Source organism: Wolffia australiana, chromosome 12, assembly GCF_029677425.1.
Source record: "Wolffia australiana isolate 7733 chromosome 12, ASM2967742v1".
Taxonomy (NCBI): domain Eukaryota; kingdom Viridiplantae; phylum Streptophyta; class Magnoliopsida; order Alismatales; family Araceae; genus Wolffia; species Wolffia australiana.
In genome coordinates this window covers 2,085,085-2,157,173 of record NC_135846.1, presented here as the reverse complement: position 1 = coordinate 2,157,173, position 72,089 = coordinate 2,085,085, and the positions used below count along the sequence as shown (strand labels likewise).

General features: G+C 40.5%; 3 protein-coding genes and 1 non-coding gene across 7 annotated transcripts; 2 read left to right on the top strand and 2 right to left on the bottom strand.

Moving 5' to 3' along the window:
• Nucleotides 1-6,797: 6,797 nt before the first annotated feature.
• Nucleotides 6,798-13,476, bottom strand: QQT2 (P-loop containing nucleoside triphosphate hydrolases superfamily protein). Its single transcript, XM_078584108.1, has 7 exons — nt 13,320-13,476; nt 11,822-11,883; nt 11,600-11,732; nt 10,262-10,488; nt 8,657-8,947; nt 7,293-7,498; nt 6,798-7,223 (listed from the first exon to the last, which is right to left on the bottom strand). Exons 2-7 carry the CDS (start codon nt 11,879-11,881, stop codon nt 6,944-6,946), a joined length of 1,197 nt encoding a protein of 398 aa, XP_078440234.1. The 5' UTR covers nt 11,882-11,883; nt 13,320-13,476; the 3' UTR covers nt 6,798-6,943.
• Nucleotides 13,477-29,844: 16,368 nt separating this feature from the next.
• LOC144710794 (small nucleolar RNA snoR113) lies at nt 29,845-29,945 on the top strand. Its single transcript, XR_013583426.1, has one exon. It is a non-coding gene; the product is annotated as a small nucleolar RNA snoR113 (small nucleolar RNA).
• Nucleotides 29,946-39,639: 9,694 nt separating this feature from the next.
• LOC144710211 (protection of telomeres protein 1a-like) lies at nt 39,640-67,588 on the top strand. 4 transcript variants are annotated; one of them, XM_078583913.1, is made up of 11 exons: nt 39,640-39,799; nt 42,715-42,851; nt 43,613-43,802; nt 44,671-44,738; nt 44,914-45,002; nt 49,120-49,398; nt 57,986-58,062; nt 58,396-58,454; nt 58,836-58,988; nt 65,304-65,552; nt 66,572-67,588. In XM_078583913.1, exons 1-10 carry the CDS (start codon nt 39,673-39,675, stop codon nt 65,526-65,528), a joined length of 1,404 nt encoding a protein of 467 aa, XP_078440039.1. In that variant the 5' UTR covers nt 39,640-39,672; the 3' UTR covers nt 65,529-65,552; nt 66,572-67,588. The 4 variants fall into 4 exon arrangements, with proteins under 4 accessions (XP_078440039.1, XP_078440040.1, XP_078440038.1 ...); XM_078583915.1 differs by lacking the exon at nt 66,572-67,588 and adding an exon at nt 42,585-42,625 and having other exon boundaries at nt 39,662-39,799; nt 65,304-65,636; XM_078583914.1 differs by lacking the exon at nt 66,572-67,588 and having other exon boundaries at nt 58,402-58,454; nt 65,304-65,636.
• On the bottom strand, nt 53,218-54,494 carry LOC144710212 (uncharacterized). The gene is made up of 2 exons (XM_078583916.1): nt 53,932-54,494; nt 53,218-53,602 (listed from the first exon to the last, which is right to left on the bottom strand). The coding sequence occupies exons 1-2, from the start codon at nt 54,443-54,445 to the stop codon at nt 53,574-53,576; spliced, it is 543 nt and encodes a 180-aa protein (XP_078440042.1). The 5' UTR covers nt 54,446-54,494; the 3' UTR covers nt 53,218-53,573.
• Nucleotides 67,589-72,089: the final 4,501 nt, after the last annotated feature.

Here is a 72,089-nt window from a genome sequence, read left to right as displayed (position 1 = left end):
ATAAAATATGTATTCTTTGAATTTGTAAAATCATTTCTTGGATAAATATTGGTCAGAAAATTATATAAAAAATATGGGAAAATTCCATAAAATTAGTAAAACCCTTACCAACCTTTAGCCAAGTATTCAAAGTCCTGTAAAAAAATTTTCATCAATGCAAAGAGGTCAAATACCATGTAAAAAAATACTAAAAATTCAAAACAATAATAAAATCAAAGTGTAAGTTGTTTATCTCCATTTATATATGATAACATGCAAACATTATAATTTGCAAGGTATCATCAGGTTCAATCCAGTGGAGACCATGAGGGGCCATTCCTGTGAGTAGCAGCTCCTTTGTCATGCTATCCTTAACATAATAAATGTTAGGGTGAAATAATACAAACACATGATTATCAGAAGTTAGTTTCTGAATAGAAAGAATATTTTTTGAGATTTTAGGAACATGTAGAACATTACGCAAACTGCGAGGTTGGTTGGGAGTATGCAATGAGATCGATGAAGAACCACATGATTTTATTGACAAACCTGATCCATCTCCTACGTAGAGTTGCTTTGATCCTTCATATGGAATGGCTATGTAAAGACTATTGACATCAGAGGTAACGTGATGAGTGGCACCACTATCCAGGTACCAGGCTGTATTGTAGTAAGGATGGATATGCGCAGCAGTGGACGGTCATGAAGGACGAGCCACCGAGCCTCCAAAGGTAGAGACATAAGCTTGTGAAGGTGCAGCATAGGCTTGAGGAGGTGGATGTCCCATCACTGCTAAGAGGGGGTTAAAAGGGGTTAGATGATTATGAGATGTAGACCTGCATTTTGGAGCTCTATGCCCTTGTTTAAGGCAGAGTTGACATCGTGGGATGAAGCGTCCATTACATCCTCCGCGTCCTCCTCCACCGCGACCTCCATAACGCACACCACATTCCCAAAGAGACTTCGAGTGGCAGGCATTATATGAAGCTTTGTTGGAGAGCGAGGTTTGAACTTGATTTGCCATCAGAGCAGAAGGTGATTCCATTACCTGATCATCATTTCTGAAGTTGTCGAGCAAGACTTCAGAATGAAGTGCAGCTAAAAGATCATCAAATAACAGGTTTTTGTTCCAGGTTGTCACCCACGTACTCAAGGATCAAAATTTGGATCCAAGTCTGCAAAGGAAAACAAACTTGATAGTTTGCTCAGGAACATGTTCGACAGCATTAATGAGTTCAGCTAAAACCTGTCGAAACTCAGAAATTTAATCACCCAGGTTATTGAGGGAGTGAAATTGTGAGGTTAACTCTATTATGCGAGATTCAAAGGCAGAAGATAGTTATGTAGAAAGTTTCTCCCAAACCTCTCTCATTGTAAGACAGCTTGAGACCATGGGAAGAAGCTCAACAAACATCGAAGAATAATGGTAGAGAGTACCTGTTGATCACTCCTTTTCCATAGCATGTTCTCATCATCTGCAACACACTCTTCACGCGGAGGCGGGTGAGTAAGATGTTGGCCCAGGCCTTGTTCTTTGATAATAGGAACTATTTGGATCTTCCATATCAAATAATTCAACTTGGTGAGCTTGATCGTCAATGCCAGCATTGTAGACATGGTGGATGCTCGAGCAACCTACTGGTTGCGGCTTAACGAGACTTTAGCAGGCATTGGCATTCCTTCAGTTGAGGCTCTTGATGCTTCATGTGGCTCTGATACCATGTCAGAAAGGGAAGTATAGACAGAGAGTAGAGAAGAAGAAGATGAAGGAATAGGGACAGGAGAAGAAAGTCACATAAGCATTAACAACAGCTTGTCCATCCTTTTATAGGAGATTAAGAGAATCAAGATGTATCTTCATATTTAAGATGGCACGCCACCTCTTTAGCGTCATCATGAACGACAACATGATGATGCGTATGGGTGAATGTGTTGGGCACCACCGGACATTGAAGCAGGTCTCGAGAAGAGGTGGCGATGGCTTTCGTCCGGTGTGGTGGTGTCAGGCATCGGTACATCTGTCGAGGATGGCTAGCAGCATAATGGCTGTCGAGGGCAGATGGTGACAGTCCCCATACGACATGGTGGAGGCAGATGGCAAAATGGCTTTCGAGAAGAGGTGGTGACGACTCTTGTACTGTGAGGCGCCGACAAGCGTCTCTTGTCTCCCTCTCCATCTCAGTCTCTCTCTCTCTCTCCCTCTCTCTATCTCATTCTCTCCCTATCATTCCCACTTTAACCATTAATAACAAAATAGTGTTGAAGTTTTTAAATCAGCATATACTCGCCAGATTTGTATTTCACTTTAATAGCTCAAATTTTTGGTCCTTACATAAAAAATATGGCAGTTACATAAGGAGACTACTCAAATCCTTGGGCCAATGGGCAGATTGAATTAAGCTATTGTGAAATCATTAATAAGTCATACGGCCAAATGGTAAAGATTGAACTGAACAATTACACAATGTGTTTTGGGCTTACAGAATAGTGTATAAGGGACCCTTTGGAATGTCCCTTATAGGTCGATATGTTGAAAAGTGTTCCATCTTACATTGGATATTGAACAGTGGGCTTGTTGGAGAATTAGGAAATTGAACCTTGCCATAGAGAATGCAGGTAAAAGTTGAATGTTGCAGCTGCAGGATCTTCAGGGGTTGCAGAATAAAGTATAAAAAAAGTTGATTTATAATAAAAAGTTGATTTCTAATTCCAAATTAAATGGGATAATTTTTATGAGAATCAAAATGTTTGACTTTATAACTCATACATGAATTTTTTTTGGGAAGCTGAGTCAATGGGATGATACATTAATTAAACTGTTTGGTTATGGTGCTTTTTTATTTCAGATCCAAAATAGGTAGACATTTTAAAGAAAATGGACAAAGATTGAAGCCTTTGCTGGAGCTAGAACCTCATCCACTGAACACTATGGTGGACTTTCAGGATGATTCTCAAATTGATATTTTATGAGTAAATTTTCTCTAATCATTATATACTTCTTTAGGTTTGTTTTAATAATTTTTGGGAACTTCTTTATGGTTTTTTTTATTTTTGAACTAGATAAATAGGATATTATATGAATCCTATATGATCTCCCTGCATCTCTTTTGAAGGATTTTAATTTTAAAGGGCTCTGTAAAGGAAGGTGTAAGCCAAACGTGTATGAGGACTCAAGCGGAATGAGCAAATACTATCTTGCCACAAGCGGAATGAGGATAAGAAACCACGGTTTTCCATTTAGTTTTTATTTTTTGTCTTTAATTTTTTAGCTCACATTAGGGGAATTCATGATTTAAATTGTGGGAGGGGGAGAGATAAACGGTTCCACATTTTTCTTATCATTGCTTCATTTGAAGTTTAGGATAGAGTAATTTCTTAAATATAAGGCTTTTTAAAAAAACATTCATGCCCTCTTAAAAGACCACTTTAATGAAATTAATCACGCCAATTTTGGGGAATACATTCACCCTATGTCCTAGAAACAGAACTATTAAAGTTTGGCTTGTTCAGCAGATCAAGTAAATCTGTTGATAGTATGAGCCATTGTCTAGAATAATGTTGTCCTCTTCTGAGTGACTAGGGTATTTGTTAGGTTGAGGAGCAGACATTAAAATCAAAACGTTGAAATACTGTTGTCTCCGGTTGAATGCCAAGTGAACCCCCTATTATTCATCTTTCCAGTTGCCGATCTCATCTAGTGTTTTGGGTCTTCATTAAGTCAACTCTCACCTGGGGCAGGAATTATCATTTATTCAAGTGTTAAGCAAAAAATCGTTGTTTTCTGGCCACCTAATCTTTATGTGTGTACCATCTTCACCCAATTTTTTATCCTACCTTTCACCATTCGCATATTATCACTCATTCCTATATGTAACCATATGTTCCTCTTTAGTCCCTAATGCTTATGATATGCGTACTCCCAAGTCTTTTATCTTCTTCCCCTTTGTGATATCACTCTTTCATGATATATTTTCCTTGTTTCATTGTTTTCATCTACATCTTCTCATCCTATTTCATCTTTTCCCTACTCACATCTGATGATTTTTTGATTAATTTTTATTTAATCAATAATTCCTTATTTTCATAATAAGATTCCATTTTTTCATCGCTTTGCATTAAAAAAAAGATAAAAATAAAGGAAGTCAACAACATTGAGTAAGATCTGAGTGCCAAAATTATTTTTTGTGGGGGTTTTCCTTTTGGAAGCATATAATGTTACTTCTTTGATGATTTTTTATTGATGCAGTTATCATCTTATGTTTGGGTGGTACATACTGTTATTTGCCAATTCTTGGAAATGATTTTTTTATCATCTTTTTTTTCTACACTCTTCTAGTGTATTATGCTCAATCATTGATGATTGGTAGTAAGCCATCTTGATATTATTTATACATTTGGTATCCCTTACATATCCTTACCCATTCTTTTGAGTGATCCACCGCTATTTTCCTTTGCATGTAAATAGATATGAACCTACTCTGATTACCTTGCCACAGTGGATACAACAAGATAACAGTACTGTTAATTGTGTTGTGATGGGAGCAATTTGGATAGACGACCACCCTGAAATTTTATTGACAAGACTCTGCCTGGCCAAAAATGTTTAGACAGAAAAGCTAGACCAAACAATGTATAATACCAAGTTGCATGTAAATATTCCAGGTAAAAAATGAATATCTTTATAAAAAATTAACATGAAACCCAGAAATTAAAAAAAAGGTAGATAGGAACCTCACCACAAATCTTTCACATATACATATTTGAGAATGGTGCTTGAACAAGAGGAGAAAGATGCCCATCTTTCACTTTTAGGAAGGAGGAACGTTAGAGGAGGAGTCCAAATGTTGTAGCCACCACATGTGAGTTATGATCTAAATAGGAAGGAATGAGAGAGAATCACCTGGATTATAGTATCATGTTATCAGACCCCCAAACCTAAATCAATTCTAGTCTTGTAGCAATGGCCTCTAATCCACTTCAGGTTTTCCATTCTCATGATTAACCAAAAAATGTAAGTATGAAGCATTAAAAATGTCTACATCACCTATAAGTATGAGTATAGCCATGTAGTGCTAGTGCGCACATGATAAACTCTCTTGTGATTTCAGAAAGAGTTGGTGGCCATGAGAAGGGAAGGGTACTTCTCACCGGGTGTGATACTAAAATCCAGGAGATGCTCTCTGATACTGGATAACCAGCACTGAAAACTGTCTTTACATTGTATGGTTTGGTGCTTTGATGGCCCCTACCTTACTGACTGCAACTTTTGTATTTATTGTTGCCTTCATTGCTGCTCCTCCTATAGATATTGATAGTATTCGTGAACCTGTTTCTGGATCTCTACTTTACAGAAACAACATTATGTATAGTGTTGTTATTCTGAATTTTGCAACTATTGATTTACATTTTTATCCAAAATATTGGTATAAAACCCAAAACCTCTGGCTGATGGCAAGTGACCCAAGGAAACAAAAGAATTAGTAACAGTTCATATACTCTCTTCTTGTAGATATGACTAACAAATAACAGAGTTATTTATGTATTACCCCCCCCCCTCCTCCTGCTTTGGTTGATTCATAATAGATTAGTTTAATCGAATATTTTATAAATAATAAATTAACATTAAAATTACAAGAATATATTTATTGGGTTAGGTCTTGGGTATATTGTCATTTGATAAATACCTTCTTTATTGTGTTGGAATGCATACTAAAACATTGTTTCAATTCCATTGCACTAAGAACTAGAAACATGAAGGAAGAAAGCGAGAGGATCTGCTAATTACTTATCCTAAATTTAGTCATTCTTGGAGGTATTCTCTCGATGAATAAGTAGTTGTTAAAGTGTAATTTAGAGATCAACAAGCACTTGGCTTGTATAATTAAAAAAACATTAAATTCTCTCTTCAAAAACAATATCTGCCTGTAATATTTTTGCTTTTGTCCATATTGCATGAAAATTTTGGTAAAATCAACAGTCAAATAAAACAAAATAATAATAACCATTGAATAATGATCATTGTGACCATTTTTTCTGCATTTTGGTTCATGTATTATGAATTCTCAAGGAAACGCCAGTGTTGTGTGTCATTTATCAATGAGTATCATTATTTTGATGGATTATTTATTGAAAAGTGTATCATTTAGTGTTTTCATCCCATTTCGTATTAATTTTATCTATTTATTTATATTAATACTTACTATGTTGACCTGCAGAGAAAACACTGTGAGAAGAGACCAGGAAATCACAAAAAAGAAAAAAAACATGGATGAGTGAGTAGAAAGGGCAAGTAAAAATTACCTTAAATAATAAATTCATCCCTCTCGATATCGTATAACTCCCCAAGGACTTTAATAAATGGCATTAAAGACAGTCATACTCTTATTAACCTTCAATCTCCTACTTAATAAGCAGATTAGTTAATTACTTTATAGAATGGAAGTTTGATCTTCAAGTTTAATTTTTTGGATTTGGTGAAACTTCAAATGAAGCATGCCGACTGCATCATAAATTGCCAACATAACCTTCAACAATGCTCAGATCCAAAATGTAACTATATTAAATATGTGCCAAATTCTCACTTATGAGTCCCAGAATATCATCTTTCCTTGATCCACAATTAAGTCATTCAATTCAAATGAGACCACTCATAGATATCTCAGTTCCACTTCCCCCCCTTCCCCACTTTTTTTACTGATTATGGAACTCTGCACAGAAGCAGCGTTTACCAAATGTTTGTTGCCAGTGTTCTGCTACAGACACAAGTCAACCTACATCTTATCCAAATCCCTTATATCCCAAAGTAGCTTGAATCAGACTTGTTTAAGAGACGGCAACCTTAATGACACTTTGACCATACAATAAATACAGTTTCAACATTCATGTCTCTTACTTCACTTTCCTCTCCACACAAAAACAAAGAGATTAGGCAGCCACTCCCAAAACACTCTTCTTATCCTTCCCTTCAGAAGGCAAACCTGCCTACCTCTTCATCATCATCTTCTTCGTCATCTGAAAATCTGATTTTTTCCTCATCATCATCTTCATCTTCTTCTTCGTCATCATCATCTTCTCCTCCCTCTTCCTCATCCTCCTGACCTGGGTTTGGGCCCTTAAGCCCGGTACTTAGCACCACGGTGGCCCCCTTCGACTTCTCCATATCGCTGCGCAGCTTGTCCATGCTCTCCCTCCGCCTCGCCTCCTCCACCTTCTCCTTCTCTGCCCGCCTCCTATCCAAATCAACCCTGGAAAACAAAAAAGCCAGTTAACCAAAGTCAACCCACCAGAGAGAAAAGTCAATTATTGTCATTTACTTGTAGCCTTCCATGAACTCTTGGGCACTGGCGTCCACGACAGAGAAAAACTCTTTCATGCCGTCCCCTGTAGTGGCGGAGACGCCAACGGTGCGGATGTTCTTGTAGAACTCGTCGAGAACGAGTGAGAGGCTCCTTGTCAGACTCGCCGTGTAGGATGTGTCTGATTCCACGGCAGCTTGGAATGCTTCAAAGTCCTCGATCCACTGGCCCAGAGTGAACTTAACTTTAGTTAAACAGAGATAAAAAGATGGGTTGACAGATTTAATAATGAGTGAATAGCTAAGGACTTCGTGATGGATCAATGTTTATAAATGTTCGTTCAGAAGGAGAGAGGGCCTTGAGGCAAAACACATGCGTAGAGACATCCATGAGTTTAGAGAGAGATAGAATGCATGCCACTACGGATAAGCGATGAGAGAGAGGGGGGGTTGCAGATGGACACACATATGAGCATTAGACACAGATGATTAGCTTCATGATTGATAGGCACGACATGCATATTTGAATGCACTTAAATATTCATAAGAGAGAGAATCTAGAGGGCAAAGAGACACATAGCAATATCGACAACAGCGAGAAAGGTAGGATATGCGCAGCCAGAAAAGAAAAAAAGAGAGAGAAATGACGAGGAGATACACGAATAGATATAAAGAGATGGGTCAAACCTGACTTCCTGATAGATAGACTCAAACTGGATACAAAAACGTAAATCAACGTTTGTACAGATGTAAAAAAAGAACACACAACGCATTTATAGAAAGAGGCATGAAATTAATAACATTATAAATCGACAAGAGAAACAGATTTACAAATAATACCATTCATAGACACGGACAGACTACCTCATGGGCAAAATCATTGATAGATGCGACATGGATAAGTGGACAGATGGATAGACAAGAGTGAAAAACATGCGTGAAACCAGACTTCATGATGGATAGACGTGATATGTAAGCATGAAAATTCATACAGAGAGAAGGAGAGCACACAGAAGACTATTGCAATAAGAAGAAAGAGAGATATCCAAATTACTACTTCACAAAGAGAGCACGCAAAAGGCTATCCCATAGGTAGAGAGAGACATACAACTAACTACTTCACAAAGAGAGCACACAGAAGACTCTTATAAAACTAGAGAGAGACATAATAACTACTTCACAAAGTGAGCACACAGAAGGCTATTGCACCTATGAGACAGACATCAAAATAACTATATCACAAAGACAGCACACAAAAGACTATCACAAATATAAAGAGAGATATCCAAATAACTACACCACAAAACAATATAAGTTGGCATAAGAAATAGCCATACAAGTAGAAGCATGCCCACATAAAACAGAGAGAGAGAGAGAGAACACCTCGAGGGCAAACTCATGGCGAGCGACATCAACTTTGTTGAAGACAATGATGACCGGGAGGCGAGTCTTGTAGAGGATGCTGCATGCATAGAGCATGTTGCTCATAAAAGTAACCGGGTTGGAAGAGCGAGGCGTGTCGACCACGTAGGCAATGACTGTGGGGAAAGTGGATGCAAAGGACTCTGTAATTATTGCACCCGATGCCGACCAGGTGAAGATCTCGATCTGACCAGGTGTGTCCACCATGACGTAGTCAACCTGATCAGCCCTTTTCTCGATGACAGATACAACCTAGGAATTCAATTCAATACGCAAAGTCAAATCATTCTCAGATTCAGATTCGGATTTCCCTACTTAGACACAGATTCATGTTTCAAAGTAAATGATGAATCGTCAGATTGAAAAGGATGAAGGTTCTAAAAATGTTACCCTACTCAATTCAGATTCGTCATGAAGTGAATAAATCTTCAGACTCAAAAAGGAATGAAGTTTTGAAAATGCATCCCCAGCTCAGATTCAGAATCATTTAACGAAGTCAATGATAAGTATTCAGATCCAGAAGGAATGAAATTCTGAAAAAGCAAAGTCTGAAGATTATGAGGTCATGCTACAAAGTAAATGAACAGTAACTGACAAAAATAAATGCGTGTTAACAAAATTGAACTGAATGTCTTTGTTTACTAAATAAATAATAAACAGGTTTCTTTCAAAAAAGAACTATATAATTGACAGGTAGTTGCCACAATACCAAGAGTGACACACAAAAGAAAGAATAAATGGTGCGGATGGAAGCAAAACTGTTAGAACGTTATTAGTAGGTTATTCCGATTAGAAGAACATCATCCAAGATGCAGAATTTTTAGACCAAAACAATCCCAAGCCTTGCCCATCCTTTTTCTAAACCGTAAATGAGAAATCTACATTAATTAAGCTGCATGCAACTCACTTCAGCACGATCTGTGCTTTGATTTCCCATCCTGAGATAACATCTTTCTTTTTCTTTCTGAAACTAAAACCTTGACCAAAAGAAGCACAATATCTGTGTATTGATGAATTGGCATTCCAGCCTACCTACTAATTTACTACATTGTGTGATTCATTTTCAGAGGAAGTTGTACGCGAGAATCTTGTAGAATAAACAAACAACGTAAAATGGGACATAATAAAAATAAACTAAGGGATATGACTGAGTAACGGGAATCTACCAAAGAAATTTGAAGGAATTAAAGATTTGCTACAAGAATAAGGCGCTGAATCTGCGCATAGTCATCAGAAAATAATTCAGATGAAACAAGAAACATCTATTGAAACCGTGAAGAATCCGCATTGACAGGGATATTCCCAGAGGGAACGCTACAGATATTTAAAGGGACAAGGAAAAGCTACTTTAGTCACAAAAGACCAAGACGCACCTAATAGGCCAAAGTACAGAACATAACCCTGAATTGGGTACATGATCATATCAGAATCCGCATTGCCAGAGAGATTCTAAATTATTGTTGGAAAACTGAAAAGTCAACACGATAGTTAACGCTGATATTTGTTTATCAGCATCTCCCAGAACGAGATGTGCAACATAAACTTCGCTTAAATTTTAGAAATTACCTCGTCAAACTTGGTCGAGAATAAATTTAGAGAGGTGAGAATGCCCCCGTTGGGTCCAAGCTTAAACTCCTTCATCACTTCCTTATAATGGACAGTGTCTCTTATGTCGATGTTGGCACCAAAAGGGAGACTCATCACGGCCGGGTCAAGGTTGATGAAGTAACCTCTCATATTTGAAGCCTGTGTGTGACAAAATAGTCGGTGAAGCAGGGTCGTCTTACCGCTCCCTGTGAACGACAACATTCCCAGTCAGGACTACGTTCCATTTAGGCGGTGGATGTTGAGGGTAATGTTAACTGATGATGATTTGATGATGAAAGTGTCAATGTTAATGTCCATGTTAACCTAACCTTCATTGGGTTTGGCAAGTTCCAACAATGATGAGGTGTGATGTTGATGGTGATGTCTTTTTTAAAAACAATGTTGATGGTTATGTTGATTTTTTTTTTTTAAGAAAAAATGATGTTGATGACAGGTTGACGACCTTGTGATGACAGGTTGACAATTTTGATGACAGTTTGACAATTTTGACCAGAATTGTCAACCTTGTGATGTTGATGACAGGTTGACGACCTTGTGATGACAGGTTGACAATTTTGATGACAGTTTGACAATTTTGATGACAGTTTGACAATTTTGACCAGAATTGTCAACCTTGTGATGTTGATGACAGGTTGACAATTTTGGTCAGTCTCTGTCGTCAACCCAATTTGACAACGATGGTGAATGCTTACCTCTGTCAATTCAGATCACCCAGCTCATGCTGATGTAAACATGATGCTGGCACTGTCATCATCCATCAACATTGACCGTTCAGCAAACTCTGTCATCGTCAGCATCAACCATCAATTGCCCTGGAACCTGTCAGCATAATCATCAACGTCACCAGCAACAACCTCAGTTACGTTGACATTGACGATGATGCCGACAATCACAGAATCCTGACCTTCCAGAGCTCTGAAAATTCCCTCGTCATCGTCAATGCCAAGTACGGTGGTTGATGTTGATGGGTTGAAGATTGATGTCTTTATACTTAATTAAGATTTTTAAGGATCATAGTTCCAAAAAAAGAAGTATTTTTAAGGATCATGTCTCATTGAAGAATCATGTCTGAAGTAACCCATCAACGACAACATCATCGCCAGCAGTACTCTCGTCAACATCAACATCGATGTTAACCACCCCATAAAGTGTTAATGTCGTTATCGTTGTCAGTGTTAACGAGGGTCCTCATCGATGATCTCAACATTCAAAGACGTTGACGGGTACCAAACCATAGGCAGGTAACTTTCTCACACTATCATTCAAGGATATGGATAGCGATGAGGAAGAACAAACCAGCCATTCCAACAACGATGATGATCACTGGCTTATTCCTGAAAACAATAGATGAGGACCCTGACGATGATTCCGATATGCCCATCTGCTCCATGGACTCAGCCAGGTCATCAGATTCTGGGACATTCCCACTCTGCAATGAAAAAGAGAACAAGATATATCAGGAAATCCGTGTGAATATGTAAAAGGCAGGGGAGAGGGGAAGAGAGATATAAGATTTACATTGTCTGGAGACTCGTCTACATCCATGCAAGCAGAGTCTTTTCCATCTCCTTTTTCCATATCTGATCCACGAAAAAGAGACCAAAGTTGTTCAATATGTCATCATGATGCATTAAAAAATTGAGGTGATATGCGTCATGGAGAACATTTTTTAAACAATCACATTAGCCACATGTTTTTTTTCTTTTGATTCCTTCAATCCGCGTATCATTCGAGTTCAATATTATTATTGTTGTACGAATATTATAAGGGAACATCTTTCTCCATGAAGTGCTGTGGCAATGCAAAAAAAGGGTTTTGAGGCTTAAATGAAATAAAAACTTGGGGTTCAAACATGGCAGCAGGTGGCAGTAACTTCCTCGCTAATATATGGGGGAGTTCAAACATCACGCTAATACTGTCCTAAAAATTCGGTATTGTAACTAAATTATCACGGAAATTGATCCGCAAGTTCTGATCGATGGTATTCCGGAAAAATACTGTAAGAAGTTACAAAGCAAGAAAACTTAAGTTCCAGGAATTTCATCAAATAAAGATGAAAAAGATGAAAGGTGCCTGCAATTTCAAATCTACCATCGCTTCTCAGAGCAAGCCCAAGAAATCTAGAACTATTCCGCCGGTACGTAATGGTTCCAGCTCAAGGAATGCAAATTATAATTGCTTAGGGGGAAAAAACAAGGATAATTTTTTTAAATACATGAACATATGAATTGAGACAAGAACTGTATGAGTCTCAATTTCCGTTACTTCGCTGGTTTTCCAAATGAATATATTCGGTAGTCGACTAAAGGTATATAGTTCTAAATGCTTACAGGAGAAAAAAAAAACCCATGATACTGTTTAGAATAAATGAACATATGAATTGAGACAAGAACAGTATGCCTCTCAACTTTCGTTTTTTGTTGGTTTTCCAAATGAAAACATTCGGTAATCGACTATCGTTAGTTAGTTCCAATTGCAAACAGGGGGAAAAACCCATGATTCTATTTATAAAACATGAACATATGAACTGGGAAAAGAACGGTACGACTCTCAAATTCCGTTTCTTCGTTGGTTTTCCAAATGAATATATTGGGAAATCGACCAGCGATAGATAGTTCTAAATGCTTACAGGGGAAATAACACCCAGGATATTATTCAGAATACATTAACATATGAACTAAGCCAAGAACACTATGACTCCCACATTCCGTTTCTTCGTCGGTCTTCTAAATGAACATTTTTTTAAGAAATTTTCCAAATGAACATATCGGGTAATCGGCTATCGGTAGACAGTTCCAAATTCTTACGGGGAAAAAACCCATGATACTATTTTGAAAGCATGAACATGTGAACTGAGACAAGAACTGTATGACTCTCAACTTCCGTTTCTTGGTCGGTTTTCGAAATGAATATTTTGGGAAATCGACTATCGGTGGATAGTTTCAAGTGGGTCGGCAATATCAACAAAGTGTCGAAATTTCGGCATACCCGAGTGGGAAAACTCAAGTAAACTCACCAAGGCTTTGGCGCTCTGAATATTCTTGAATATCACCGCCGCCTGACTCTTCAAGTTTTCTCCCTTTTCCCCTGTTAAGGGAGAGAGAAAGAGAGATAGAAGAGAAGAGAGGTTACTCCTAGAGAAGACCTAGGGTTTAAGGGTCAATTAAGAAGTATCACCAGATCAAGTACAAACTAAAGTAAAATCTGCCGTTAGAGGGGTGAACTCTCTCTCTCTCCTTTTTTCTCCCCCATATTTCTCTCTCTATCTCTGTCTCAGTCTCTCCCTCTATCTCTCCCTTTGTCTCTCTCTCTGTCTCTCTCTATCTCTCCCTCTATCTCTCTCTCAGTCTCTCTCTCTGTCTCTCTCTATCTCTCCCTCTATCTCTCTCTCAGTCTCTCTCTATCTCTCCCTCTATCTCTCTCTCAGTCTCTCTCTATCTCTCCCTCTATCTCTCTCTCAGTCTCTCTCTATCTCTCCCTCTATCTCTCTCTCAGTCTCTCTCTATCTCTCCCTCTATCTCTCTCTCAGTCTCTCTCTATCTCTCCCTCTATCTCTCTCTGTCTCTCATTATCTCTCTCTGTCTCTCCCTCTATCTCTCTCTTTCTCTCATTATATCTCTCTGTCTCTCCCTCTATCTCTCTAGAGCTGGACAACGAAAACGAAAGACAGGTTTGAACGGACAGAACGGAACGGAACAGACTTATGTTCCAATATCCGTCCGGGGAAAAAAATTCCGTCATTTTCGTCATTCGTCACCGTTCCGTCATCATCCGATGTACGTTATTCGTTCATTCCGTCAATCGTCCACAGAGGAAAACGGAACAGAACGGACGTCACAGTGATGGAACGAACGTCTTTGAACTCCCCATGCCCTCTTTGGCGCCATTCTCTCCCCCCCCTCTCTGGCGTCGTCTATCCCTACTTCTCTCTGCTCTCCCCCTCTTTGGCTGTCCGCTAGCCCCTCTTCATCTGTTGACTCTTTCCCCCTTTGTGTATATCGCCCCTCTCCCTCTCTCCGTCTGTCCCTTCTCTCACCCTGGACCTGCTCCTAAAAGCAATTGTTGAAGAAAAAAATTTCTCTGCTTTCTAATTCTAATGTCTTTTCAAATACACATTGTCACAATGTTTGCTGTGTGATTCTTTGTGTCTATCATAAATCACAGATGCAGGTTTAATATCACTTGCATCTGTGATTTACAATTTTTCGCTAATTTTTTTCTTTCCTTTGACGTCTAATTTTTTGGACTCATGCAGAACGTGTGGTAGTAGACGTAGTTGAGTATGCTTGCGTTATTGAGATTCCAGAGTTAAAGGTGAGCTTTTAATCTAAATCGATTTACTAGCTACAGACATCTATGTCATTGTTAATGATTTGGTTCAGCAAGAAAAAAATTTGGACTCATTACTTTCTGGAATTGAAGTTACTATCATCCACTTGCTTTTCACTTTGTTAATGTTCCATATCATGCATAGAATTATGCAGTTGTTTTTTGTTTGTTGGTTCCTTAGAGGCTAGCTAAATGAAGAAATCACATATTGTTATATGTGGGGGCGGCGATGAGCTCGGGATGCCGAGGTGGGGGGGTTGGGCAGCGGCGGCGAGAGAGCGGCCAGGGAGAGGAAGGGAAGGTGGGCAGAGCCAAGAGGGGCACGGCGGCGAGCGCGGACGGGGGTTGGGCGGCGGCAGCGAGCAGGGGGGCGACCGCGAGGGGGCGGAGCTCGAGGGGTGGAGGGGGGCAGGCGCCGGCAACAGCACTAGGCGTCATCTGTAATAGTCATCCGTTATTTCCATCATTCGTTCTTCATTCCTTCAGTCATCCGTCCGTCGCCATGGACGATGACGGATGACGAAAAGTAAAAAACGGATGACGTTTCGTCAACCCTCCAACAGCTCTATATATCTCTCTCTATCTCTCTCTGTCTCTGTCTCTCTTTGTCTCTATCTTTCTCTATTTCTCTCTATCTCTCTCTATCTCTCCCTCTATCTTTCTCTATCTCTCTTTGTCTCCCTCTATCTCTCTATCTCCCTCTATCTCTCTATCTCCCTCTATCTCTCTCTATCTCTCTTTGTCTCCCTCTATCTCTCTTTATCTCTCTCTATGTCTCTCCCTATTATATCTCTCTATGTCTCTCCCTCTATCTCTCTCTATCTCTCTTTCTCTTTCTCTATCTCTCTTTGTCTATCCCTCTATCTCTCTTTGTCTATCCCTCTATCTCTATCTGTCTCTCATTATCTCTCTCTCTATCTCTCCCTATGTCTCTCTCTCTGTCTCTCCCTCTATCTCTATCTGTCTCTCATTATCTCTCTCTATCTCTCACTCTCTCTCCCTATATCTCTCTCTGTGTCTCTCCCTATATCTCTCTCTATGTCTCTCCCTCTATCTCTCTCTGTCTCTCTTTCTCTCTCTCTCTCTATCTCTCCCTCTATCTTTCAATCTCCATATCTAAATGTATGTATGTATATACACAAATATATGTGTGTGAATTATGTTCCCCTCTCTTTTTTTTCACTCTTTTTTCTTTATGTCCCCATTGAGCCCTGTAGATATCGGAGAATCCACTTCACTGCATTCCAATGCTCCTTGCCAGGGTTGCTCATAAATCTGCTTACAACTCCAACTGCATGAGCAATGTGATGTAACACGACAGGCGGGGATCGAACGGCTCTTGTTACACCACAAGGAGAGAAGGCATGTTCAGCGGAGCGGCAGCACAGGGCGGCCACGTTGGTAACGGTGACCAGGTGAACTTCGGACTTCAGCGACGACGACGTTAGGAGTCGCTACGATGTTGTTGGTTGTGACTGACTAAAGCTAACTATCGGCGAACGGAGGTTGGCATCGCAGGCGGCGGTTCATCCTACGGCGGCATGTATTTCGCGGCGGTGAAGAGGCGGCGACGGGTCATCCGATGATTTCTCTCCTCGAAACTACTCTGAGAACACTAGGCGCACGTGTGGCGTGTGTAGACACAACAGCGGGCTCGGAGGCGAGCGCGGTGCCGAGGACGACGACAGCACAGCTAGGTGTGGTGACGGGCTCCGAGGGGAGTGCGGTAGTGAGGATGGCTGTGCAACTACGCACTGTGACGAGCTAAGAGGCGAACGTCGTGACGAGGACGGCCGAGGCGCAGCTAGGCGCGGTGACGGGCTCTGAGGTGAGAGCAGTGGCACGGACGGCAGCTGCGCATGTAGACGTGGCAATGGCTCGGAGGCGAGTGCGGTGACGAGGACGGCGGTGCAACTAGGTGCGGTGACGGGCTAGGAGGCGAGCACAAGGACGAGGACAGCGGCAGCGCAGGTAGGCGCGGCAGCGGCACGACGACACGATGTGGTGGTAGATGCAGCCCAGGCAGGCAACTGCGGCTGCTACATGGCTACAGCTTGGCTACACAGTTGCGGCTGCGCGCCTGCGACTGCGGCTGCTACGCAGTTACGTGGATGCGTGGCTACGTGGCTTTCCGACTACACGACTGCGGCAGCGACTGCGACTGTGTGGCTGTGGCTGCACGGTGACGTGCGGCTGCGCGGCTGCCCGACAGAAGCTGCGTGACTACGTGGCCGTGGACGACGACTGCGGCCGCTACGACGGTTGCGTCCGCTCTGGCTGTTGACGCTGCTGCGATGGCTACGATCATTGCGGAAGGCTAAGGCTGCTACGGCGGCTGTCGGCCTCTGTGGAAGGTTGCAACCGCTGCGGGCGGCTGCGGCCACTCTGGCGGTTGTAGCCGCTGTGGCGCCCACGGCCGCGGCCGCGGGCTGCGGCCTGCTCCGGTGGCTGCGGTTGCTCCGGCGGTTGAGGCCACTACGGAGGGCTGTGGTTGCTCTGGCGGTTGAGGCCACTGCGGAGGGCTGTGGCCTGCTTCGGCAGCTGCGACTGTGGCCGCTGCTCGCGATTGCGGCCGTGAAACGCAACGGCGATTGCGACCTGGTACGCATGCGGTGGCTACGCCTATGGCTAGTTGATCGGGCATGTTTGACGGCGGTGTGGCAACCTCACCGGCGGCGACAGCAACACCAACAATGTTGGCAACGGCGCTCCGGCGAGGGCTGCAATGAAGCCCTAATCTCCTCTCTCTCTCGAAGGGGTATTTTGGTAATAAACCAAACTCTAAAAAAACATAAAATAAACCAGAAAAAACAAAGAGGCTACTTTTTTTCTTCACTTTTGCTCTCCTTCTTGTGTTTGGAACCCCCTGCCCTTCTTATAGGGGAAATATGGGCCTTCCCCCTTAGAAAAAGGGAAGAAGGCCCAATAAGTTAGGGAAAAAACTACAGATACACGTCGGGCGTGCGAAAAAACATAGAAGATATGTCTTCAAGACTGGATGGTCCCCCATCACAATGTGTAGCCTCGTACACACCATATCATACATAAGAGAGCCAACAACACTAGCATGAGGAATTTGCTTCATCTCAGCTAAGTCATCTTCAGTCTTTGGGCACTGAGCTTTAGATAGCTTGAAATGATGTGCAAGAGGAGTACTCGCCACTTTAGCATTGGACATGCCAAAGAGATTAACAATCTTCTCAAGGTAGCTCCTCTGAGTCAACCGTAAGCAACCTCTCTCCCGGTCCCTATGGAACTCCATACCAGGAATCTTCCTCGTAGCTCCAAGATCCTTCATGTCAAATTCATTTTCCAATAGTGCCTTCAATAATGCAATATCATGTAAGTTCTTCGACGCAATGAGCATGTCATCCTCATAGAGCATCAAAATAATGCATGATCCATCTTCATACCTCTTCATGTAAACACAACAATCAAACTCACACATGGTGTAGCCAATCCACATCATGTAGGAGTTGAACTTCTTGTATAATTGCCTCGGAGATTACTTTAATCCATAAAGTGACTTTCTCAATTTGCAGACAAGAAGTTCAAGCGTAATGAAAACCTCTGGCTCGTACATGTAAATAGTCTCCTCCAAACCTCCATGGAGAAATGTTGTCTTCACATCCAGCTGCTCCAGCTCCATATCCTCATGAGCAACAATAGCCAGCACCAAGCGAATTGATGTGTGCTTCATTATCGGTGAAAATATCTCATTGAAATCAACTTCTTCCTTTTGAGCAAACCCCGTTGCAACAAGCCTTGCTTTGTATTGTGTTTGGCCCACACTCGACATTGGAGGATTCTTCTTGAAGATCCCCTTGCATCGAATAGCACGCTTCCCCGCGTGCATCTCGACTAGAACCCATGTGTGGTTCTTGTCCAACGATGCTCTCTCCTCTTACATTGCCTTCAACCACTTCTCCTTCTCGGGGCAACGGATTGCCTCTTTGAATGATGTTGGCTCACTGTCTCTTGAAAACAAAGCAAAAGCAACAAAAGTCTTCTGGATGAGCAGGAGGTCTTGTAACCCACCTACCTCATCTAGATGCAATGCTCTCTTCCACATACTCCAGATTCTCCATATGTTCAACCATTGACTTGGGTGGACTTTTCACTCCCTCCACCTCAAGTCGTCTTCTCCAAAGGAGTATCATGTAGTTTCTTAGACAACTGCTCAGCAATGGATGCCTTCAAGATATGGTCTTTATCAAACACCACGTCCTGACTGACCACGATCTTCTTTGCTTCAAGATCCCATAGTACTACTCCTCCATAGCCCAAAAGAAAGCACCTTTTAGACTTTGGATCAAGCTTCGATCTCTCATCAATGGGAATGAGAGCATAACCTGGACATTCAAAAATACGTAGAATGGAATAGTCAACAAGCTTGCCACTCCATACCTCTTCAGCTACTTTCCTGTCAAGAGCCGAATTGGACGATCTATTAATCAAATAGACTGTCGTGTGTAATGCCCCCCCCCCAAATCCTTGGGTAACTCCGCATTCAACCTCAAGCACCATGCCCTCTCCGCAATTGCGCGATTTATGCGTTCAGCTACACCATTATGTTGAGGAGTCTTCTTCATTGTAAAGTGATGATGGATCCCGTGCTCATCACTAAACTGATCAAACTCCGAGTTCTTGAACTATGTCCTGTTATCAGTTCGCAAGACCTTGATCTTCATCCGCGTTTGATTCTCCACCTTAACACACCATGTCTTGAACAGAGAAAACACCTTAGACTTGTGCTCCAAGAAGTGAACCCAAATCTCCCTGGAGAAATTATCAACAAGTGGGTATCGGAGCTTCGTGTTTGAGGGGAGGTGTTACGGCTTACGAAATGGAAACTTCCATTATTTCTCGATACAACATTGAGAAATTGAGCAGCTCGGTCAACTTCGGCCTATGGCAACAAAAATGGAAGGAAATATTGATTGAAAAGGATGTGATTGAGGCATTAGATGATTCGAAACCTGAAGGCGTCAAGGATGTCGATTAGAGACGAATCCAAATGAAGGCTGCCAGCACTATTCGTCAATATTTATCTGATGGTGTGAGATATCATGTTATCAACCTTGAAGATCCTGCCTAGATGTGGAAGACATTGGCTCGACGATATGCGAGGAAGACGTCTATGAGCAAAACTTTGTTGAAAGCAAAGCTATTTTGGGCTCCGGATGGCCGAAGGTACCAAATTGCATGCTCATATTGATCATTTCCAAAACATTTGCTTTGAATTACAGAAGTTTGAGGATGACTTGTCCAATGAGAGCAAGACGATTATCTTGTTGATTTTGTTGCCCAACAAGTACGAGAACCTTGTGACGACTATGCTTCATGGGAAAAACATGTCGAGTCTTGATGAGGCAATTTCAACATCTTCTTTAGTTGTTCATGTCCAAGTATGTTTCCGCGAGTGTTTGCACTCAACAAGCAGACATGCGGTATCACATGATACGAGAGGTCTTGAATTAAGGAGAGATTGCTCTTCAAAAGGTGCACACAGAGGAGAGTGTCGCAGACATCTTCACAAAGATGGTCACGATGGAGAAGTTTCACTGGTGTTTGCCCATACTTCGCATTGGAGGCACCTCGATGAAGGTGGAGCACTAGAAGATGATGGAGTGACATGTGCATGCGCTGGGGGGTTTTCCAAGGTGAAGATTGTTGAAAATGTCAAACCCCCCAGCCCTAAGTTTCAGGATGTTGACTTGGTACATCCTAGAAAGCAGGATAACTTAGCAAATCCTTTAAAATAGGATCATGCCTAGCTTTTAGGGGGGGGCATTTAGGCCATGGGTTGCGTGTATAAAAGGGCCCCCATTTCTCTTGTTTTCTTCACCCTTGATGTATTTCAACTGGATACTTGAGCAACTTCACCCTTGATGTATTCTCTTTTCTCCCTTTGAGTTAAATTGAGTTTCTTGAAAGTTCATTTCAACTAGAAGTCTCTTCCTCCTTCCCTCTCTCTCTCTCTCTCTCTCTCTCTCTCTCTCTCTCTCTCTCTCTCTCTCTCTCTCTCTCTCTCTCTCTCTCTCTCTCTCTCTCTCTCTCTCTCTCTCTCTCTCTCTCTCTCTCTCTCTCTCTCTCTCTCTCTCTCTCTCTCTCTCTCTCTCTCTCTCTCTCTCTCTCTCTCTCTCTCTCTCTCTCTCTCTCTCTCTCCCTCCCTCCCTCTCTCTCTCTCTCTCTCTCTCTCTCTCTCTCTCTCTCTTGAAGTTGGTGCTCGCTTGACAGTGACGACGCGGGGACGTGACGGGGCTGATGACTAAGCCTCAGTGTTTCTCCTCGTATCGTTTTGGGATCATCCTGACATCTTCTACAGTTGTTCACGTCCAAGTATGCTTCCATGAGTGTTTGCGCTTGACAATTGGTGCTCTCTTGACGGTGACGACGCGAGGATGTGACGAGGCTGACGACTAACCTTAGTGTTTCTGCTCGTATTGTCTTGGGATCTTCCTCGAGATCAACTGCAATTGTTCACGTCCAAATACACTCCCGCGAGTGTTTGCACTCAACAAGTGGTACACTTTGTTTGTGTCCCTCTCTATTTCTTTGTCCCTCTCTCTTGGATTTTATGTCTCTCTCACACACACTATGTTTGTGTCCCTCTATCTATCTATCTATCTCTCCCCCTTTCCATCTCTCTCCCCCTTTGTTGATCCCTTTTCGTGGACCTTCCAACAAATTTTAGATCAAAAAAATTGTCATTGCCATGGAAATCGGATACATTACTAAACAGAAATAAAATGATATTCTATGACGACAAAAAAATGCATCAATGATTATACCATCCAACTGTTCCTTGACTCATAATACATAGCTATATACGAATGGATGTGAGGTTTCATGGCCTTGATATGGATGAAAAAAAGTAATTCCTACAGAAGACTTGTAACATAATTAAAATGACATCTTCAAAGTGATTGATAGAATCCATTTCGCACGGTTTGGATTACTGACTTCTTGGATCATCTAGGGAGAAGTGTGAAGTTGCTCAAGTATCCAGCCTCTAGATGTATCCCTGCAATCCATGACATGTCAAATCTCTTCATTCACCTATACGCTCCAGCACTGTCATTACTTCATCCTTATCTCATCGAGATGGAGATGAGCCAAAGGGAAAAGGGAGAAGAAAGGGAAGGACACTGAAAACTTATGGCCTAGTTGAATTTTGTTCAGGGCATTCCCCTTGTAATACTGTGGGTATTTTTCTTAAAATCCCCAAACTTCAAGTATATCTTCCGACATCCAAAAGAGCATATACATGTGCCCCTTGAAGCCTATGTATCAGTCTACTTAACGATCCCAATGGCCCAATAATTTTTATTAGCCTTTGAAATTAATTAACTATAACATCACATAGATTATGGACTTCTTAGTCTCGCATATTTAAGGACCACTTACACAACCGTGATGTGAATCAACTAGATTGATAGTTTGGTTATTATTGTTGACGGATTCGCATGGATCAACTAGTAAACTCTTCTGCTAAATAACACACCCACTATATATCCCTAGTGTATGCACACTAATGGCTATGGGACCAGTCATACTCATCATATGAGTGCGACTAGATAATATCATTTTATCCAAATACTTTGATGTCCTTCTCAAGTATCATTTGAATATAAATATTTAGAGCACATGCTTGAAGCCTAGAGATCTGCGTATTGTGATTTCATCATAATTCACTAAGTTGGATCATGTATTCATGGACTTCGTTAAAAGTATCACAAATACACTATAATGAATACATCATATCAAATGAACAATGAATGAGATGTGGAACGTGTGATTGGCTTGCCGGCCACATATAATTTCGTTAATGTCCTAGTTCATTATGTTAATAATTCGTATGTATAATCTGTTATTTTTAATCAATAGGGTGTTTTACCCAATACCTTGGACAAAACTATGAAATTAATTTACTTTGGTGAGATTATGTATGGTTCACACATAATGCCTATTCCAAGTACATATCTTGAGAACGGCACCAAACTAATTTAAATAAAAGGTAAGGTCAAATAATATTGGAATAAAATGACATAAAAAGCTCAGTTAAACCAGTATGACGTGGTTAAGATGGTGCACCAAATTGTTCTGTGATGCTGAAAGATTGTGATCATAATTCACTGTGCATAGTTTGGACAGCGTTCTTATTACTTTACAACAAATTTGAAATATGATCATTTAATCTTCCTCAACAATTGGTGTAGAAAATTTATTTTTTGATGATTGTGGTAGTTGATTCTCTCTATTTTTTATGAGATAATTAAAAGCTCGCATAAAATCACAAGACATTTTAACTGTCTTATGAAGTGGTTCCATGCTATAAATATTTTCAAAAGCTTTCAATTAGGGAGGAACAATGAACGTTATAAATTATAAATATGTGATAGAAGCAGTGTAAAATAAAGAGTAAAACTTGATAATAATATGAAAATTGTGATTTAATGTCATGTATTAGAATATCAATTAACATAATGAAAATGTCTTCTCTAGAGAAAAGGACATGACATAATATTATTATTAGTGGTCTATGTTTCATCTAATCAACCAACAATTTCCAACAACACAACTAAGATAACAACATGATAAGTAATTCGTCTTAAATTGAAAAGAATGAAAGCATGTTTAAATCCATGATGGTATGATTCAAATTTTACATCAATAACAAGAGGCGAGAAATGGGAAAAAAAGTCTATCACTTAAAATTTTTCAATCAAGTAAATATAGATGTTGTACCCCTGATGGAACATCCAAATTATTCAAACCATCCATAACTATTTGGGATTTACATGTAAATGTTTATATGGCTAGGTAAGTTGCTTTACATTATGAAACCAACTAATATAATGTGATCGTATTTTGCAATACCTGGGCTAATATTTCTATTATTAATTAAGAACTGATTCATTAATATATTATTATAAATGATTCAAGACTCTGATTTATGTAAAAGACTACGATGTGCTATAAATGAGAAAGGTATCAGATAATCTAAAAAATTAGGCTTTTAATTCATCGTTGGTATTTTTGAGTTTAACTAATAACATATAAACTTGTACTAAATGAAGTATTTTAGCTAGTGATTAGTACGGATCATCCCCGCATGGAACATTAAATAAGGATTCATTATCATTTAAATAGTGATTAGTGAGATGAGTTGAGATGAGATACATATAAAATATAGTAGATAGTCAATAGTGATAATCAGATTGTGAGAAGAACAAATGAAAATGAGAATGCGATGACGGGAACGAAAAAAATTACGCTAGCACTGTGATGAAAAGAGTGAGTCACGCAAGGGGGATGAAGAGTGAGATGACGATGATACAAGAATATGAAATATGTAAGAAATGATCAAATGATATAAAGATGTAATAAGACGGTTGAATGTGATAGTGAAATAGTTGTAACCTAACGAGGATGTCTTGAAGAACCAATGGAAAGTGAGGATACTTACCATAGATCCTTACTTTCTGCCTATTTGTGAGTGCGGGTAACCTCCCCCTCTTCTATGTTGCCTCCACAGGCACACCCAAACATCTATTTATATATTAGAATCTATGAATGGAAAATGGGTCACATAAAGAGTGACCTTGGAAATTTAAGCTCAATCAACCTTTTGGATCATCAGATTTCAAGTTTTGAAGTTGGAGAAATCCTTGCCGTCCATTTTTTCTCTCTCCTCCTATCGACGATTTCATTTCCTCATTTCTTTTTCGCAGTTGAAGGTCCCAAATTTTTCTTAACGATTAATAGGATTACCTCGTCCTATGTGATTGGCAACTTAAAGAGTGACAAGTGTCCCTACGGGGGGAAGAAGATGAAGATATATCTATTTATTATATCTATATTTACTTCATATTTATTTTGATATAAATCTGATATTTTCTTCTATTGGTCCACTTCAACTATATGAATAAACAAATTACAACTTGTTAGACAATGATTGGGCAGTATGGCATCACAAATCATGGTGCCATAATGACACATTTCAAAATCTTGATGCATCACATTACATTTATACATAGGTAAAGCTCTTGATTGGTTTACATTCAATCAAGTGGAATGCTGACATGTTTCAGGCCCAATTTCAAGACTTTAAATTTATTAATTAATCTTCATAACATAAATCTTAAGTCATAGAAAAATAATAAATATATATTCAGACTTAGAAATTTAATATTTCCATGAATATAATGTCAAGAAATTCATAAAATATATTCCAAATCAGAAAATTATTTTATATTAGAACATAATGTAGGAAATCATCCTTAAAAATGCCATTAAATCCATAAAAATCAGAATTTCCATCTTAAAACAAGTTTAATAATTTCAATCTTGATAAGACCCATGTACAATTATATTAATCCATAAAATATTTAAATTGCATAGGAATAACCCTATGATTTATGTGTTACCAATGTCACATATGTTTTTCCTCTATGGAAAAATGGTAGTGTTCAAAATGAATGATATAAGAATATCATATCCAGTAAATGTTGACATGTGATATTGGCGAGTGGTTGATGATAAGCTCAACATCAAGCTTGATACGCCTCCCCCCTTGATGTAGAATGTGCCTAATTTTGAATAAAGAAGATTTTCATTTTTACTTTGGGAGTTGCCAAAGGGTTGTCCCTGCCATGGCTACCGCAGTGGCAAGACAACCATCTGCATGATACCTGAATGTAGCTGGCTCGTGCCTATCCATCATGTCATTCAAGTGTAGTGTGCATGTCACCCCACTAGACATGGTTGTTCTGTTTTGTTTGTTAAATGAACAAAACGGAACGAACCAAAAATTCGCACAAAAGAACCGCACATGGCCTTGCTCTTTGTTCTGTTCTTTTTGTTAAATGAACAAAATTCGCACATTCGCACAATACTAGAACAAAATTTGCACAAAGCGAACAAAAGAACCGCACATGGGTATGTGCGATGTTCTGTTCGATTCATTTTTGTTCTGTTCGAAAAACTGAACAGAACAAACAATTCGCACAAATTCACACAAAAAGAACAGAACGACCACGTCTACACCCCACCTTCACCTTCACGCTGCTCACCTATAGCGTGGATGTTGATGGAGTGCGCCGAAGCGTCTTTGACAACACATCATTGGAGCCGTCGTCGTTGACATCAGCATCACGGCCGGTCCGTGTCCAGCCCGACCAACATGCCAAAGCGTCCGTGAAGACATCCGGGTTTAAATACACCGGGTAGAGCACGTGCATTTCCATGTCTTCGCATTTTCCGTTATCTTTTCTTTGGTTTAATTTATGTTCTGTGTTCGTCACGACGAGTGCCATACTCGTCGTGACACGTCTGTATCTTTTTTAATTTCATATCATTTTTCTTTCTTATTTTCTTAATTATGTTGTAAAATGGGGTCCTTATTGGGCCCCTTGTTGGACCTTTTGTAAGGGGCCCATCATGGCCCTATATAAGGCCATGATGGCCCCCACGTTCTATTCAGATCTGGAATTTCAAGTTTGCAGTTACCATTGAGATCCAGGTCTCACCCCTCGTTCTGAGAGAAGAAGAGGAAGGAAGAAGAAGGAGAAGAGGAAGTAGAGAAGGAGAAGAGGAAGGAGAGAAGGAGAAGAGGAAGGACAGAAGGAGAAGAGAGAAGAAGATAGAAGAGGGAAGGGAACAAGCTACGCCAATCTATCGTCGCTGCCAGTGCAATCTTTCCAGACACAACCATCAAACGTCTCCCTGCAAACGGCTCTCCCCTGCACGTCCCGCCTCCGATGGCGCTGCGCCTTTGGAAACCCCACACAACCGTGTTGTTGTGTCCCTAGTAAGTAGTGATTTTGCTGCTGCCCGAGGCCTGAGTTTGCACGGCGAACGCCCTTGCGTCGACGATGCCATCTGATCTTGCTCCGGACGCACCGACCCTTTGATTCAATGCACCCGTTGAGCACCGGTCGATCGTTTGTGCCGCATCTTCACTGCAACTCTCTCTTCATCTCCGCCGTCTTCCGCGTCACCGCTTCAGGGACAAGAAACCATTCCCTGTCTAGTGACGCCCACTTCAACCATCCTCCTCCATTTCTGCTCGTACTGCCCCATATATGACGACGACGTAAACGACGAACGCCGCCACCACGAGGTACGCCGTCCCCTTTGCCCGTCAAGTTATATTACGTCTTACAATATATTTTCGGCTGTACTCCACCGCGCTTAGGTTAGTTTACGTGAGAGAGAACTATTTTCGAGAAAACTATTTGTGAGCGTCTTCCTAGGTACGGGCCAAGCCCGTCCGTTACGTGCAAGCCCCTACGAGAATATTCTGTTCGGCGCCGTAGTCACTGTCGTCACTCCGACAAGGGTCAAAAGGTCACCGTCACTGACACCGGTCGCCCATTTCGGAGCTCGGAGTTTGGCGAATCCTACAAGTCGGGTCCTACACGTACCTCCATCTAGGTTCATTCGCATCACTTAGTTACATTCACTTAGTGATTCTCTCCGTCGGACGATGCCATCGACGACGTCCGATAGTGTTCGCCCGTCCGATATCCGGTATCGGACAACCGATATCCGATATCCGGAAAAAAATGGGACGGTTCCGGATATCGGATATCGGGCGATATCCGTCTATTAGGGGTTAGACGGATATCGATATCTGATACGGGGAGGTGAGGACGAAGACGGTACCAGATACCGAATATTGGAAAACCGATATCTGGATATCGGTTTCGCGATATCCGGTATCGGATACCGGTTTCGGTAAAATAATCATTCATCTCGCTTAGTTTAACTTAGTTACATTATTATAAGTAGATTTCAATGTGTATTTTATGCCCGTTATTATATAGTAACAATTTTTTTTTTATCTTTCCATATGGGATAAAGGGATTCCGAGTTTACCACAAAACCCAGAATCCCTTTATCCCATATGGAACAAATAAAGAAACGTAATCTGTATATAATGACTTGGATATATAATCAAATAACCATTTCTTCTAGTGCCCTTTGCCAACGCTAACTCTGAGAGAAATGAAATGTCATACGTACATATCTTTAGAGAAACTTATTACTCGTGCTTCTCATATTTTTAAAGAGCGAGGCATGAAAAGCTAGAGAGAGAGGGAGAGAGGGAGGGGGAGGGGGAGAGAGAGAGGACGAGGGAGAGATTGAGAGAGAGAGAGCGCAAGAACGAGAGAGAGAGAGAGAGAGGACGAGAGAGAGACTGAGAGAGAGGGAGAGGGCAAGAGAGAGACTGAGAGAGAGAGAGGGCAAGAACGAGAGAGAGAGAGAGAGAGGACGAGAGAGAGACTGAGAGAGAGGGAGAGGGCAAGAGAGAGACTGAGAGAGAGGGAGAGGGCAAGAACGAGAGAGAGAGAGAGAGGACGAGAGAGAGACTGAGAGAGAGAGAGAGAGGACGAGAGAGAGGGAGAGGGCAAGAACGAGAGAGAGAGGGCGGGAAAGAGAGAGAGAGGGAGGGGAGAGGGTATACGATGCGGATATCGAAAACCGATATCCGCATCCGATATCCGATACCGTCATCTGTCCCCCTGAGACGGGAGACGGATCACGGTATCGGACAGATACCGGTATCGGATATCGGCACTGTAGCAACCGATATCCGATACCAAGATCCGGTATCTGGATATCGAAAAAACCGGATACCGGAAATTTCCGGTACCGGCATCCGTCCAGCATCTGTCCCGATACCGGTATCCGGTACCGGCATTTGGGACGGACGAACACTAATGTCCGACATCAGATGTCGCCCCACCTCCACTTGTCAACACTGACCTATAGCAAGTACAACACTCACCATCGGCCGTTTCTGTTGTTTACTTGTCCCTGGGAAACTCTGCTGGGCATCAACCCCGCCCACAACCACCGACAGGTTCTTCCCGATCTGCCTTCGTCACTATCTCCACCATCGTTTTACTCATTGTTGTTGTCGCCTTCCTCATCATCATCATTACCGACATAGCAATTGTCGTCATCGTCTTCGCTGTCATCGTCTTCGCCATCATAATCTTTGCTGTCATCGTCTTCGCCATAATCGTCACCCATCTGCATCATTTTCGCCATCATCGTCTTCGGCGTTATCATCTTCGCCGTCATCGGCTTCGCGGTAACTGTCTTCGTCTTTCTACTTGCATCATTTTATCATCCATCATATGTAATATCAACAACAATGGCCGCTGACGCTGTTGCATGGCATCAACATAATTTGGACCATCATCAGCAACAATCATAACATTAGTCCAATCAACGTCACAGTACCCGTTCGTCATCCAAACGTCGTCAACGGGACGGTTTGACGGGACGGTTGCCGTGAGACGAACCCTAGTATTTTTTATTCTTAAAATGCCCGGGAACCCTAAATTCGAAATTCGAGCCCCAAATGCCGTCGTTTTTGTATTTAAAGGGGGGAAATCTTTCAAGATTGCTTTTTTTTGTATTATCCTAATTGGCAGAGATGTTGTTTCTTCAATCATCTACAGAATTTCTACTGTCTGAAAGATGTTTTCGATTAAACGCAACAGCATTTTCTCACCGGTTTTTTAATGATATCATCGGTAGCATTGATATTTTTCTTCGTTCATCTGTTGAATTCCCATTGTTTTTGCAAAAGAGTATCATTTTAATGAGTTCGATCAGATATGTTTTTGTTATTTTTACGGATAGATCTTCCCCTATTGCTTTTTTTATTATTCTTCTACGTTGGAGCCTGGTCGTTTCTTCAATAATCTGTTGAATTTCTATTGTCTGAAAGATGTTTACGATTCAACAGAAGAGTATTTTCCGTTCGGGTATCTTAATGCTATCTTCTGTAGCAGTTGTATCGTTCTTCGTTCATCTGGTGAATTATCAGAAGTTTTCCAAAAAAAGTTCGATTTGAGATCAGTTTAGTTAGTTCTATGTTATATTTTTTTGTTATCTTTTACGGAAGATATTTCCCCTTTTGGACCTCTTTAATACTCTCTTAAGCTACAGTGATATCCTTCTTCGTTCATTTGCTGAATTCCCAGTGTTGTGGCAAATGAGTATCAGTTTAATGAGTTCTTATTGATACTTCTTTGTCATATTTAACACAAGAATCTTCCCCTTCTGAATTTTTTTTGCAGTTTCCTAAGTTGCAGCAATGTTGATTTTTTAGTCATCCATGCCTTTTTTCTGAAAGAATCCATCCAGTCTTTGTTTGATCTGTTCTAATCCGATTGAAAGTGACTCACTGGCAATGAAGAAGAAAAGGCCGGTCTTACAGTTGCTCCAGGATTTAATCCTGGCTGGTAGCAGGATGACGCCAAATGCTAAAAGGTATCCTCTGAGCTAGTGAGTTCAATCGCTCATGTATTCTCCTGACCTTGTTGCAATGTGTTTATGTGATTTTTTTTCTCTTCAAAATGTTATCTTTAAGATCATGAACACGTCAATGCTCCAAAATTGCCGAATTAAAACGTTATTTGTGTAGCCAAATACTGTTGATCTTCTATACAGAGCAAGTCACAGAATCATTCTGATGAGAAAATACTGTGTATCAGGAATTTTTAACAGCATTTCAAGGATTTCTGGTCCTCTTTGATATTGCATAGAGTCTGCTGTTTCCTTATTAAGTTGGGATTATCATCATTAGTATCATCATATGCTCGTGATGATGGTTCATTGTTATCAATAGATCTCATTCAACTCATGATGATCTGTTCATCCTCATCTTGACCCAGATTAATGGCAAATGCTTGATCATCATCATCCTTGTCATGGGATGACTAGCAGATTGATTTGATGGGAGCTCTAGGGTTCATTCCTTGTTTAAAAAGAAGTGTAGTCATCTAGTATTATCTGAGTAATGGGTTTGCAATTAGTTGTATTTGCTTCTGCAGTGGCTGTTGGGCCATCTTGGGTTTAGAAGAAAAAACATCAATTATCTAGAATCTGTGAATGGTATAAATATCAGTTATAAGGTATAGTGCAGTATGAGTATGTCATGACTGGGCACATAATAAGAGAGATAAGAAGGAAACAATATTGCATTAGTATGAGTCTGTTCATGAGTATACCGATACTAGGTTAGAAAGACAGTTGAAAATATAAAAGCCTGCTTAGATGCATTGAATGTAATATATAGCAAGGTCTCCTTCCATAGTTCTGTCTGATATATGGCAAACCCTTATGTTTAAGTTGTTGTGGTAATATACACCTTTCTATCTAGTGACAACGACTAGATAATTGTCCAATCTCAGGCTCAGTTTTTGCAAAAACCTTAACCTAGGCCTGAATTTTAAATCAGGTCCCGTCTGTGTCCTGACGACTAGGCAGGGCCAAAATTGAAGATAAATTTCAATGTTTACAGTAAAGGTAAGTCTGCAATGTTTCTTGTAGATTAACATGATAAATGAAATATAAAACAATTTCCCATGTAAGGGGGCTCCACTAAAGGTGATATTCATTCTTCTTGGCTCAACTTGGATCCATTTGGTTGTTACACCATGTTTTAGGATTTACCCATCAAGATGCTGACATCAGATGTTGAGATTAGGATAATTGTCCAGCTGGCAAATGCAGAGGGAAATAACTCTATACCAACCAGTATCTGGTTATTAAATGACAATATCAGACTTTGGGTTGTACAATACCAATATTTGATCATGATATCATTTGACTTGGTCTGGAGATTGGGATGTTGATATTGGATAAACTTTGGAGATGTCATAATTTTTATATTTCAGATTCTTTTCAACACATTTTAAATTTAGTTTAATATAATTACATTTTGTAGTTGTATTAATACTTTGTTACAATTTGTAGTTTTACATCAGATAATTAATGTCAAAGCTGACTGTGAACCTAGAATCCTCTCAGGTCTAAGTTGAATCTTGAATGTAAGCAGCTCTGATATTCTTTGTTCTAGAGTTGTTAACTGATAAGAGTCAATTTTGATCAACCATCAACTTCAAACAAGAATCAACTTTTGTTCAGAAAGTTTGAACCTGAGTAAACTCTTGTTAATGGATCTAAGCAGACACTAACTTGTTAATGGCTCTAAGCATGATAAAGCTTGAATCATATTTGATATCAACTATGACCTATGTACAAATTACTTCTACTTGGTAATAGGTTATGGTCACAATTGATTATTGAATAGGTATAGGTTGATTTAAACTGATTTTAATCGGTCTATAACTGTATTTGGACAGGTCTGTGATATATTTTAAAATTTTAATTGGATTTTTATATTATTTCCTTACACCTAACCTAATTCTGTTGTCCTCCAAATGTAGTATTTTTTGTGGGTTTTCTTTATTTATTCAGAGTTAATTTAGTAACAAGAAAATTTTAGTTCCCCTTTACAATCAAAATATTGAGCGTTTTATTTTTATATTACAAAAGTAAATTTCCATGTTCAAATTTATTTTTATTAAGCTAAATTTTGTCCCTACTAGGTATAATTACCAATTAGCTCAGACTTTGATGTTAATGAGAAATATGACTAAAGCTGAGCTGGCACCTACAACAAATAGGAAGTGATTGGTGGTAATATGCTGATTATTGGGTTAATATCACTATAATTAATTTATGTATGTGTGTTATCAAACCTAAAATGATCAACTCTATTTTTCGATTAGTTTTTTGAAATTTGTGGATTTGGAGGTACTTTTACGATATCATTCTCTGAAAGAAAGAAATTTTTTCTGTTGTGACATTAAATTCTTAAAGATCTTATTATTATTATTCTGAGTCCAAAAACATAATTGTATATTTTTTGGATTATATCTTGTTTTAGGTTTTTTGGGTTTCATATAGGCGCCCTGCTATGTGTCACCAGTTGATTCATTCAATTGTGGCCAATATTTGCTCTGTAATGATTAACGCCTCGAATCATTACAAAAGTGCCATTAGTGACTAATGATTAACTAGCCTAATTTCAGTTATCTAATTGATGGGGTGATGTGGACCAGTGAATAAAAATATCAAATTGAAATTTCAATAAGCGTGAATGTAGAGTCTAATAAAGTTTTATATAAACAATCATTTTTAAAATAATTTTGTTAATGCGTTGAAAGTTCTAGCGTTATGGCACCAACCACATGTCACATGGAGAGCGCATCCAAGTGGACATGCGGTGCACACATGCATATGTGGTGCAGGTGTCTACATGTGAATATCATGAGAGAGATCGTGTGGATGTGACACATGCTTACACATCACCACGTAACACATTTTTCATTTAGTTCCTTTTGTTGTCTTTATCAATTTTGAAGCATGGACACACATCAACTTCCTAGTTGTGGATTGTGAATGAGATGAAAATTTTTCATGCAATTAGGTAAATATTATTTCTAAAATTTAAGGAATGAAACCCTAGATGTGACATGACAGAGATTGGGATGAGGAGAGTTAAATACTTTGCTTAAGTCAACAACAACAATTATTTTAACTTCAAGGCTTGATATTCGACGATCCAGATGGCTAATTGAGCTAAAATTTTAAGAGCAGCTTATTAGTTCTCCCCTCATTTTATCTATGCGATTCAATTTATCAGATGAGGTGCAAATCTTTGTAAATACTATATTTGAACTCGCGTTCTACCTCGGCGGGTTGATTGAATGAGAGTGAGAGTTTAAAATACATCAAAGTTTTCTAGGTGTCTTGAGGTACTCAGAGGGGGGGGGCAAATAAGAGAAAATATTTGTTTGAATCATGAAACTGATGTGGTCATGGCAGTTTGTATGGACCTAGGATAACATCTCTCACCTTAAAATGGCTTGTCTCGACCGCTATTATTATGTTAGATCATTTCTATTCTTGCTTCACATCAGAATTTATCATCGGTATTTCCTCTCACATTGTCATCTTCATTCTACTTTGTCATTCATCTCTACTTAAACCCTAACATCAAAAAATCCCTATCTCTATCACTGATCCACTTCCTCATCTATTCATTGTCTCTTTGTGTCATCTTCCATCTTTACTACTCGAAATTTTTAAGGGTCTACGCTACACATCAAGGTGCTAATGATGCAAACAATCATTGGGAGGTCTCACTGAGAGCTTAAAATTTATTATTAACATTTCTTTTAGCATGTGCATATCATGATGACCAATGATACATATAGGAACAAGATGATGTTGGAAATCATTGCAAATAAATTAAAGGGTGCAAACCTGATAATAAATCAATTCAGGTCCTGAATCATGTATAATTTTCCTCATTAGCCACACACATTTTTTATCACTCAAATCCTAAATATTGGGTGCCATACAGCAATAAATATTGTGCTCCATGCAGCAATAAATATCATGCTCGCTGCTTTGGTTAGGCTGTAGAGGTCAAATAGGCGACATTATGGTGATGACCTAACCAGAATCATAATCCTGAATATAACTGAAATGGTTAGGTACCATCGATGCTTGATGACAATGATAGAACATGTCAAATAGGCAACATTATGGTGATGACCTGACCAGAATCATAATCATGAATGTATCTTAAATGGATAGGTACCATCAATGCTTGATGACAATGATAGAACATGTCACTTCATGTGTGTGCAAGTTGAAGCTCCAACTATCAGCAACACAATTATGTTATCATGAAGGACAACAATGTAGTCATGTTAGGCAACCTGATACATTTGAACTACACACACTATATGTCTGGACAACAATGTATATGATTGTCGTAGCTGAAAATAAACAAAAGGTTTTATATTACGTTTGAAGAATTCTATGATGAAGTGGAAATCAACTAAGATGCCAAAGAACAAGTGGGAATTGTTGAAAAAACTGTATCTCATCTTCAAGAAAACTTGTGCTTCTAATGATCACGTTAACATCATAAATAACCCATTCATCTACGACGTTGTTCCTTGTTGTATCTCTTGATAAGCACATCAACAAAGTGGTAATGTTAGCTAATGGATAGAGGGAATGTTTTTTCGTTTGTATTAGGTGTTTGTAAGAAGGTGAGTAGTTGACGTGGCCTCTTGTGAATGAAAATGGATGAAAGTTGAGGAAATCTTTTGAACTAATGGATTCCTCTCATAATGGTTAATGCTTGACGACAAGGTTAAAGAGAGAATAATCACCTACATGTGAGGACTCTAACCCTGTGACTCATCAGCCTTCGCATGACTTGGAAAAATTAAGGAGAAAATTCAGGGGTAAACGAGGTGGTGTGTTGGCTTCACAATACAATGTAGAAATTCTAACTTTTAAATGATACCATGTCAGACATGGATAAATTCAATGCATATCTAGTACCTGTTTTGACCAAGAAAGGATTTTTTACGTCCTATTTTGGTAGCCCATCTATGGAGTCAAGCAATTTCTTTAAGTTGCAAGCATCACGATAGAACTACTACCTGCTATGTGATGAGTACTACGGGAAAATGGTATTTCTTTGCAAGAAATAACCATCAACTCCTCTCTTAAAGTAAATATGGAATCAGAAAGCATATATAGTGGAGTGAAATTTAGTTTTAAATTAATTTAAATTTAAAATATTTAATATTAACGACAAAGTAATACAATGGAGTTAATTCATAAGGTGATGGGGGAACAAATAGAAAGAAATTAAATGTTATTAGAATAATGTTATGAAACTAAAGTTATATGTGGTTGGCGATCCAATCACACATTTCATTTCTCATTTAATGTTCATTAATATGATGTATTCATTATAGGGAACATGCGATATTTATAATGAACTCCATCAATATATTATCAAACTTAGTGAATTATTATGAGATCATGACATGGAGATCACTAGTATTTAAGTATGTGCTCTAAATATTTATATTATAATGATGCTCAAGAAGGACATTGAAGTATTCAGATAGAATAACACTATCTAGACTTACTCATACAATGAGTATGGCTGGTTTTATAACCTTTAGTGTCAAAAAACTAAAAATAGACAATGGGTGCTCTTTAATGGAGAGAGTTCACTTAATTGAAATGTGTGAATCCATAAAGGGTACTATACCAAACAATGAATCAGGCTAATTCATATCACGTTTTTTTAAGTGATACTTGAGACACCAATGACGCATTGTGGATGGACAATTGTACTTTGAATCTCACCTACAAGTTCCTTATCATAAAATTATAAATAGTCTTAGTTTAAATGCATCAAGAAGTTCATGAATTAGATCGAGTGGTCAAGATCTGGTCGTCCACCCTTGGTTTAAGAGGAGACAGATCAAGGAAGATGATGAGATGAAGTCATAGGCCAAGGCAATGAAATATCTGAGAAGGGTACTTTAACGATTTTCAAAAGAATTAGTACTAGCTTGAGTGACAGGCTGGGATTGACTGTTGACCATACCCTAAGTCATCCCACGAGCATCAGATTTCGATATCCGAATGTCAAAACCGGTATCCTGATATCGATATCTGGTATCGACAGAAAAAATTATACTTTTACACATTCAATGATTTATCTAAATCTAAAGACATGTTTTAATATGTTATTAACCTCATTTAATATATACAGTGCAATATTTTTATTTTCTTCCATATGGGATGACAGGATTCGCAGTTCACATTAAAATTCAAATCATGTTATCCCATATGGAAGAAATTCAAAATTGTGCGCTGTATATATAAAACAAAGTATAAGATTTATTAAACAAACTAGTAATAATTTAATAAATATTTAGTATATTTTAAGTCGGTTATATATGTAATATATTTAAGGTATAAATACTTCGTCCAATAAATACAGCCCGACATTTCTGTTTTCTTCCATATGGGATAAAGTATTTGGAGTTTGCATGTTAAACTCGGAATCTTGCTGTTATCCCATATGGAAGAGGAAAAAAAAGATCGACCTGTATGTATTTAACGTGCCAATTAACATATCAAATGCTCCCAACTACCCTATTCTACGATGATTCATCTTAGCGCTCACTACTTGATAAAATTACATTTTTATACAACCCCTCTAAGTTGGATATCGGAATCCCGATATCCAACATCAATATTCGATATCGTCATCCTCCCCGTGAAACAGAGGCAGATGATGACATCGAGATGGATACTAATATTGGATATCGGCACTATAGAAACCGATATCCGATATCGTTATCCGATATCCGGATATCGGAAAAAACAGATACCGAAAGTTTGATTTTTGGTATCTAGTACAGCATCCGTCCCGATACCGTAATCCAATACCAGTATCGGGACCGGCAAACACTACCCGTGTATTGATAAAATAACTGTTTTACTCGTATTTATAACTGATGTGTCTTTTCATACATGAATTACAATGCAAAAAGTGTGAATAAATTAGAAGGATACATATTCTCTTTTCAGAATGTCTTTCGTCTTAATGAAGACATCCAATCACATATATGAATGATGTTACCAGTGATGCATAGTTTCATGTTGTGCATCAACTCTTTAATAACACATAATTATGATACGATAGGATAATTTACTCATTTTAAACTGAAAAAAAGATCATGTACATATCATGTTAAAATTCTCAATTTTAATTTAATAAGTGACTATCGTAAAATCTTTTTACACCAATTCAAATGGTCCTATTCAATACATACTGATGTTCTCAAGCAGTTGGAATACATATATTCAAAACTAGTACCAAAACTAGGGATTTACACGGAAATGTATGGATGAACGGGTAAGCTTTACATCCTGATAAGAAAATAATATATTCTAAACACACTATTATCTCACTCTAATGATGTAAATTCACAAGAAATAGAGATGCCAACGTACACCACCAATTAACTATTATTAATTAATAGCTAATATTATGATTAAAAATAATCTACTTGCATCAATTGGTGTAAAATACAACGTTCGTAGGTGATATATCAAAAATACAATGTACGTTTTAAGTCAATGGGTCAATGAGGTTTTTGAAATGAAGGAAATAATGCTGTAAGCTTAATGGGCTGGCCATGTGGGCTGACCCAACATGATGTTTGAGAAGATGATATCACATTTAGGGTTCGACAAAGTTGAGCAATGATGACTTATGACGTTGATAAACAGTTAACACATAGTTGATGATAGCGTCACCATTTCAAAAATTTCTGTCATGGCATTGACATTGATGATGGCAATGTCAATTGACGTTGACAGAAAACATCAGTTATCTATGTAACTTTACCAATGGCAACTGTCATTTTGTTCTGCTCAACATCACTGCTGCCCTCCACAGTTCATTAATGTCAATGTCAACATCACACCATCATCATCATCAATGTCAACACTATCGTCCTCATTATGGTCATCATCACTGTTAACATCAACATCAACACCAACACTATCATCACTCTCATCATCATCATCATCAATACCATCATCACTGTCACCGTCAATGTCAATGCAAGAGTCATCATCGTTGTCATCCTCATCATCTTCAACGTCAACATTGATATCACTGTCAACTTCACACCATTGCCGTTCTCAATGTAGTAGTCAATGTCAACACCAGCATCATCATCATTGTTGTCATCAACGGCAACTTTAATTCTACAGTCACCTTCACGCCACCATCATCAATGTAGCAGTCAATGTCAACACCAGCATCATCGTCATTGTCTTTATCAACGTCAACTTTATTCCATGGTCGCCTTCACGCCATCGTCGTCATCAATGTAGCAGTCAATGACAACATCAACATCATCATCATCGTCTTCATCAATCTCCTCGTCAACTCTAACGGTATCGTCACCTTCACGCCATTGTAATCGTCACCTTCAGACCATGTTCATCATCTTTGTCGTCGTCAACACCAACATCATCATCATCACAACATAGTAGTCGACATCATCATAATTATAAATGTCAACATCATCGTCATCATCTTCATCAACTCTAACGGTATTGTCACCTTCACGCCATTGTGATCGTCACCTTCAGACCATCGTCATCATCATTGTCATCGTTAAGAACAACATCATCATCGTCATCACAACATAGTAATCAACATCATCATCATTTTCAATGTCAACATCATCATCATCGTCTTCATCAATCTTATCGTCAACTCTAATGGTATTGTCACTTTCACACCATTGTGATCATCACCTTCAGACCATTGTCATCATCATTGTCATCTTCAACATCAACATCAACATCAACATCAACATCAACATCATCATCATCACAACGCAGTAGGCAACATCATCATCATTGTCAATGCCAACATCCTCGTCCATGTCATCGCCGGCATCATCGTAAGTGCAGTAGTCACATCAAGGTCAATATCAACAGCCGTCAACGGCAACATCACTGGCACATCAGGGTTAACGTTGACACAACTGTTAACGCCATCCGTCAACCGCAATGGATGATGTAAGGATACATATTTATACACATATAAATAAATAAATATATAAATATATACATATACACAAGTATAGTGCAGGACGCGGACAGAACGATTTTTTTGTCCCAGTTTGGATGAAATTCGAGACTGAAATTCAACCCGGGGACCACCGGACGGATGGTTTATGTCCCGCGGGACGAAAAAACTGTCCGTCCGGAAGTCTAGGACGATGGATGGACGAATCTGGATAAAAAACCGTCAGATTCACATCTGACGGTTGAGATGTAGCCATGTGGCCTTACAATGACAATTTGCATTAAAGTCCCTGTATCTTTACGCGCGTGCAAACTGACGCCGCTCAGAAATAATTGTACGTTGGCCCTTTACATTCTCTCTCCTCCATATTTCCCTAAAAACTTAGAAAAATCTATATTAATACATTTAAAATATAAAACGGGTTTTTTAGTCTCGGAAAAAATCGTCCAGATAGTACGGGACGAAAGTTCGTCCAGAGAATACTGGACAGGACGGTTTTCGTACCTGTCTGACGGAAAATCGTCCCGTCCTTCGTCTCTGCACTGAATCCGGACGTCAGACGAGACGAAATTCGTTCGTCCCGTTCGTCGTCCACGTCCGGGACAATCCGGAACTAACACAAGTATATATATTTTGAATTTCTGCTACGGTAGTATATATATCTTTCCCGCGCAGTCTTGTTCTTTCGCCGATTTTGGAAGGGATCGGATCGGAGGAGATGGCGACGCAAGGGGATGACTACGTTTACCTACCTTTGGTCGACGCCAGGAAGGCGATCAACGTTAAGGTTAATCTCTTCGCCGTCGTCGTCGAGATCGGTGCCGCCAGCCTCAGCAAGGGAACCGGTGGGCTTATCTTTCGATCGTCTGCTTAAGTTTTCAAATTAAGCTCGATTATGCTCAGTTTTGATGTATTGTTGCTGAATTTAAAAGAAGCGTCTATCTTCATTCATTTTTTTTTAAATAAATTTTGTCAGTTTTATATCTTGTTGTTTGAAATTTTGCTCGATTTGATATCCTGTTGTTGCCTTTCAAAGAAGAGTCTTTCTTCGTTATTATTTGGAAAATTATTACGTTTTCTCTATTTGATATCTCGTTGTTTGAAATTTTTCTCAGTTTAAAGAAGAGTATTTCTTCATTATTTTTTTAATTTTTTTCTGTTTTATATCTTGTTTTTTGAATTGTGCTCAATTTTTTACCTTTAAAAGATGAGTCTTTCTTATTTATTTATTTTAAAAACAATTTCTCTATTTGATATCGTGTTGTTTGAAAATTTTCTCAATTTGATATCTTGTTGTCGCCCTTAAAGGAGGGCTTTCCTCATTCTTTTTTAAAAAAAAATGAATTTCTTCATTCTTTTTTTTTTTTAAAAATGAATTTCTCTTTTTGATATCTTGTAGATTGAAATTTTTCTGAATCTGGTATCTTGTGTTGCCTTTAAAAGATGAGCCTTTCCTCATTCTTTTTTTTTAAAATGTAAAATCTCTTCATTTGTTATCTTGTTGTTCAATTTTGATATCTTGTAGTTCGAAAATTTGCTCAATTTGATATCTTGTTGTTTCCTTTAAAAGATGAATATTTCCTCATTCTTTTTTTTTAGATAAAATTTCTCTATTTGATATCTTATTGTTTGAAATTTTCCTCAGTTTGACATTTTGTTGTTGACTTTAGAAGAGGAGCCTTTGCTTATTCTTTTCAATAAGTTTTATCATAGGGACCTACAATGAATATGGTGCTCGTCCTAGTAAAGTGATGATGATTTTTTTCCTTTTATCTTCTCAAGTTTTCTTTAGACCGTGAGCATCTAGATAATCCAAGTCTTTGGAATTATAGCAGTATTTGTGTAGCCAGAGATTTTGATTGAGAGTTGATCTTTTCTTGACAGGAAGCAGCCGTCTTATTCCAACAAAAAGATATTATGCATCTAGTCAAGTGATGATCTTGAAGCTATTATGTAGCCAAAATTTTTGATTGACTGTTGATTTCCTTTCTAGAGCAATCCGGCGTCTTAGTGTGACGAGAAGATATTATGGATCTGAAAAACTTGGGGGTCACTGATTTTGAACAACATTCCAATTTCCAAGGATCTCTGATCCATATTGATTATGTCAGTGTTTGCTGTCCTAGGACATTGTTGTCATCATCATCATCACAAGCTCACATGATGATGACAGTGACGCTTTCATCTTCCCCATCCTATTCAACTGATGACGACAACGATGCTCTGGTCAACATCATCGTGGCTCCGGCAGGTGACAAATATGTAGAGGATTCATCATTTTCATCTCGTAATATTGAACAATGACTAGAAGCTCGCAGTGGCCAGGGGAAGAGGGGATTTGTGCCTCCACCTTCGTTGTTATTGTCATCGTCATCCTCTGCCGCTAAGATGTCGATTCATCATCTTCATCCTAGTCGTTGGACAAGTGACAAAGAGACGATGGTGGAAACTCTTCATTGTATCATAGGTGGCTCTGTCATCTTGTGTACTCCGAGTAATGAATCTGCAATGACTGTACGACACAGCAGGATCACCTTCTATAATTCTTTCTAATGTACACTTACCTTTTATACCTTCATGGTAATTTTCACCTTTCCATCTGATTCCAACCACAGTGCCAAAGACATCTGTATCAGTTATTCGATAAGAACTGCATTTTTAGGTGTAGGAAAAGGACCTTAATCTTAGAAATGCACGTGGGGTCTGAAAACTATATCTTCATTGTAATTGCGGCCCGTATCTCAGTTGTGCATCCAGTTAGATGATAATAATTGTAATCCTGTCAGTAATTGAGATATCCTTCACTCTTTTTCCTGTGACCCCAGTCCCTCCTTCCTGTTAGGGTTTGGCCAGAATGTACATCACTTGTTCAAAGATCCCCCCACATGGAAAAAACTCAAAAAAAAAGACGACCAAGTGTACCACTTGATGAAGAGTTAAATAGTAGAAAACTCTAGAACACGAATAACCATGGTGACTAACAATTCCTCGAGGCAATCTTATGAGGGAGAAGAGCAGGCAGGTTCCGAAATGTGAAGCATTCTATTTCATTGAATTCTTGGCCAACTTCAGCTAGTAGGAAACTGTTCCTTCTTTTCTCTGCCCTTAAAAATCAGAAGCTATTTATACTGAATGTTGTGGAAGGGTTGATGAATCAATCTTGTATTCATTGCAGTGACATAGATGTTTTTGCTTTTGTGCGATATAACTATGAATCAACAAAAATCCATTAGTATTCTTTGTGAACTCAAATGCATGCGGTTCTCTTATTTATTTTCGTTTCAAATGATATTCACTGTTCCTCATTCAGTTCTGATTTCTACAATGCAATCTGGTTTCTCCTATTTGGTTGACAATAATTAGTTCACTTGTGTTTGTTTGAGCAAACACAAGTAGGGTCTATTTTTGTTGTATTCCTATTTTCCTTCTGAAAAAAGATTAGTATTCTTTTTACAATTACCTTTGAGTTCTCCGAATCTTCACCCTCATTCAATGGAACGGCAAGTAGGTGTCCTTCCAAAATGTTTGTATTTGCTTTATTTAAATGTACTAAGTTTCTTTCTCCTAACTAAGGATGTGAGATGAAATAGTTATTCTTTCTAATGTTTGATTACAATGCTGCCCCTTCAGGTGTTAATCAGTACTTTATCAGTTACGACTCGAACTTATTGGTATTAGGCTCTATGCTGTCTGTAAATCATTATTTACTTTGTTTAGCATAACATGTGGATAATTCTACTTGTCTCAATGTATATTGCAGATTATTTCCTGAAACTAAGGATAGTAGACCCGTCGTATATGGCACCAGGCCTTTCTGTCAGTTTCTTTGCCGGAAGCGCAGATAAACTACCTCATGTGATGTCCTCCGGGGACTTAATTTGCTTGCACAGAGTAACGGTTAGTAAATGGTTTCTAGGATATTTTCTTCATCTTTTAACTTCCAAATTTTCTGTCACTTTTGATTAGTAAAATTTTTATTGGCACCTCGTGATTTTTACATAAAAAATTTGGTGACATTCTACACCTTTTTGCTTCACTTTTTTACTCTTCTGGGACCTTTTTGCCAATATTTTATCGTGCCAATTTTTTTATGTAACTGTTTCTCATGAAAAAGAGCCAGAATATATCTAGCTTTTGTTGCTTTATTGTGCTGAAAGACACCCAATAGAAAAGTCCCGGCAAAAAAAAGATGAATTTGTCAGACATTCTGCATCTTACTCTTGAGTGATCTAAAGGATATGTAATGGTCATTGTAGGCAGGAGCTGAACATCGAGAATAGCTGATTATTTTTCATTTTCTTCAAGGGGCTTATGGAGATGCACGAAGTAGACATAATGCCTTCAAGAATAATGATGCATTGGCGCATTTTCTGGGCTTGTACTGTGTTGAACCAACAAAAAATACAAGCCAACTAAGAATATTTTTCGCAAGAAAATTGGGTGTTCATATCTGAATTATTTTGGAATGGTGGAGAGTGTAATTAAGTACAATGAATGCAGATGAACTATTTCTTATTAGGTTGTTTAGTAACATTGACTTGATGAATTTTGTATTATTATTTCGGTATTGTTAGGTATGTGAGATCCCTTTGGCAAAAACGATGTCTTAATTATTCTTCCACTATGGTTTCTAAAATCGATTGTTTTACCTCTCCTAGATCAAAGTGTTCGAAGGTGATGTGTACTGTGCTTTTGACAAGAGGTTCTCGTCCTTTGCTCTTTATAATGGAAAAGCTGGTTCGAGTTTCAACCCTTATCAAACTTCTCAAAAATTTCGTGCTGCGGGGCATAATATAGATCATATCAAGAAGCTTCAAACCTGGTTTCTTGATTATCATCACGATACAGGTCGGCTTTGAATTTATAACTCTATCAAACTATGAACTAGTCGTTTTATTTCTTTATCTAACTTCATCAGTGTGGATTATTTACTAAGCTACTTATATTTTATTGCTGTTTTCGTGTGAACAAGCCATTTATACTTTATTGACCTTTCTTCAGGACAATACTGTGTATCTGATAGATCGTACGAATATGAATGCCAAGAAAGTTGATAAGCAGCTTGATAATGTTGTAGGAAGTATCAATGTAACTCAATAAGGATGATAGCACAAGAATTGGCGAGTTCCCCTCCCTCGGTGGGGCTCCTCCTTCCTCAACGAGACGACTCCCACCCCACGTTGGAGTTCCTTCTCCTCAGGCAAGGCGGCTCCTGATCCTCGGTTGAGATCCTCCTCCTTCGGGCGGCTCCTCCTCCTGCGGCGAGCTCCTCCCTCCAGTCGGTTGGGCGAGATCCCACCCACCTTCTGGTCTTCCCGATTTGAACAAGTCGGGTACTCCTTCAAGAATTGGAAAAACATACCTGACCCTCCTGAGCGGGGTTTTTATTTATAGGGTAGAGGGGTCCTTTCCCCCCCTTGTTTACTAGTCTCGGTCAAAGGCCTGTTGACCGGATCTCAGCTTCCTTCTTCTTTGGTATTTCCGGGAATAGAACTTATCAGTATCATTAGGATATTTTCTCTGTTTTTAATCTTTTATTGGAATATGCCTTAAAATTGATATTTTTTAATTTCTGCCTCCCAAAAGGAGTTGTTCAACTCAAGAAATAGTGATACTCTACTCCATCTCATTTGTCTTGGTGTTCCATCACTCAGACGTTCATTTCATCGTTATTTATGCATTATCCAATTCATCATTCTTATTTTTGCACTTTCAGGTGCTAAAAATTATTCATTACAGATCAAGGAAGTAAAAGTTGACATGGATTTCGATCTGATATGTCGAGTAGGCTTTTAAATCCTCTATTATTTATCTTTTCTTATTTATGATGTTTGATATAATCTGACATTTGGATTTTCCGTGGAATGTTCAACTCGAATTTTTTATCCAGAGAATATTAACTTGTCGATTGCCGGGTAACATGGTGTAATGAAATGTCTTCTGCTGCCCTTTGTTGAAGGTTTTTCACGCATGTGAAATTGGTGAAGATTCGTGGATAGTCTATGTGTGGGATGGAAGTGATTGTCCTCCTTTGCCAGTTCAGACAGAGTTAAGTTTCTTATAGTTAACAGTTGGTTTATTTGCATTTATGCCACTGAATTTGATTTAACATCAATTGTGGTATTTATCTTAGCTAAAAGAATTTTCCGAATGTTTATTAAAGTAATTTATCATCCAGTGTGATGTTATTTCTGATGAGGAGAGTTAGCTTTATCGAAGGTTTGTCGATTTGTTCCTATAGTTTTTCAGAAGACAGCAAGGTTTATGGATCAATAATGTTTTCATTTATGTCCTGCGATTGAATTTTTTTCACCGCAATTTTGGTAATTATGTTAGCTTAAGTAATTTCTAAACATTATGCTGATTCATCATGAAATGATGTGTTATGATGGGTGAGAAGAGCTAACTGATACGATCCCTATAAGAGTTTATGAGAGGAGAAAGCGTCAAGGACTTAAAGGTAATGGGTCAGGTGGTGCTGACCTGGCACAAGTACTGTCGGTTCTTGGCTGGAAGTGTAGATTGGTAATAAAGAAAGAGCATAAATAAAGGAAAGGTGCGCAGTGTGACAGATTTGGGCTTTCCCGGAGGGGGAGATCTCTGTGGGAGCAGTGGCTGCATTTGGCTGCGGTGTTCGACGGGAGTCCTTGGTCTCTGAGAAGCTTGAAGACGAAGTCAAGGAGGTTCTTGTTCGAAAGATCAGAGTAGAGAGAGGCTCCCACTGTAAGTACAAATCTAACTTGATTCTTACCATATGATACATCTTTGTATCATTGGTATCAGAGCTCGATCATGGCAATCATGATGTTGAAAGAAGTAGAAGCAAGACTGGAGGCAAAGGAGGCAAGATTGCTGACATCAGGAAGAACTTGATGCAGACATGGGAATTGACAGAATCGTTGCATGATGAAATGCGTCACTTTGGAGAAGATAATCAAGCAACGCTAGAGAGAATGATGCAGAACATCGCTGCACACTTTGACGGTCTTGATCAGGGAGAAAGCTCAACAGCAAGATAAATTGGAGCAGAGGTCAGACGTCACAAAAAATTAAAGGAGAAAATACATGGGGAAAATGCTGCGATCAAGATAGGGGACAAGATTAATACAGCTACGATGGTCATTAAGAACAAACTAGAAGCATTTACAGTCTGGGGAAAGATGTCAAAGGGTGAATCAGAAGTATGGAGAGATATTTCGAAGGATTTGAAGGGAGATATCGAAGCTGAACTGTCACCAGAGACATTCACAGGATTAATGAAGTTAATGGACGCCGCACTCAAAGCGGAGAAGATACTTCGGGCCATTTATCGATCCTGTCATGTAGAATTCATGAAGGGTGAAAAGATGTTGTATGGAAGCATTAAGCCATCTGGACTGGCTGGACATTGGAGACCACTGCAGGGCTCAAGTACCTCAACAACGCCAGGAAGGTATCAGAACCAAGAGCACCTTACTGAGGGCTCGAAAGAGGCAAAAGAGCTCAAGACAGATCAAGGAAATGGTAATCCCACACCAATTAAGAAAAGATATTACTCACCGGCGAGGAATTCAATCAAAGAAGAGAGAAGGGATTATGTTACCAGTGCAATTACAAATTTGGTCTAGGTCATAGATGGAAGAAGATCCTCCAGTTCTTGATTGTAAGTGAAGAAAGGGAGAAGGCCGGACCATACATGGCTGAAACCTTGGAAGCAGAAGAGGAAGATATTCCACCGGAGGCACAGTTATCATCAACACATGTTTCTCTCAAATCTATGCTAGGATGGACCAACCCAAGATCCATCAAGCTTAAATGAGAATTGCGGGGGAAGGAAATCACAGTGTTAATCGACATTGGGGCTTCTCACAATTTCCTGTGAGCAGGGCTTGTGGAGGAATTTCAGTTCAGAAGTGATGCATTTGTACTGTTCGAGGTTACCTTGGGCAATGGTGAGGCCAATAAAGGTCAAGGATTACGTGTGGGAGATAAATATTCAATTCAAGGTATTGAACTGATTATTGATTTCATACCATTTAAGTTGGGAGGTATTTACATGATACTAGGGATGACGTGGTTCTTTGGGATGGACTCACATCCATTGGGGGCGGCACATTCTTAAGTTCAGGAGAAGAGGTGGTTATCCTAAAAGGGGAGCAGAGTTTGTCCAGGACAGATGAATATGAACTCAGTTTCTGATGATTGAATTATATCATTTAGACAAGAGTATTAATCTACCATTGTCATTACAGGGGAAGGCCTCAGGGAAGAATTTCCCAAGGTCTTTGCACCATTGTCAGAATTACCACCTGCAAGGTTGAGCCATCCAGCTGCTTCTGCAGGCACAGCCTGTCAACCTGAGGCCTTATGAATATTTCTATACACAGAAGGACAAGATTGACAAACTTGTTAGTGAGCTCTTGAAGTCGGAATTCATCAGGCCATCCATAGCCCTTTCACGAGTCCAGTTTTTCTGGTTAAGAAAAAGGCGCAGGATGGAGATTCTGTGTTGATTATAGCACTAAACAAGATAACCGTACTCAAGCATAACCCAATTCCCGTGATAGAATAATTGTTGGACAAGCTACACGGTGCATCTATATTCTCGAAGCTAGATCTAAAATGGGGGTATCATCAGATGAGGATGATGGAAGAAGATACCTCTGAAGGGCATTACGAGTTCAGAATAATGCCTCTGGGGCTTATGAATGCCCCAACAATGTTTCAATCATTGATAAATCACTGTTTTCATTCCTTCCTCAGATAGTTTTTATTAGTATTCTTTGATGATATTTTGGTTTGCAGTCGATCAATGGAGGATCTTGAGAAGCACCTGCAGCAGGTCTTTCACGTTCTTGCTGAAAATGATCTTCCTGTTAACCTCCAATAGTGTCAAATTGCATGTGTACTGTTGGAATTTTTGGGACACTGGATTTCTCATCAAGGGGTAATGGCTGACAAGATCAAGGTGGACGGCGATGTTGAGTTGGCCAGCTCCTCAGAGTCTTAGACAGTTGCGTGGGTTTTTGAGACTAACCTGTAACTACCGAATGTTTGACAAAGACTTTTCTTCGAAGGCTGCACCACTGACAGCGGTTCTAAAGAAGGATGCGTTCGCCAGGAATGTTGACGCCCAGTCGGCATTTGGGATACTTAAAAAGGCCACGAGCTCCACCCCAGTACTTGCACTACCAACTTTCAGATTGCCCGTTGTTATTGAAATTGATGCATCTGGTATTGGCATAGGGGCTGTCCTCATGCAGAATGGGCGATTCATCGTCTATTAAAGTTAAGCTCTCCTATAAAGAAGTCAGGTTAATCAGCCTATGAACGGGAGTTAATGGCCATTGTGCTGTCAGTATAAAAATGGTGTCACTACTTAACGCACATGCCTTTCATTATCTGCACTGACCACGACAGCCTTAAGTATTTGTGTCCGAAGCAGATACAAGAACCATATAGCGAATGGGCCTAGAAACTACTGGGCTTCAATTTTGATTGTCTCTGATCAGGTGGATCTGCAGAAGGTTTGGTCCACAATCAGGGGCAATGAGATCAATTGCCTATCTTGATTGAGCCAGGTAAATTGATCATGATACGGGATCATCAGTCGATGAGATCCTTAATCAGATCCTCAGATCGGATCACCAGTCTGTGGGTCCAACTGAGAGGTAAAACCTTAGAGAAATGAGGAAAAACAGAATCGATTTTGATGGCTGTAGTTTTCTTCCTTTGTCACCTGGCAGCTCTCCATTGTTGCATGACAGTGCTATCTCCATGTGGCAGTGTTGTTGACATATGGCTACTCTCCATTGGATGAAAGGTGGACTTCCCTTGTAATCTGCTGATGGATTGATTATCCTTGATGAAATTACTGTGGGGATCAGATCGCCCCATTGGCATGATCAATATCTAGCCTATCTGATTGATCAGTTCTACCTTTTGATTGACGGATTACTCAGTTTTTTTTTTTTTTGATTACTCAGCTGACGATCAAAGGGGATCTGATCATGATCAGATCTCAGAACCTTAGGATAAGGGGCGCTAAAAGGGTTTGCCATAAGATGGATGGAGAGGGAGGGAGGGAGGGAGATTTTGATCTTCATATCTCTAAGCCTCAATATCTTGCATATTTGTATTATAGTTGAGTTAATGTTGGTTGACATTGAGTTCTGATGGATCACAGCCTAGACGCCGAAGCAGACAATCCCATCCCCTTGTGTCTGGAACATTCACCACTGCCAAAAGACACGCTAATCAGATTTCCTCATGTGGGGACTGTGCTCCGAATTATTGTCGGAAAATCCTTCAAGGAGATCCAACAATCTATCAGCGGCGGCCGCTGGTTTAAATTCCGCAAGATAATCTGCGTGAACGAGTTTGGGATATGGAAGGGCATGCTTCAGAGCTGGAGCAAAGTCTCTGTTCTCTCTGATGATGATGAAGCTGTGCTTCTTCGGGAGAGGTATTGTTTTCTGTCAACCTAAAGGGTATTTTTGTCGTTCTGTCCTTGAGTAGGGGTGGTTTTCTACAAAAGTTAATCTTTGTGTTCTTGTTGATCTAATTGACTTATTTACTTTTTCTCTGTGAAATTGAGAACATGTTTAAACTTGACCATGGGATAAAAAAATTAATAAGAATATCAATTCCTAGGTTTTTTCTCGAGCTCCAATGGCAAAGGGCTCCTCCTATAGCCTTGCCATCCTCTCTCTTTACCAGCATCTCCAAAAGACGACACTTTCCTTCTCTTTGTGTCAGAAAAATCGCTCCACTAAATCCAATGCAAATATTTGTGCGCTAATTGATCTAAGTGACCTATTTACTCACGCTCTAAGAAATCAATGACATATTAAAACTTAATGATCAGTCATGGTACACTTTTTTGGGCTCTTCTCAATTTATTATTATTTACAAACAATTATCCCACCAGGTGAACTTTTTGGGTTCGCGGTCCTTGATGAATATGATGAATCGTCATCATTAGCTTTCGTATGCCGGTGCAATGGCAATGACAAATATTCAACATTATCATCATACTGGATTCAGACACATTACCATGACCATGATGAGGAGAGGACTAATTTATTTTTAATACAAAAGTTTTTCCCTCTTTTTAGCACACCTCTTACAGATGATGAGAGGCTGATGATGATTCATCATTTATCTCAGTGGTATGATTATGATGATTTTATCCTTGTCATCATAATTTGTACAAGCCTAGGATGATGACAACAATGACAATATCACCCTCCAACTCCTTATGTCACTCCTTTTTGTAAATTCTTGAGAGAGATGAGGAAATGATGAGAAGAAGAGGAGAGGAACACCAGAAAATAGGGCACAAAAAGGTTGGAATCTCCATTACTAATCCTTTGCCCTTTTTATACAAATATGCACTGAGGAGAGAGAGAAAAACAGTCCCTCCAATGGTCATATTTTTGAAAAATATGACCGTTGGGACCTATCACATCCAGCTGCCCTTTTTTGCAACTGGATGTCCAACGACAAGTTTTCCAGCCGTTGGAGTCTGGGCCTGATGTAAATCAGGCCCAGTATATATTAGGTCCTTAGTGGACCTAATATATGGCCCTAATGGGCCCCTCACTATTGGGCCCTTAATGGGCCCTTAGTGGGCTCTTAATGGGCCCTTAACGGGCCCGTATTTAGATTATTTTAGTTAGGTTTTTTATTCATTTTCCTAGGGTTATTCTATTACATGTACATGGCCTTTGGCCCATAAGTCAGTCCAATCTGCCCTAAATGGGCCGTGATGATCTAACACCCCTCCTCAAGTTGGGTATAGATGTTGATCATGCCAAACTTGGACACCAATGCCTGAAACTGTGGGCCTGGGATGCCCTTCGTGAAGATGTCCGCAGCTTGCTCCAAAGTGGGGACGTATTGCGGAATGATGAATCCTTCATCGATGCTCTGCTTGATGTAATGTCTCGCCACCCGTGCATGCTTTGTACGTTCACGTTGAACTGGATTCTTGGCCATTGCAATGGCCGACTTGCTGTCTGAATGCAAGATCATCCCTTTGCCGTTATATAGATGAAGATCCTTTAAAATACCTTTAAGCCACATGCCTTCACAGACTCCCTTCTTCAAGGCACGGAGCTCAGCTTCAGCACTTGAGAGGGAGACTTCCTTCTGCTTCTTACTGCGCCAAGTGACGAGATTACCGCCAAGGAAGCTACAGTATCCAGACGTCGATCGACTGTCCTCAAAGGAACCTGCATAATCAGAGTCAGTATAAAGAATTACACTAGGCTCACCTCCTGTCCTGAAAAACAGCCCTTGTCCGATGGAACCCCTCAGATATGCAAGAACTCGATCAGCTGCTCCTTGATGAGACTCTCGTGGGTCGTTCATGAATTGGCTTAGAGAGTTCACAGCAAACGCTATGTCTGGTCTTGTATGGTTGAGATAGAGGAGTTTGCCTATGAGTCTCTGAAATGAGGTCTTGTCCACTGGGGCATCCTTTTCGTGTTGTTCTGCCTTCAATTTCACATTTGTGTCTACTGGAGTAGCGGCTGGACGGCAGTCCAGTTTCCCGGTTTCCTTCAATAAATCGAGAATGTACTTATGCTGAGAAAGTACAATTCCAGATCTTGAATATGCAACTTCAATCCCTAGAAAGTAGGTTAGAAGACCAAGAGCTTTGATATCAAATGATGAAGAAAGATGCCTTTCAAGATTCTGAATTTCTTCATTGTCGTTTCCAGTGATGATAATGTCATCTACGTATACTATTAAGATTGACACCTTACCTTCCTTACCATGCTTTATAAAGAGGGTATGATCACCCTCACTTTGAAAGTATCCAGCTGCCAACATTGCTTTAGAAAACTTGCCGAACCAGGCCCTGGGGGACTGTTTGAGTCCATACAAGGACTTTCTGAGGTGACATACATCACCCAAATTTTTACTCAAACAATATCCAGGGGGTGGAGCCATATATACCTCCTCTTCTAGCTCTCCATGTAGAAAGGCATTCTTCACATCATATTGGTACAACTTCCATTCAAATATCGCTGCAAGAGCAATCAGAATTCTGACTGTATTTAGCTTCGCTACTGGGGCAAATGTCTCATTGTAGTCAATTCCATATGACTGCGTATATCCTTGGGCCACCAATCTGGCTTTATGTCTGGCGATTGATCCATCTGAATGGTATTTGATGGTGAACACCCATCTGCTGCCGACTACCTTCTTTTCAACTGGGAGTGGGCCCACTTCCCAAGTACCATTTCTTTCTAGCGCTTCCATTTCTTCATCCATTGCTCTCTTCCACTCAGTAGATGACATAGCTTCTCTGACATTCTTTGGGACAGATACAGTCATCACAGCCTGGACAACTTGTTTATATTCTGGAGATATCCGGGTATATGAGACGTAATTACTTACTGGGTAGAGCTTGGTCTTCGTACACTTTCGAGCTCCTTTACTGATAGCAATTGACCATCCATTGTTACTTGGATTACTTTCTCCTGCTGGTAGTAGTTCTTCATTTGGAGCTTCTTCTAGTGCATGAGGCTCCTCCTCCTCAACAGGACTCGGAGCAGCACTAACCTCAGGTTCCTGTTCACTGTCTCTAAGTTCAGAAGGTCTGCTGAGTTCTCCACCATCGGCTTCCACCTCACTGGACTCCAAATAGATATCTGATCGATCTGTCTCGTCATGGAACATTCTGATTTCATCAAATTTCACGTCTGCAGCAACAAAGAACTTCCTTGATTCGGGATGATAACACCTGTATCCCTTCTGCGTGGTGGAATAACCTAGGAACACACACTTCACTGCCCTATGGTCCAATTTTCCTGCATTATGAACATGAACATATACTACACAGCCAAATACTTTGGCCGGCAGGTTAGTCCTTAACGATATATGTGGAAATTCAGAGGATAAAAGATCAATCGGGGCCTTAAGATCTAATGTTTTCGATGCTGTTCTATTAATGAGATGTGTGGCTGTTGCCACTGCTTCAGTCCAATAATGCTTGGGGCAGTTTCCTTGGAATAGGAGTGCCCTGGCAGACATAATATGGCCAATTTTCCTCTCAGCAAGACCATTTTGCTGGGGGGTATTGACACATGATGATTGATGGATTATCCCCTTTTCTTCCATATACTTGTTTACTTCTCCACAGAAATATTCTTTAGCATTATCAGATCTGAAGCGTTTGATCCGTCTACTGAATTGGTTATGGATCATTTCACAGAACAATATGATAACAGATGGGATTTCTGCTTTTGATTTCAATAGATATACACCCATGTATATCTAGAGAAGTCATCTACGAATAAGATGAACCATCTCTGATGTGCCAAGCCAGATATGGAGCAGGGGCCCCATACATCACTATGAACACATTCGAATGCCGAGGAGGCCCTATGATTCGTACTTGGATATGATGACCTCTTATGTTTAGCAAATTGGCAGCTTTCACAATTAAGATGTTCAAAAATAATCCCCTTAAATAACTGTGGGTGTAATTGTTTCAAAACATGAAATGAGGGGTGTCCTAGTCTCCTATGGAGAAGCGTGACCCGTTCTTCAGTCTGGGCAGCGTGGATCACTTTCTGCTCCCCATCTTCCCTTAGTACATCCAGCAAGAGAAGTCCCCCTCTCCTGCTAACAGACGAAATCTTCTGCCCGGTGTTCTTTATACAGAGAAAGCAGGAGTCAGAATCCAAGATAAATCGCCACCCAGTCTCATCTACCAGCTGAATTAAGGACAAAAGATTTGCCTTTAATTCAGGTACATGAAGTACCCCTTTCAACATATTTCCTTTAATCATAATTGTCCCTCTTCCTTCTACTTTTAAGATCCCTCCATTAGCAGTGAAAACTCTGAGGTTGTTTGTTTCAAGCTCATAGGTTTGAAACAATGATCTGTGGGGTGACATATGGTCTGTCGCCCCTGAATCTAAGACCCAAGATACCGAAATCGGTGTAATATTCTTAAAGGTGGTAAATGCAAAGTGCTTACCTGACTGTGCGAAAGATGTGGAGTTGATTTTCTGAAGGATCTTGTTCATCTCAGATTGTATAATCTTCTGAATGTCGCTTCCTGCATCGTCCTTCTCGGTGGCGGGTGGTTTTCCCCCTTCACTGGCCATGTAGGCCTTCTTCTGCTGACCTGGATTCCAGGTCCCCTTTCGGATTTGTTCTTCTTTCCATGCCAATCTCCTACAGTCCCTTTTAATGTGTCCGGGCTTCCTGTAATATCCACAGATTAGTTCTGAGGTACTACCTTCTTTCGGTGTGGCCTTGGAATGTTGAGGAACTGAAGATGGTGCCACTGAGGAGGTCTGATTGCTCTGAGGTTCCTTCTTGGCCAAGTGAGCTGCTGCAGTAGGAGTGGAGGCTTCGCCTCCTTTGGTGCCAATTTTCTTTCGGCTCTCTGCCCCCTGAAGTTCTGAAATCGCTTCTGCTAAGGTGGGAAATTTTTCCCTGTGCAGCAGCTGGCTTCGGAGGGTCTCATACTCAGAGTTGAGCCCCATCAAGAATTGAAGAGTCCTGAACTTGATCTCACGAATGTAAGAGGGAGAATTTTTGTCACCAGTGGGCCAAAGGAGATCCAGCTCTCTCCAAATTGCTTTGATTAATTGCAGAGTAAGAGGATATTGACATACTTCCCTGCTTCAACTTTCGCTCTTGCTCTCGGAGATCGTAAACTCGGAAGTCACTGTGCATTTCTGCACAGGACTTGTTAATTTCTTGCCACAGATCTCGAACACAGCCGATCAGAATGTAGTCATCCTTCTGTTCTTCTTCCATGTTCTTGATCATCCAGTTCATGATGAGAGCTTCTTCAGACTCCCAGACTTCAATCCCAGCTCTGTCTTCTGACGGAGCTTCCTCAGTTAGATGCCTCCCAAGGTATGCCGCCTTGAGAGTCCTTTGAGCCATGGTGATCCACTTCTGGCCGTTGAGGCCGTTGTACTTCATGTCCAGGTCAGGCAGGACAGGCCTGGTCTGGACTGATGCAGTGACGAGGGCAGTGGCTGGGGCAGCTGGAGTGGCTGGAGCAGCAACTGGTGTTGCAGCAGCCAGAGAAGACAATTCCTCAGATTCTTTTTCTGCCTTTGCAGCCATCCTGGTTCTGGATTTACCCATAATCTTATGGAATAAATCCTTACCAGAAACTGACGCTTTGCTGCAGCTGATGCACACACCCCAGAGATGCAGAGAACTGCTGAGGTAGCCACCAACAAATAGGACTTCACAGAGTTTGAGGAGAACCCCCAAATTCAGGACTTCAAATATCCTGCTTCTTGACAGAAGACAGGAAACTAATCACTGCTGCAGAAGGAGGATTCAACTCAGAGAGATACAGAATCTTCTGAGGAGAAAACTCCAAAAAATCAATGCTTCAAATGGGTACTGGTCGAGCCTGCTCTGATACCATGTAAATTCTTGAGAGAGATGAGGAAATGATGAGAAGAAGAGGAGAGGAACACCAGAAAATAGGGCACAAAAAGGTTGGAATCTCCATTACTAATCCTTTGCCCTTTTTATACAAATATGCACTGAGGAGAGAGAGAAAAACAGTCCCTCCAATGGTCATATTTTTGAAAAATATGACCGTTGGGACCTATCACATCCAGCTGCCCTTTTTTGCAACTGGATGTCCAACGACAAGTTTTCCAGCCGTTGGAGTCTGGGCCTGATGTAAATCAGGCCCAGTATATATTAGGTCCTTAGTGGACCTAATATATGGCCCTAATGGGCCCCTCACTATTGGGCCCTTAATGGGCCCTTAGTGGGCTCTTAATGGGCCCTTAACGGGCCCTTATTTAGATTATTTTAGTTAGGTTTTTTATTCATTTTCCTAGGGTTATTCTATTACATGTACATGGCCTTTGGCCCATAAGTCAGTCCAATCTGCCCTAAATGGGCCGTGATGATCTAACACTTTTTAATACCATTTACGTTAAACTTAAGAAGAAGCTATTTGAACCTCATCTTGACTGGGATCATGTACTCTGATATTATCATATCATTGGATCTAACTTTTTTTGTAAATATGTTTATCTATTTAAATATAAAGGGAATGATCACCCAGAATTGATGATCCATCTGATACTAAATAGATAAAAATACATGTCATAAAGACGGTCGAAATCGCCCCCCCATTCATGTCCTTTTAAACCAGCATGCAACATGACCCTCTACTTCATGAATGACACCATCTATTAAAACTATCCTCCCCATGAAAAAGATCTCATTACGATGTACAAAAAATATCTCAAGCCAGATGGCCTTCCCCACGAGGCCTCTCCTGAATGCTCCACCAGGAGAGAGGCCCAGAAGTAATGTGCATCCCTGAAGTCTTCTGGCTGTCCCAAACCTCCTAAGCAAATGGACACCAAAAGAAGGGATGAGAGCAATCTTTTATGCCATTTGTGCACAGAACACACTCGGTCAGGGTGTCCAAGGGTATCCTCTTCCTTAGGGGAACCTTCCGCTTCCATATGAGCCTGCATGTAAGGATGGCTGCCAGCTCTTCCGTAGTTTGATCGTCCCTGAGCTTTGCATCCTGCACCCCCTGCTGATAGGTTCGACATGGTTGAGAATTTTGCATAACCAAAAATCCTCCACCCACTGGTCCGACAGAGGGCCCTCAAAGATCAGATTCCACATACCATCCCAACTATCCCTCCTGTGGCCCTTGGGTATCGTGTGAGGGGAAAAAGCTTCAGAAACTCTTCTCATAGGATGTCCCTAGCCGACCAATCTTTTTGCCAATAATGGAATAGTGAACCATCCCCTATTTTGGGGAACTCTTGGAGTTGGGGGAAGACCTGCCTCAGACCCTGCCAAAACCTCTGACCATATCCATCCTCCTCTCCTAGTTTAATGGCCTGCCATAGGTGTCCCTCAGGACTTTCAAGGTCATATCCTTTCCAGAACTCACAATTTTGTTCATCCACTTTGTCAGAAGTGACAGGTTCATTGTTTGTAACTGCAGAACCCCATCCGCCTAGGTTCATAAGTCTGCTAATCAAATCCCAAGAGACCAACACCATCCCCCTGCCCTTTGCAGACGCTAAATGTTTTCGGAAAAACCTTCGCATCAAACCTCCCAGCCACTTTCTGACTCCCGTTGGTAGCTTAAAGACTGCGAGAAAGAATTCAGTAATCACAGAGAGCAGCGATTGCTGTAGAACCAGATTCCCCCTCGACAGGACCCTAGCCTGCCACCCTCCCGCTTCCTTTACACCTTGATCACTGGTTGCCAATCTATGCTGGAAGCCGGACTTCGTTAATGGTAGGCCTAAATAGCAGATTGGCACTGTCCCAATTGGCATTCCCAAGGCCTCTGAACATTGAACCCTCTCCTGTGATAGCCGAAACCCCACGAAAGCTGATTTTGCATGGTTAATTCAGAGATGAAAAATCTTTAAGTATGTCACTTCCTCCATGGAGCCCTCCATAAAAAATCTAATGTTGTCAGCATATTGCAGTAATGGGATACCCTCTAGGACTCCTGTCCAGGGTAATACAACACCTGACCCAGACCACCCATTCAGCGGAAAATCCCCTTGTTATGGAGAGCCACATCAAATCCCTGTCAAGGGAGTCATAAGCTTTTGCAAAATCTCCCTTCCACATGGTTAGTATCTCCCGTGCCACGACAACACTATCCATCAATTGTCTACAAGGGCGAAGGCTGATGGGAGATGTCCATCTAAATCTCCAATCACCCTCCTAAACCTGTTTGCTAAAATCTTTGCAATGCTGAGGTATATATACACCAAAATCTTTTGGTGTATACGTTTGTCTCATTTATTTATGATTTCATGTAGTAAGTTTTTATTTATGAATTATAGTTATTGACAAACTAGCAGTGTGAGTTACTCTGACAATACACTCGATCATTCTGCAGCCATATGCAAAACCTGCTATCCAAACAACTATCTTTTTGATCTATAGATTAATCTGGAAAGTAGTGATCCAAAACAGATTTGACCAAAATTTTCACTGCATGTCATTTTTTTTATTACTTGGTGAATTTTTTTGTGTACTGGGCAATGTAGGAATTATAATGAACGGATCGCATCTCATCTACTGCGTAGACCAATGTCTTGCTTTCCTCGCCCATCTGACATTACAGGTAATTAATGGTGATTCTGATATGTAGCTTGTCAACTACCAATGGAAACTTTTCTATAATGTCTATTTTATGCCTTTCCTTGCTTCTTTTCATATAGACCAGATAGAGAACTTGATTCATCCCCTTCGATAGGATAATTTAAAACCCATGGTTTATGTGGTGGATGACAATTGCTAATCACTTTTAGCATGCTATACATGATTTAATTTTTAAGTTTTCATCTTAATTCTCAAGATATGAAAAGGGAAAAAGGTATAATTTGTTCGTCTGATTCATCTGATTTTGATTTTGTTACACTCTGATTCTTGATTTCTGGTTTCTTTTGTGTCCCAGAGACAGATTACTCTGATTTGGTGAATGCTACCTTGATGGATTCCCTCACATATTCGGAGGTCTTAATCCCCCTCCACAGTTCCACCTCCATTAATTGTCTCCTAATACCATTATTAATTTCTTTTTAAAAAAAAACATTATTAATATTTTAAAAGTATACCTGTTCATAAGCTATAATTTTAGTTTAAGAGTATCCTTGTGTCAAAATGAAATAAAAAATAATATCATGCTAATTAATTTTTTTCTTTTGTTTTGAAACGAAGATACTCCAAAACTAAACAGAAAAAAATTGATCACTTTTTCTAATTAGCAATTCCCTCGCTCTATTGTTGGGTTTCTCTAAATTTGAACATTTGGCTCATCATAATTCAAACGATCTGAAATGTCCTTGTCTCTATTTTCTTTATAGTAAAATTATTGAAAAATAATTATGATGACAGGTGACGCATAAATGCAAGTGTGTGGTGCGCGTTGTGGCTGCCTGCCCGTGGCAGGCCAAAGACTTCATCTCGATTCGAGGACAGTACAGGGTAAGACTTACACTGGAGGACCCCACTGCAAGGATACATGCATACATCTGCAATGAAGATGGGGTTAGTCCAATCGATTAATGATATTTTTTCATTGTGTCTTACATCTGTAAATGATATTGATTTCACATGAACATTACGCCAATGTGCTTTAGTTCCACAGAGAATAACTTTCCTTGATTATCTGCTCGGTGACATTTGACATTATCATCATCCTTTAATGATTGTTTTAGATCTAGTTTAAGCATGCATATTTTGTTTACACGTTGTCATGATGGTGCTCATTGATGAGTGATTATGTTCATCAGCTTCATAAGTCTGTTCAAAAATCTCAACAGCTGTAAATGATAATGATTTTATACAAGCATGCTAACGATGTGATTTAATTCCGTAGACTCTCACTCTTCTTGATTATCTGCCCAAAGTGATTGACTTTGAAATGAAAACATGGGATAACTGAGATGGCATTCTTTTTTCCCATCTGATGATTTAATTTTGAGATCTATTTGAAGTATGCATTTTTCGCTATAAATACTGTCATGATCATGCTCATCATCTTCATCAGCATGATCATGGACCTTAAACTAAATGGAGTATCTTGGCCACGATTACTCCATGGCTTTGAACTGTTGCTTATCATTACCCATTGTTTTTAGTCGTATTATCTATGATACTGTGCCTTCATGTCCCAGAATTTTGTGGCCATAATTAGAAACATCATGATCGCATGATACTTAATTCAGGAAATCATTATTTTGATCTATGTTCAGCTTGCTTATATTTACATGCTCACTCTTATTGATCAGTTGATCATATCTATCATCTAATTGACCATGATCATATGCTTCAAGATGAACCTTATCCTCATTATTTCCCTCCTTTTCTATGCCTTCTGATCTCATTATACTATCTTATGCTAGTTTCATGGTCATGTGGATATCAGTTGATATTCTTTAACTGAATCCACATTTATGGAATATGAAGAAACCCAGACGAGGAGGATGGATTTGAGAGAAGAACTGGAAAAATTCTCATTAACCTTCTAGGTTTCAATAACAGGAGTACATATATGGAGAGTGTGAGAGAGAGAAAGCAAAACAGGGGTACAAAGGGAAAGCTAACAGAAACAACATATTCAACAGTCCCCCTCAAACTGGTGAGTGGATATCATCCATTCCCAGTTTGCCGCACAACTCTTGGAAACGCGGAGCAGACAAGCCTTTGGTAAATATATCAGCTTTCTGCTGGGCAGAGGGAACATATGATTTGCAAAATTTTCCGGACTCAAGCTTCTCTTTGATGAAGTGATGATCCACTTCGACATGTTTAGTCTGATCATGTTGTACCGGATCTTGGGCTATGTTGATAGCCGACTTGTTATCACAAAACAATTGAGTAGATTGATCACACGACAACTTCAACTCTGTGAGGAGATTGGTGATCCACAATGCCTCACAAATGCCATGTGCCAAGGCACGAAACTCGGCTTCAGCACTAGAGCGAGAGACAACAGGTTGTTTCTTGCTCCGCCATGTGATAATATTCCCCCCAAGGAAGGTGCAGTAGCCAGTGGTGGAGCGGCGGTCAACATGAGAGCCAGCGTAATCCGCATCAGTATAGACACCTAACCGAAGGCCATCTTTGCGCTTGAATTGGAGACCAAGACCAACGGTACCTTTGAGATAACGAAGTACACGGTTGACTGTATGCATATGAGAGGCCTTCGGAGAATGCATAAATTGACTTAAGACGCCAAAAGCATAAGTAATGTCAGGACGTGTATGAGTGAGATAAAGCAGCTTCCCGACCAAGCGTTGATACCGTCCTTGATCAACTGCCTCCTCGTGTTCCCCCAGAGAGAGCCGATGGTTCACCTCGATGGGAGTAGGAAGAGGTTGGGAGTCCGTCTTTCCAAGCTCATGAAGAAGATCAGTAATATATTTCCGTTGGCAAAGGAAAATCCCAGTCAAAGAGTAGGCGATCTCAATGCCAAGAAAGTACCAGAGTACACCAAGATATTTAATGTCAAACTCACCAGCAAGATAAGTCACCAATTGAGCGGTAGCCTGCGAATCACTTCCGGTAATAATAATATCATCTACGTACACAAGAAGGATGGTGACTCCCCCGGACGTGGAATGACGGTAGAAAAGTGTATGATCACCATTGCACTGAGAGTAGCCAAATAAGGTCATAGAGTGCGTAAAACGACCAAACCAAGCCCGAGGAGATTGCTTTAAGCCATAAAGTGCCTTCTTGAGACGGCACACCAAGGGAAGAGTCAAAGGGGGAGTCACATAACCAGGAGGCAAGGCCATATAAACTTCCTCATGGAAATCACCATGAAGAAAGGCGTTCTTGACGTCGAATTGTTGAAGAGGCCAGTTGTGATGAGCCGCAAGGTCGAGAAGAAGACGAACCGTGTTCATCTTAGCCACAGGAGCAAATGTCTCCGGATAATCAACACCGAATTGTTGAGTATTGCCCTTAGCCACAAGGCGTGCCTTGTACCTCTCAAGAGTGCCATCAGACTGATATTTGATGGTGTAGACCCATCGACAGCCAACGAGGTGCTTGCCAGACGGTAAAGACACCAGATCCCATGTCTGATTCTTATCCAAGGCAGCTAATTCCTCGTCCATAGCTAATTCTTATCCCAGACTGATATGTGGTGCCATCAAATTTAGAGGGAGGAACCAAAGGAGGAGGAGTTGAAGATGGTCCAGGGAGTGGAGATAAGGAGAAAGATGGATGGGGTACAAGGAAATCCAGGGAGTCAGCACACGGAGAAGAGGAAGGAGAGGAAGACGAAGAAGAAAGATAAAAAGGGGTGGATTCGTCAAAGGTGACATCTTTACTGACAATGAAGTGATTAGTAGAAGGATGGTAGCACTTATACCCTTTTTGATGAGAGGAGTAACCCACGAAGACACATTTGAGCGCCTAGCGTCAAGCTTGTCCCGAATAGGGTGACGATTAGGGACGTAGCAGGCGCACCTTAAGATCCGGGGAAGGAGGTTAGTTTTCAAGGAAACCATAGGGTAGGCGTGATGGAGGGCATCAATAGGGAAAACATGGGAGACGGTTGATGAGATGGACGGCAGTGAGAGAGGCCTCGCCCCAGAAAAATTTAGGCATATTCATGTGAAGAAGAAGGGAACGAGTGGTGTCAAATATGTGTTGAAATTTTCGTTCCGCAAGTCCATTCTGTTGAGGAGTGTATGGACAAGAGGTTTCATGAACGATGCCATGGGAGGTGAAGAAGTTGTAGAGGGTGGAATTAACGTAATCACGGGCATTAGTACTTAGCAAATTGAGTTTGGATTAAAGCGTGGAATGAGATGAGAGTTTGGGAAAGGTCGAATTTATTTTTGAGAAGATATGCCCATGTAATGCGAGTAAAATCATCCAAAAAAATCACCAAATAGCGTGCACCCGAAACACTTGGAACAGGAGCAGGCCCCCATAGATCACTGTGAATGAGAGCGAAAGGAGACGTCGAACGTGAAGACGAATCTGAGGAAGGATATGTGGTGCGAGTGTGTTTAGCTAACCGACATGGTTCACAAACAAATCCGTCCACAGGATGTCCATGAAATAAACGAGGAAACATAAGTTTCAAGGTAGAAAAAGAAGGATGGCCCAAGCGACGGTGAAGAAGCCAAAGAGGATCCGACGCCGCCGTGGAGAGAGCTACGTCGAGAGTAGGGGCCGAAGGAGAGGCGGGTGGAGGACAATTGAGAATGTAGAGGCCACCGTGCCCTTCAGTAAGTGTAGTTGTCTGCCCCGACACCTTATCACGATAAACACAGGAATTAGGAGTAAAAAGGATGGCTTGACCAAGATCTCGGACAAGGTGATAAAGGGATAAAAGATTTAGGGTAAGAAGAGGAACATGAAGGACATGGTTAAGGGTAAGGGTGGAGGACAATTGGACACTTCCCACACCGGCCACAAGGAGTGCCCCGGATGCAGTACGGACGTGATGAGGACGAAGAGGAGTGTAGGTAAGAAAACACTGAGAGAGAGGAGTCATGTGGGCGGTGGCGCCAGAATCAACGATCCACTGTACAGTGGGAGAAAAAGGTGTACCTTGATGAACGGGGGAAGTAGAGTCCATCAACTTGGATTGAAGAAGCTGGCGAAGTTGATCGATTTCGTCATGACGAAGCTGGGCGACCTTTGAAGATGTGGCGATAGCAGTTGGTGGAGCAGGTGGTTGAGGTATCTCGCGAATTGATGCAGGAAGAGTCATAAGCTGCCCGGAGGGATGTGGAAGATGAGTCACCCAGTGGCTTTGATGGGCATTCTTCCGTTGAAGCTTGTAACATATCTCCTTGGTATGGCCTTTCTTTTTGCAATAATTGCAGAAAATAGAGGAGTCACCAGGAGAAGCATGGCCTGGAGATGCCGAGTGCTGGAACGGGGAGTTCATGTTCGGTGACGACACCTTAGGAGAGGACATATGCGGCAGCACCGCTGGGACGGATGTATGTCGAGAGCTCACGAGCTGTTGAGCAGCCATTGCCGAGGGTGGTTCGGAATGGAAGATGCCGAGGCGAGTTTCCTCCATCTGAACCTCCACCAGTGCTTCCGTCAGGGTAGGAGCCTTCTCCCGATGAAGTAACTGGCCACCCAAAGACTCGTATTCGGGATTCAGTCCCATGAGGAATTTGAAGACTCGAAGCTGGAGAACATATCCACGGTCAACCGAATGAGGGTCGGGGGGCATATAGTGGTCCAACTCAGCCCAAAGGGACGACAACTCCAAATGATAGGCCCGAACAGAGCGTGGACCCTGGGTCAGGTTCGTAGAGCGAGTAACAAGGTCATAGATAATGGCCAAGTTGTTCCACTTCGAGTGGGATTCTTGAGCGGCGTCCCAGATCTCCTTGGCGGAGTTGAAGGATAGGAATTCTGCAGCATAGGTTGGACTGATACTGTCAAGCAACCACCGTTGAACTACACCTTCAACATCGAGCCAGTGCTCATAGTGAGACGCAGTGGGAGACGGCGGATCTTCCACAAGGTGCTTCATGAGTTTCCCTTTCAAGGTAATTTGGACATATTGACGCCATTGAAGAAGATTCAACCCAGTGAATCGGAATTCAGACGGCATACGTGGCAGGGAATAATGCCAAGAGGTCAACTCAGATGAGTGAGGAGGCAGCCCTGGTGGCATAGTGGCAGCGGAGGTAGTAGAGTCAGAAGATGCCATAAGTTGACGTCGATGAGATACTCCGATTTTAGATGGTGGAATCCCGACAGCAGATCAACTTCAAGAGACGGACCTAGCTCAATGAGTTTTTTTTTTCTTCCCAGAAGATCACAGATCTTGGGATGAAGAAACAGACCTAGCTCAATGAAATTTTTCTTCCCTTTTTTTTTTTTTTTGAGATGGAGCTAGGTCGAGCAATGGAAATGGCGGCCGACGGAGCAACGGAAATGGCGGAGCTAGGTCGAGCTAGATCGTGGCGGGCTGCCGACGAAGCTAGGTCAAGCTAGGTCGAGCTAGGTCATGGCGGAGCTAGGTCGTGGTCGAGCTAGGAGAAAGTCTCCTTTCTCCTGGTGAGGCAAAGTTCGCCGACAACAAGCTTGACGCTGAGAAACGGGGCTAGGTCGAGCTTATGGTCGCCGACAACGAGCTGAGAAATCGACGACGAGCTGACGAGCAGACGCTGAGAAATCGAGACTTTGAATCAACAAAGTTCGATCAGCAAGGTCGTAGAGCTTGTGGCTCTGATACCATGAAGAAACCCAGACGAGGAGGATGGGTTTGAGAGAAGAACTGGAAAAATTCTCATTAACCTTCTAGGTTCAATAACAGGAGTACATATATGGAGAGTGTGTGAGAGAGAAAGCAAAACCGGGGTACAAAGGGAAAGCTAACAGAAACAACATATTCAACAGAATACGTCTCATTTAATTAATAAATTTGATGAATTTTGTACATTCCATTTCATCCCTGATAAAATGCTTACCAAGAAATTCGTGGCATGATGATGATCACGCAATCCTAAGCATCATTGTCATCATGAAGTTCATCATCATGATGATCAAGTGATCAAAGTAGGTGAAATCCATCAGGGATGATGATCGACATGCTACTTCTTTATGTTGTCACCATCTTCATTACCCACGTCTTTTATGCCATCTGATCTCATAATACTATCTTCTGTAATCACCTGGATCATTGTAATCTTCTCCCACTGTAACACTTTTTATGGAACACATCGTCGGTAACATTACAATTTTGTGTATTTTGTTTCTTACGTTTAATCCATGATATAAAGGGAATGAAATATTTTGTTGCATGATGATGAATTATCATCAGGAAGTTCATCATGATGATGATCAAGATGGTTGTGACCGAATCAGGTGAAATTTTTTGGGGACGATCCGGCGGTGGAGAATCTGGAGAAGAAGATGAGGAAGCTTCTGGGAATCACCCAAGAACACGGCTCTCGGAAACTGGGTGGAGCTGAGTTGACAACACGACACCCTCCGTGGGTTACTGTTTGCTTAAAATCTTACTCCATTGATGTTGACCGTCCTTGGAACAGCAGGAGATATCGGATCTTCGCCACGAGGCTGCTTGGCTGACGACGGTATCTGATCATCATCTCGGTGCGTATTTAATTATCTTTTTTTTTATTTTGTTCTTTAAAAGAATCGTAAATTGTCAGTTATTTAAAATGCCAAGTTTCTCTACCTTTTATGTCATTCTAGATTAATTGTAAGATTTCAGAGCATTCTTTGCCTTAGTCAAATGAAAAACTACTCAATGAGAAAAAGAGAGATCAAGTTTTTTATTCCAAAAATGCCCTTGAACTGTATAGCTTATCCCTGCTCAAGGGACCAGTATCTCTCTATTCTTCTACTTTTGCTACAAGTGTTATGCAATGGACAATAACAGTTCGTACGAAGAACTTGGTTGTTATTGGGATCTCCCCAGCCTCATTCCAAAAATTTGGATGAGAGGAGAGAGGCTATAGTTCTGTAGTCTCAACAATAGTGTAATTTACATTATAGTCAGAGACAGACATAACGCTGAAATCAGAAAATATATTCATCCTCTATTCTCCCCTTCGCCAACCCAACCTAAGAAAAGGGTTGAGTGAAGTTAAAGAAATCTTTAATTTTGGCCTTTTTAAATATTTCTGTTTGGAGAGAAGACAGCTCAGCAGATTGCTGATGCATCAGCATTTGATTGAACGGAAGCGTGAGAACGCGTCATTGAATCTGGACCGTCCATCTATCCTTTCATGTCCTCCTGTATAATCACTCTTTATCTCAGCAAACAAGAGGAAGAAGTCGAAGCTTTATCAAATTCCTAACAGCCGTCGATTGGCCTTCGCCATCACTACACCTTGACCGTCGATTTCCACTATCCCTGCGGCCTATTTTCTCTTTGTATCTTATCTACTAATCACCGTCCGATACAACCTTCCATCCTTTAATCTCAGCCATTGATTTCAATTCAAAACAGCTTGCCCTGGTCATCATCTTCTTCCCCAAATCCTCCAAATTTTAATCAACCGCCAAGTGGCTCAAAGCTCCATGTATTTAAGCCTCTCGCTTACGCTGCCCTTCAGTCTGCCTAATTGTCGCATCTTCTCTGAGCTGCCCTCAATTTCTGATCACAGGGAAAAATACAGTAGGCTTCCCGATCTCCTGCAGCAATCTGTCATTATTTCATTGGATGATGGAGCTGAAAGCGCATATGTTTTTTATTTTACCATTATTCTTTTTCTGTACTTTTTCGACAATGACATGTGACACAATGCGAGCCACTGATAGAGGATGAAGCAGGAGCATCTTAGCCAGTCATTACATTTGATACGAGCTAACGATGAAAACCCTAAAAGTGAGGTAGCAGTGTTAACGAGTATGAGAAAATATGAATCTTTAGTTTAAATTAATGGCTAGGAATTGTGAAACGTCAGGGCTTGATATCTGAGCTGAAATTTTGGGGAAGCTTTGTCTTTGTATCCTCTATCTATCAGTATGTTAGATCATTAAATTGAACCCCAATATTTTTAAAAAATATCTTTGAGCAGGCTGACTCCTAGAAAGGTAGATTGAAAGAGATTGAGGTATTTAAAGGTCGATTAGGGTTTCTTGGTTTATTGATTTCTTGGAGAAGGTCAACAGAGAAGACCAGAGAGTGATCTGCATCATGAAATCACTATGATCTTGACGAAACATAAGGATCTAAGGTTAGTCTCTTGCCTTGCATTGCCATTATTTTTTGAAGCGGTTGTGATTGTGATGATGTTGAGGGTGTGTAATTGTGATGATGGATGATGATGGATTGGAATGGAGAAATGAGGAAGCTGATATGGATTACTTCCCTATCATCCATTTAAATTGTAAAGCCTAAATCACTACCTTCCTCTTCTTCCCTTCTTACTCATCTCCTACATCCACCATCTTTCGCTTATGTCTTGGCCTATCATACCCCATCAATTCCATTAATCTTATTCGTGACATGCTACCTGCTTCTCGTCTAGCATACCCTCACGCCCTAGTTAAATACTTTGTATCTCCTCTCTTATCTCACCATTCCCATTGCATTACTATATCTTATCATATATGTATCCTTTCTCGTCCTACCCAAATCCTTATCTAGAGATAATTAAATCCCTAAGATCCATTCTCTATGGACCTGACCTGTACTAATACACTATCTAGAACTATCATATGAGTATTTGTTAATTGATTTTACTGATTAAAATCAAATCAACACTGACATAATTCTAACCCCAAATTTTAGTTCATCAAAAATTCTGCTCAGATGTACAAGATGAAGATTATGTGATTGATTGATTAAGCAGTGTATAAGATGAAGATTGTTCGTCTCTTCAACAGGTTTGACGGACTCTTGTGTCATTGTGTATTTTAGAATATTATGTATCCTTTTATCACATAATAATCTACAATTTTGTCTTATGTGATAACGATATTTCCAGCTAGGCATAAAAATGATAGACGATCAAACCCACCATGCTTATAACATTTTTAATTTAGCACATATGACTAGATCAAGGTTTGGGTAGATCTTGTAAGAGACTGCATGCTACGTCAAGATCAGCAGATGATGGGCCCCAAGTCAAAGCATAATGGAAATGGGACTGATTTGGAGTGCCTTAAAGTAAATTTCTCTTCAGACAATCCCTTAAAGTGGATGGATTTTCTAGGGGCCACTGTGGCCACTGATGCAGAGCTGTTGTCAAGTTTCTCTAGGAAATGCACTAGGATAAGGTATGTTTACTTGCAAATTGAGGAAAATAAATTCATCATATTTTAGTGCTGTTGGATATGCTTCTTCCAGGGACAACCGCATGACAAATACAATAAGCTGTTTTGAAAATGAGATAAAATTATAGAATGATCCTCATCAAGACCAAAAGTACACACAAACTCATTGAATTATGTGACGTATTTTGATAGCTTTGATATCCCTATGCAATCGGCTGCCATCGATAAATGAGATGGGAGTGATAAAGCTCTGTGACATACCCTCTTATAGAATTTCCATGTACCTTATCAGGGACTGTTCTCTTAACCGACCAGATAACTCCTGTATATTTTCTGAGAAAATTTGGCCAGCCTTCATATTTTTTGACATTAAGCAGTCACAACTTACAAGCCTCAGGCATATATATATATATATATATATATATATATATATATATATATATATATATATATATATATATATATCATACAAAAAAAACCATAACATTCTCCCAGTCGTATCATTCTTTAGGGCATTGGGACCTGTCAAGAGTTGGTACCACAACTTTGGTACTAAGAAAATTATGGTCATCTTTCTCCTTGTGAATGGGGTAGAATAACCCGGAGGAGAGGAGAGGGAGAGGGAGAGGGAGAGGGAGAGGGAGAGGGAGAGGGAGAGAGAGAGAGAGAGAGAGAGAGAGAGAGAGAGAGAGAGAGAGAGAGAGAGAGAGAGAGAGAGGGAGAGAGAGAGAGAGAGCGAGAGAGAGAGAGAGAGAGAGAGAGAGAGAGAGAGAGAGAGAGAGAGAGAGAGAGAGAGCGAGAGAGAGAGAGAGAGAGAGAGAGAGAGAGAGAGAGAGAGAGAGAGAGAGAGAGAGAGAGAGAGAGAGAGAGAGAGAGAGAGAGAGAGAGAGAGAGAGAGAGAGAGAGAGAGAGAGAGAGAGAGAGAGAGAGAGAGAGAGAGAGAGAGAGAGAGAGAGAGAGAGAGAGAGAGAGAGAGAGAGAGAGAGAGAGAGAGAGAGAGAGAGAGAGAGAGAGAGAGAGAGAGAGAGAGAGAGAGAGAGAGAGAGAGAGAGAGAGAGAGAGAGAGAGAGAGAGAGAGAGAGAGAGAGAGAGAGAGAGAGAGAGAGAGAGAGAGAGAGAGAGAGAGAGAAAGAGAGAGGTTGATAATGAGAGAGAGATAGAGAGCAAAAGAGACAGGGTGATTGTGAGAGAGACATAGAGAACAAAAGAGAAAGGGTGATAGTGTGAGAGAGATAGAGAGCAAAAGACAGAGGAGAGAGAGAGAAAAAGAGAGAGGTTGATAATGAGAGAGAGAGAGAGAGAGCAAAAGAGACAGGGTGATTGTGAGAGAGACATAGAGAACAAAAGAGAAAAGGTGATAGTGTGAGAGAGATAGAGAGCAAAAGGCAGAGGAGAGAGAGAGAGAGAGCAAAAGAGATGGTGATTTGAGAGAGAGATAGAGAGCAAAAGAGAGGGGAGAGTGAGTGAGAGAGAGAGAGCAAAAGAGAGAGAGAGTTCAAACAAGAGAGGGTGTGAGGGAGAGAGAGTAAAAAGAAATGGTAAGAGTGAGTGAGAGAGAAAGTAAGAGAGAGAGAGAGAGAGAAAAAAGTGAGATATAGAGAGCGAGAGGGAATGAGATAGAGAGATGGACAAAGAGATAGGGAGAGGGAGAGGAAGGGAGTGTTGGCTTATTCAAACTTGACGGGAAAGGAGGAGGGACACATGGCCTAAAACCCTTTGTTTTCTCCTCCACTAGGACCACTTCCTCCATGTTTTCAGTTTCTTTCATGGCAAGGCAGTTACGACCAAGCCTTTCTTTTGCTCTATAAATGAGCAACTTTGTATGTTTTTTTTCCTGCACGGGAATGCCATATCAAGTTTTTCTTCAAAGCTTTAGCTCTCTTTGTTTCTATCTTTCTTCTTCTAGTTGTGAGTGTGTGTGAGACCTGCCAAAAACTGGTATCAGAGCCCTGTTACTGATTCAAGAAGAAGAAGAGAGAAGCTACCATGCCGCCCAAGAGGGGTCAAGCTGCATCTCAAGCTGATGATGCATCACCTACGCAGGGGAACGTCATGACTTCTAGTGGAATGACCGTCAAGTCTCTAGTTGAACCGGGTAATAGTTTTTCTATGCTTTCGAAAACTAACTACTCGTATTGGGCAATGAGAATGGAAGTCCTTTTGGATGCACATGGACTTTGGGATGCTGTTGAGGCCGGAGCAGTGTCGAGGACAAAAGATCGACAAGCTTTGTCTACCATGCTTGGCGCGATCTCAAAGGGGATCACCAAGCAGCTTGATATCAAGAAAAGCGCAAAGGAAATGTGGGAAATTTTGCGCAAGAAGAATGTTGGTGTTGATCGAGTGATAAAGGCGAAGATTCAATCCCTGAAGAAGCAATTTGAGACACTTGTGATGAGTGATGAAGAGACTGTTTCTGACTTTGCAGGGAAGCTCTCTGAAGTTGTCACTGAGATGGGAAGTCTTGGTGAATTCCTTGAAGAAAAGGTTGTCGTAGCTAAATTCCTTCGTGCTACGTTGGCTAAGTTTGATGCTGTAACAAAAGCAATCGAGCAATTCACCGACATCGATACTATGCCATTATATGAAGCTGTTGGATCTCTCAAGCTCCATGAGGACAAGATCAAGGATCGTCGAGTCAAAAGAGATGAGCAGGTACTTTTGGCCAAAGCAATGGGGAAAATGAAGAAGTACGATGGCGAAAGCTCTTGTGGAAGAGGTCAAGGTCGTGGAAGAGGCCGTGGCAGAAGCAGAGGAAGAGGATATGGCGGAAGAGGTTATGATAACCATGACGAAGAGACATTTTGCGTATGAATGTCGTAGAGACAAGGAGGAGAGGACCAACGTTGTTGATGTTGATGAGAAGGAACCATCAGCACTTCTTATGGCGGTTGTTGAAGGTCCTAAAGATGTTCTTCTCCAAAGAGTTAAAGAGGAGCAGTTAGAAGAAGGGATGTGGTATCTAGACACTGGAGCAAGTAATCATATGACAGGTGATCGAAGTTTCTTCCAAGAGCTAAATGAATATGCTGCTGGTTGTGTAAGATTTGGAGATGGGTCTACAACGGAGATTTGTGGAAGAGGAAGCATTCTCTTGAAGTGTCAAGATGGAGGACAAATGAACCTGGGTAATGTCCTTTATATTCCAAGATTAAAATCTAATATTTTGAGTCTTGGACAGTTGGATGAACAAGGATGTAAGACGATGATGGAGGCAGGTTTTCTCTTTATTTATGATCAGCAAGGGCATCTCTTAGTAAAGGTGAAGAAGACTAGAGGGCGTCTCTACTTGCTGAAGTTGACTCCTGTGATAAGTTGTATGGTTGCAGAGAGGAATATAGATTTGGCTTGGACATGGCATAGGAGGTATGGACATTTGAATTTTGAATCCTTAAAGAAGTTATCATCGCAGGAGATTGTGAAGGGCCTTCCTTAGCTTCAAATCCCAGATCATCTCTGTAGAGATTGTGTTGCTAGCAAGCACCATAGACGTCCATTTCCTTCTGCAACATCATTCAGGGCTAGCCAACACTTGGAGCTCGTTCATGCTGACATATGTGGACCGATATCACCTGCCACTTTTGGAGGAAGGAGGTATTTTTTGTTGCTGGTTGATGATTATTCTAGACTAATGTGGGTTTCAGTTCTGATGGAGAAAAGTGAGGGCTTTCAAGCTTTTGTAAAATTCAAGGATCTTGCTGAGGCTGAGAAAGGCGTGAAGATAAGATGCCTCAGAACTGATCAAGGGGGGGAATTCACTTCCTCTGAATTCTCATCCTTTTGTGTTGAAAATGGAATCAAGCGACAACTCTCAGCTCCGTACTCTCCACAGCAGAATGACATGGTTGAAAGAAGAAACATAACTGTTATGGGCATGGTAAGAAGCATGTTGAAGGAGAAGAA

What these genes read in the sequence shown, in the direction of transcription:
- LOC144710211 (XM_078583913.1), top strand. Translation starts at nt 39,673, where the DNA reads ATGGCGACGCAAGGGGATGACTACGTTTACCTACCTTTGGTCGACGCC. An exon ending in TGATTATCATCACGATACAG is followed by an intron (nt 43,803 to 44,670) that starts GTCGGCTTTGAA and finishes TTGCACTTTCAG; the next exon opens with GTGCTAAAAATTATTCATTA. An exon ending in ATTTCGATCTGATATGTCGA is followed by an intron (nt 44,739 to 44,913) that starts GTAGGCTTTTAA and finishes CCTTTGTTGAAG; the next exon opens with GTTTTTCACGCATGTGAAAT.
- QQT2 (XM_078584108.1), bottom strand. Translation starts at nt 11,881, where the DNA reads ATGGAAAAAGGAGATGGAAAAGACTCTGCTTGCATGGATGTAGACGAG. An exon ending in CATCGTTGTTGGAATGGCTG is followed by an intron (nt 10,489 to 11,599) that starts GTTTGTTCTTCC and finishes TGTCGTTCACAG; the next exon opens with GGAGCGGTAAGACGACCCTG. An exon ending in GAGTTCATGGAAGGCTACAA is followed by an intron (nt 7,224 to 7,292) that starts GTAAATGACAAT and finishes TTTGTTTTCCAG; the next exon opens with GGTTGATTTGGATAGGAGGC.
- LOC144710212 (XM_078583916.1), bottom strand. Translation starts at nt 54,445, where the DNA reads ATGGGGCTCAACTCTGAGTATGAGACCCTCCGAAGCCAGCTGCTGCAC. An exon ending in CACATCTTTCGCACAGTCAG is followed by an intron (nt 53,603 to 53,931) that starts GTAAGCACTTTG and finishes CTCTGTATAAAG; the next exon opens with AACACCGGGCAGAAGATTTC.